The sequence below is a fragment of the Nilaparvata lugens genome, chromosome X (genome assembly GCF_014356525.2).
Source record: "Nilaparvata lugens isolate BPH chromosome X, ASM1435652v1, whole genome shotgun sequence".
In the NCBI taxonomy this organism is placed as follows: domain Eukaryota; kingdom Metazoa; phylum Arthropoda; class Insecta; order Hemiptera; family Delphacidae; genus Nilaparvata; species Nilaparvata lugens.
In genome coordinates this window covers 91698169-91770257 of record NC_052518.1, presented here as the reverse complement: position 1 = coordinate 91770257, position 72089 = coordinate 91698169, and the positions used below count along the sequence as shown (strand labels likewise).

General features: G+C 34.0%; 3 protein-coding genes across 4 annotated transcripts in view; 1 reads left to right on the top strand and 2 right to left on the bottom strand.

Moving 5' to 3' along the window:
* LOC111045251 (glucose dehydrogenase [FAD, quinone]-like) overlaps positions 1 to 23220 on the bottom strand; it is a 27831-nt gene extending 4611 nt beyond the window's left edge. Inside the window, exons 1-4 of the mRNA XM_022330612.2 lie at positions 23067 to 23220; positions 6212 to 6364; positions 3293 to 3444; positions 1 to 1558 (exon numbers count right to left, since the gene is read on the bottom strand). The exon at positions 1 to 1558 is cut by the window's left edge and continues 4611 nt beyond it. Coding sequence (XP_022186304.1) covers positions 1 to 1558; positions 3293 to 3444; positions 6212 to 6355 — 1854 coding nt within the window. The 5' untranslated portion in view covers positions 6356 to 6364; positions 23067 to 23220. The remainder of the gene's footprint in view (positions 1559 to 3292; positions 3445 to 6211; positions 6365 to 23066) is intronic.
* Positions 23221 to 28488: 5268 nt separating this feature from the next.
* On the bottom strand, positions 28489 to 42740 carry LOC111045252 (rho GTPase-activating protein 45-like). 2 transcript variants are annotated; one of them, XM_039442689.1, is made up of 8 exons: positions 42418 to 42740; positions 40931 to 41052; positions 39770 to 39916; positions 36949 to 37024; positions 35678 to 35753; positions 33834 to 33995; positions 31928 to 32112; positions 28489 to 30069 (listed from the first exon to the last, which is right to left on the bottom strand). In XM_039442689.1, the coding sequence occupies exons 2-8, from the start codon at positions 41022 to 41024 to the stop codon at positions 29757 to 29759; spliced, it is 1053 nt and encodes a 350-aa protein (XP_039298623.1). In that variant the 5' UTR covers positions 41025 to 41052; positions 42418 to 42740; the 3' UTR covers positions 28489 to 29756. The 2 variants fall into 2 exon arrangements, with proteins under 2 accessions (XP_039298623.1, XP_022186305.1); XM_022330613.2 differs by having other exon boundaries at positions 42434 to 42740.
* Positions 42741 to 46154: 3414 nt separating this feature from the next.
* LOC111045245 (solute carrier family 22 member 4) lies at positions 46155 to 71738 on the top strand. Its single transcript, XM_039442104.1, has 10 exons — positions 46155 to 46277; positions 49897 to 50039; positions 53286 to 53523; positions 54426 to 54532; positions 55357 to 55508; positions 56453 to 56624; positions 58622 to 58814; positions 64891 to 65054; positions 66504 to 66730; positions 71473 to 71738. Exons 2-10 carry the CDS (start codon positions 49897 to 49899, stop codon positions 71736 to 71738), a joined length of 1662 nt encoding a protein of 553 aa, XP_039298038.1. The 5' UTR covers positions 46155 to 46277.
* Positions 71739 to 72089: the final 351 nt, after the last annotated feature.

The following is a 72089-nucleotide window of genomic DNA, read 5'->3' as shown; positions in this document are numbered from 1 at the left end:
TTACAACCAGTCTTTTTTAATTAAATCGGCTCCCTTTTCACCTATCATAATAGTGGGAGCATTTGGGTTGCCACTGACAATAGTCGGCATTATACTAGCATCGATTACTCTAAGACTATCCACTCCGTGCACTTTTAGACTAGGATCAACTACAGCTTCGGGATCAACACCCATTTTACAAGTACTTGTAGGATGGTAAATGGTGAATGTGAAGTGTCTCAAAGCACATTCCCAGTACTCATCTGTGTCGAATGGATGTTTCTGGCAACCAGGCATTTGTACGGTAAGAGGTCGCGAATTGAACTTTTGAAATGGCTTTGTTGCTGAGACATTCAACGCTATCCGAATACCTTCGATAAGAGTGTCAATATCCTCCCGATGTGTGAAATATCTGGGCTCGATTATTGGTTTTGCGAGAGGGTTATTACTCTTCAATCGAACTCGTCCTGTGCTTTTCGGTCGCAGTAACAGAGGGAGAATGGTCCAAGTCTCAGCGTTGACAAGTGGCTTGTACATGACATTGTAGACTCTATCTCTCAAATTCAATATCCTTCTAATTTGTTCGCCACCGTCAGAGTTTACAGAACTGGGAGCGAAGTGGAACTGGATATCGGGCCAATCACTCCTTTTGTTGTTATATTTTGTGTTGACAAAAGCTAAACCTTCAACACCACCTAAAGAAGTCATGGGTCCCTGCTCATTCAAAATATACTCTAAAGCTACAGAGATAGTTTGGAATCTTGATTTTTTGAATGTGATTGGGTCATCAATAATGAAAGTCAATCCTCCCAATCCTACATGATCCTGCAAGTTGTATCCTACTTTGAGATCCTGTACCACAGGAATACCTAGCTCATCAAGATGGTCTTTAGGACCAATTCCAGAGAGCATAAGTAGTTGAGGAGAGTTAATTGCACCTGAAGACAAGATAACTTCTCTTCTTGCACGCACTGTTTGTTTTCTCCCATCCCGAATAAACTGTACACCAGTAGCCATTGGTTTATCATTATCAGTATTCAACATAACTTTAATTACTTGACTATTCATGGCAACATGTAAGTTCTTTCTCAATCGAACTGGTCGAAGGAAAGCTTTGGCTGTACTACATCTAGAACCTCGACGAATTGTCCCTTGAGCAATCATGAAGCCCGTTTGATTCTCGCCGTTGATATCTGTATTTGTGTAACCGAGTTCTTCACCAGCTTTGACGAATGCCACAGCCATTGGTGATTTCCATGGAGATTCTTGAACTGTTAGATACCCGCCTGCACTGTGATAAGGAGTATTAACTAGATAGGGGTTACGATTGTCCTCTGACTTTTTAAAATATGGCAAAACATTATCGTAGCTCCAACCAGGGTTGCCCAAAGATTCCCACTGATCATAATCGTTCTTATTTCCTCTAACATAAATCATGGCATTCAATACACTTGATCCACCCAGCACTTTTCCTCTTGGCCAGAAGCACTTATTTTCATTCATAGCCAGGCAGTAGGCCGTTTCTTCTGGTGGTGGGGATGTCTTGTATTGCCAGTCCAAGTCAGTTAGCTGCAAATACCTACAAAATATGAAATAATTAAGATTACGAATATAAACATGAAAAATGGATTTATTGATTACTGCAGACACTTGTTCAATTGGAATATTCTAAATCTGGGATTGAGAATTGATTTATTAGAGAATGAATAGACCTAGTCAACTCTCACAGTTGCCCTCAATTCTTCAATTGTCACACCTGAGATGGTGATATCATTATCATTATGAATGATAGCTACCTATTCATAAATTATTTGTAGCTCTACCGCTCATACAGCTCTAATTACATTGATTGAAATGACAACATAATACACTAGCATTGCTTCCATTCAATTATTAGTATTATCATTTTGTAAGTGGTAATAATTCCAATTCATGTTAAAATTTGCTACAATGTTCAATATTACATGAAATAATACTATAAGATGCAGCTTCAATTGCTTTAATTGAAATTTCATGTTGAAATCTCACAAGAATCATTTGAGAATTTAAGTGGATTCTATAAGGAGAGATTCAAGTAACGTTCTAGCGCGCCTACCAGATCTCTCTGATGAAACAAATTTTTAGTTCAAGAGCTTGAAAAACTATCCTTGTGGATCGACACAGAAGGATGAGGACAATAAAGACATAATTCAAACATGTAAGTCGATACTGGGGGTATATAACTCACTAACTTGAGTTAGCCAGCTAAGTTGAGATATTTGATAACTCTAATCAGCTGCTATATTTTTTGTAATGCTATACTATAGCATTGACGGAGAAAATAGCAAGAGTTAGCAAATATCTTGTCAAAATCGGACATCGTGAATACCCCTAAACATCCACGTAATCCAAATTAAGAGAGTTATCATTATTTGAATATTGATCTACGTGATTAAAATTACACCAATTCTCAGCACAATCTTAAAATACTGTACATTAACATATTATTGTAAGACTCAGTAGGAGTTCAACATAGGTTCATTTTAATTCTGGATTGAATCAACTTAATTCCCATCTAACAAGTGTTACAGTCTGTGTTTGAACTATTAGCTGATTCTTTAAAGAATTATTAGCGTTTGAAGTTGAGCAAGTGCACGGCCCTAAATCACGTGAATGAATTTATCAATCGATACAGTTGTCATAGTACAGAGCTCTATCAAATCATAGCGAAAACCCTTATCATAATAGAGATTTGAAATAAGTCCTTCGTATCGAATGGGAAAAACTAAGAAAATTGGAATTGAGTTCGAAATGCTGGAAATTTTTTGAATAACATATAAAGTTGAGTACAAACTTTCGCGACTCGAACACACGCCGCTGTGCGCTCTTCATCAACTGATTCTATTCCGCTCATTATTTCTGTATTTTAACAGATACTGTATGATACAGATATAGTAAATACGGCATCAGCTGATGAAAAGCGTATGGCGTGTATTCCTGGCGCTCAAGTCTGTTCACAGCTCAATAAGTTCTGCAACATGTTAGGGTACGAACAGTCAGGTTGATGTTTAGCTTTCAGTGTAGGTCGCGCTCGTAAAATACAGCCACATTTTAAAGCATCAGAGTGAAAGAATTATGATTGAGTCTCGATGGAGTTTAAGCACGATGACATCCAAACGTTTCTATCATTGCCAGCTGATTTAGAGGCATCGATCGAATCGAAACCGAAAGCTTAACCGCAACCCACTCGTTATGATCGCACCTTCAATTCAGCTGGAATTTCAAGATCAGGTGTATAACACTGTTGGAGGAAAAAGATGAAGTATAATTTTACCCAGCCAATGAAGGAACATCAGATATCTCGGTCTCATCTCCTCCAGCCTCTAATAGTAGAACTGTCCAATTTTTCACCTCCGATAATCGATTAGCAACTACTGCTCCGGCAGATCCGCCTCCAACGACCACGAAGTCATACTCCGGAAATACCTGCGTTTCAAAAAAATACAAATTATTGATAGTTCATATCAAAATAAATCAAATGATTAGATTTAAAAATTATCGCATTGCAACTAGAGAGCAGACTTGTGTCTTTGTCTAGATTCTTATCGAAATGCAGATGAAACAATTAAGCAACATTCCATTGATTATTCTATCCAGGTTCCGTAAGAAATGAATAGAGTTATGGAAATTTGCATGGAATTTTGAGCAAAACGTTTATAGCGGTACTGATATTGCAATCATCTATTGGATAATTCCGAATATATACTCGTGCACCTTAGTTTGAAGGAGAATACCAACCTCTGATGATAAATATGAATATTGTGATTGATTCTAGTAAGAACTCTTTAATGAGGTAATAGATGCAACAATTATATACTATTCAAGCCACTGAGCTGCAACAATGAAATACTTAAATGAAAAATGACAACAATCAAAAATTTACATGAGAATTCGAACTGTTAACGATTCATATCGATGAAAATGGATTACAATAGACTAAAATCCTCTGAGATTGCATTGGCCGCTTTCTAATGACCCATCCCATCTCGGAAGCCTGAAAGAAAGTGAACGTTGAGATTATAATAATTATGTGGTTTGATCCAGCCTTTCATTTATATTCGAAAGCTGAATGATTTTGAAGAAGTTAGTTATTGTGTCCAGTATAATAGTATTTCGGTAATTCTCCTAGTAGAAGTATGGCTAGTAGTTAAAAAACTGAATAATTGGAAAGTAAAATCCAAGCATTGCAATCCTCTTGAATTGATGACAATTTAATTGTCTGGTTACGATGAAGAGAGGTTGCGTAAGAGTAAACAAAACAACACACGCTTTTAATGTCTTTCAGATAGTTTCAATTGGAACAAGTTCATAACACTGATGAGCACATTTCTGTCTTCTAGTTTCCATACTATTTATTTCATATTTATTGCATTTTCCTGAGTTCCTTACTTGTATTGCTTCAATGGAGATGAATATTTGTGTTGATTAAAGTTTATTACCTTTCTACCAGAAACTTTCTATCAATTCAGCAGTGATGAAAGACATCAACAGAATAATTTACCCACGTTTATGCTCTCCAATATCACGGTTTATTGCATTGGAAAGGGCTTCAGCAACCTATCAATAAATTATTATCAGTAAATCAAGAACAAGAAATGTTAAAATGAATTTAATTGAATAATACCGTGCGAGTATATTATTTGGTATAAAAGCATAAGCAAAACTACGAAAACTTATTTAGTCTTACAATGATTTACCCGATAATTGTGCTGAGTTTGTTAATATGCGCCTGTTTAAAAGAAATTTAAAGATTTGGTTGAATAATTACACTTCAGATGTAACATAATGTAACTCATTATTAATGTATTGTATTGTTGTAATTCATTCTGTTCTATTTTTTGTATGTAAGTTCAGGTTGACTATATATTATAATACTCTTTAGATTTTTGAGAGCTGAGCCAACAATTAATTAATTAATATCATGATAATTTTAACTGTCAAGTAAATTCTGTAAGTAAATTTGACAGTGTAATAAACTGATAAGTGAATTTAACTTTTAAGTAAAAATAAAGTTCACTGATATATGTATAATTATATTTGAATTTACATGTTTTGTATAATAGTACCTTGTCAAGCAGCCTCTTTGAGGTTCGCTTAAGGTAGCTTATTTATTCAATAAACGTTTTTTCTATTCTATTCTATGAATGATTTGTATTGTAGACTACTCATCAATGCTCATCAAGATTGACAATTTAATCGTTCTCAGTTTTTCAGTTTTTTGAGCAAGCCATTATCTAGATACTGTACTGTACCAGAATTTATATATTGAATTAAATTTCAGAATTATAATTGAATGTCATGTTCACAAATAATTACTTGTACTATCATGATATTGCATTATGATATATATTTGTATTATGATATTGAATTTTTCATTCAAATTTTTAGATGAAAATTTTGAATGAAAACGACTTGACATTGTCAAAACAATTAATTTATAATAAAAAATTGAGATACTAGATACTAGTTTTGGTTATAATTCCATTAACAATCTCCATTGAACTGAATGCTTAGACATTGAGCAGCAGAGTATAGTATGGGTAATCAATAATCATAGACCTATGATTGGCCATTAGCTGTTGACCAATGTTGAGCAATGACCTCTAGGCTGCTAGGCTACTTGGCCGATACTAGACAAGTCCAAGTATTCCAAATATGGTCATGGGTGTGTTTAGTCTTGGCCAATGACAACAGGCAGGGATCAACAACCCCTCTCTCACCCCCAGCCCTGAAATTGGAAAACATCCAGCTGCTCCCCCCACACTTGAATTGAGAAACCCATGAAATTTCGTAAGTAGTCATTTTAAACACTGCTGAACTTTTTTCGGGACCCCCCCCAGAGATCCAATTTTTAACCCCCCCCCCCCTAGAATTTCAAAGATGCAGTCAGCGTCCAATCCCGCCCTCTATGAGCACCCCTGCAATGAAGCTCACTGGTCAAACGTATAGGGTCTTGGGGGTACTTAATCCTTTGCTGCTCACTTTCAGTCCACTGGATATTGATAATGGAGTAAAATCCGAAACTAGTATCTCGAATTGCTTCAATAGATTAGTGGTTCAAGTCGTTTCTATTCATAATGGATATCTAACACAAAATCACTTTCACAAAAATACAGAAAGTTAGTTTCTATGATTCTTTATATGAAAGTGAGTTTCACAATATGCTTGTAGATGAGGATGGAAGTTATGTTACCTGTCTGACATTGATGGGCCTTGACTCAGGGTCGACATTGTTGTATCTGAAGTAGGTGAGGGCCATAATAATGAGGGGGAACATAGACAGGGTCACCCATGTCGAGCCTCCGATGCCCCCTGCCAATGAAAGCATAGGCGGCATCACAGCATCCTGAAACAAATTCACATTCCACATTGAAAAATCACATTAGCACATTCACATTCACTATCACATTATTTATTTTTTTCTGATGGTGATGCCTGAATGAGCTTAAGGCTTGTGGGTGGAAAATTAGGTGGATGATTATGAGAGATGAATGGACCTACAGCTTTAGGTGGGTTCCGAACCAGCTGGAAGGTTTTTCAACTCATTTATCATATTCAGAGGAGTTGGCTCAAGTGGTCTCCCTTCCAAAGGAAGAAGCAGGCGCATAATTCTTCCGCTTCACATAAGACGTACTGTAATAGTGGTGGACCCGCAATACAAATCTGCCTAGGGGCACAAAAATAGTTAATCCGGTCCTGTGTATAAACGAAATGTTGAAAGGCAACAGCTGGGCATCACACTCAACAACAAAAAGGTTTACATAAACACTTACAAGCGTGTAGAATCGCTAACAAAGTCAATTGAAATTGTTCATACTTTCATGGCTCCAAGGTAAATAATTCTAAAACAAACAGTGGACATTATTGTACATTGTTCAAATACCAAGCCTTATAAGGAAGTTTGCTGTTTCCTATGTTCTTAGATTGAAGTGAGAGAAAAGAAAGCGGTTTCAGAACTGCTTACAACTTGAAGTGAATGAAAATCAATATAGTGAAAGGTAAACACCAATAGGTTTTCAAATTCAGAAGGAGTTTTATCGAAAAATCGATGCGGAATCAATATTTAGCCTTGAAATGTTCTCAATTTCTCAACATGTTTTTTGGAATAATTATTCTTTTGTATCTCTTTTTTTAAGGCCTTTTTGTGGACCAGGTTACGATGAAATGTATTTCTCCATTACAGCAGTGTAGATGAGCGTTGTGTCGTCCGCATAGGATATCACCTGAAATTCGCATATATTTAGATTCAACAAATCATTATCATAGACTAGGAATAGTGAAGGAGATAATACAATACCTTGCGGCAAGCCATATCCGGATAAATAGTTTCAAATGGTTTCATTTTCAATTGTAAGGATTTGCGATCGATCTGTCAGATAATCATTAAACAACCTCAGTGGTATACCGGGATGCCTATGCGCTGCAAGTTGTGTAAAAACTTAGCATGAGGTATGGTATCATTTATGCTTTACTTAAACCCAAGAACACTCCCAGTGCTATTTTATTATTATTAAAATTATTATTCATTATACTGGTCAGTTTTACAATCGCATCATCAGTGCTCTTGCCATACTGAAAGCCTGTTTACAACTAATAATTTTATGTTTTCTCAGGTATTTTATTAACCTACATTTGATATTTTTTCCATTATTTTCAAAAAAGCACTCGTAAAGCTGATTGGACGGTAGTTTGCAATTAACTTATTCAATGAGTTTCTATAATTTATATACTCATTTTTAAAGTGTTGTTAAAAGGCTGCTTACTTGGTTTTTTATGCATTTTGTCCCCTCACACGCAAGGAATGAACTAGCCCTGTCGTAATCCAGTTCTTTAGCGATTTGAGTTTATGAGCAATTATCTATTTAGTAGTAGCATTCTTTACATGTGAAACCAACCTATTAACAAATATCTTAGTTGAATCATTTGCTTTCTTATTAGGGTCTTCTACATCATCCCAGTTTTCTGATTTTAATGTACTTGATAAGGCATCATAATTAATTTATGGATTCCTGTACATGGTTTTTGTGATTTCCCTGCTTGTTTCACGCGTTTTCAATATTAAAACGGTAGTATAGTGGTCCGTGAATGATGTCTTTAAAATTAAGCCTCAAATATTATCTGGATCAAAAGAATAGTTTTTTCAGAAACATGTGATCAATGCAGGATTCAGATGCTAGATTCTCTCTTGTTGTTTTATTTATATAGGATTTGAAACCTTTTATAGACACAATATTTATGTATTTGTTTGTTACATTGCTATTATTATTATTTTTAATGTTTATCTTTATATCACCCACAAGGACAATATTTTCATTTTCATTAAATTCTTTAAGCATTCATTTTGCTCCTCCAAAAATATATTGATATTACCAGCAAGCGATCTGTACATTGCGATTACTGGTTTCTTTTATATTTGATTTGAGATCGTTAATATTAATTATGATATAGTTTGATTCCGCTATAGCCCAACTCACTGTGCTGACTAATAAGGAGTCCTTGACAAATATACATACACCATCACATTTGTTCAAATCACCTGGCTTACTCATTTCAGCATAACCATTCAATTTGAATTTGAAGCCACATTCATAGGTAACCCAAGTCTCCGTTAAAACAATGATATGAGAAATGAGAGTCAATACGACTATTTTGTATCACATAGGTGAATTGATCGAAATTATCTTCAATACTCCTAATATTTATTTGGAAAATATTTATTCCTGTCACCCCTGATTCTGAATTAGGATTTCAGGAATGCGAATGATATATCCTCCACCGTTTCTGTATCATAGCATTCCCTACTTAGTTGTCAAAATCATTTATCAGTACCATTTCAAGATAAAAATAAACTATGATAGTATAATATATGGAAAGTGAGATGAAAATGATAGAATAGGGTAAGTGAGATTGATTGATTTATTTATTAAATGCCAGGTCTTGAAAAACCTATTGCATTAAATGACATTACAATTATACATTGCGAAATTACAGAATAATAATAATAAATTAGAAATATAATTATAAATATACAAAAGAAGAAGAGAAGAAGAAGAAGAAGAAGAAGAAGAAGAAGAAGAAGAAGAAGAAGAAGAGAAGAAGAAGAAGAAGAAGAAGAGAGAAGAAGAAGAAGAAGAAGAAGAAGAAGAAGAAGAAGAAGAAGAAGAAGAAGAAGAAGAAGAAGAAGAAGAAGAAGAAGAAGAAGAAACACATACAATGCTTGGAATCCTATTCTATTAGCAAACGTTCCTGTAATGATCATGTTCCATGAAGTTTATAAAATGATTGAATCCCTCCCTCTATCTTACAATAGAATAACATGAACTACAGTATAGTGAAAACCGTCGAATTCAACGACTCCAGCATTCAAGGACGGGGATAGAAATAATTCCATTCCGTCATTTTCAGTCGTGAGTCTATTATCACCAGTCAAAAATTAGCGACAGAGTTGCGTAGTTGACACGAATTTCAATCTGAATGGAAACTTTGGTATGACGAAACCGAATTGCCCCAATGTCACAGTGCAAACAGTGGCTCATCATTTCAAGTAGACATAATAATTTCTCCATGAAAGGATGATGTAGAAATTAGACAGTAATCTTTTTATGCCACTCTCAGTCAATCGATTACATTCTACAGCATCAAGTCTTGATCAAAAGTGAATGGAATGAGTAAATTATTATTGAGAATGGTAACCCTCTAAGAACGCTGGGGAACGCTTAGAAAACGCTGTATATTGGGCGTAATTTTGAAGTACACTCAAGACAAAATTTCTAGACCCTAGCTGAACTTCTGTACCGAGTTTGAGAATTTTCTCTCAATACCCTAACTGAACTTCTGTACCAAGTTTGAACATGTTTTCTTTTCTGTATAGGGCTACTTGTAATATAAATATAAAATATATTATATATATATTTAAAAAAAAGGGTACTGAGATTTTTATTTCTTTATATATGAACATTTTCTCTCAATTGATTCTTGAAAAATAGGATTGATTTTCCGTTTTCTGAGAAAACGAAGAAAAAACACTAGGGAACGTAAGGAGAACGTATTGGGATTGACATATTAAATTGAGCAATATTGAACCATTAATAAATCTCTTAGGTTGACTCAAGCTGGAAAATAAAGCTTTCTTAGCTTGAGTAAGGTAAAATCAGAAAGTATAGATTGTGATTATATAGATGAATAATTAGAATAAGGCCATATTATATGGTGTTTTATATTGTTGGGTGAGATAAACCTCGCTCACCAGTTCTTAGTATATTTTTAGTGAGGCAGATACTAAAACTAACTCTGGCAACTCAAAACGTCCTATTTCCTTCTGAAGTATTTCTATTTCTCGTTCGAAAAGTACCGTCTTTTATCTGAATGAAACCTGAGTACATGCCATTATTATAGAAAGAACTTATTATTATAGAAACTCCAAATATCCCATAAAACATTCTCTTGAAAACTCCATCACATAGGAAATTGTCCTGTTAGCAAGGTTCTAGAACAACAATAGCAAGAACATAAAGAGCAATTAATATGAAGAATATCGATGAAGAACATTAAATATAATTGGGTAATAGTGTCACGTCTCAGTAATTTCATTCTTATATGCATCATGAAATTGAGAATTTCAATTACTGGTATTTTGTCGAAGTTCAAATATAGCCTATTCATTGACAGAACGTGCTTAATTCATCAATAAATGAAGAACTCTTTATTATCGTATATGATACGATTATTATTATGTATGATGAAGAAGTACAACTCTTTATTGTGAATTTACTTGCCAATCAATAATTTTTTGGATTAAAGTTTTCAATGAACAAAATCTGTAATAATTAACACCAGTGAGTGTGCCAAATAACATGATGTAAGCTGGAGTGGAGCACTCTGGTTGAATATTAATACTACAATAATTTTGTACAGTATTCATCTTTTTATTTATTTATATTACTCTAATATTGTTAAGCTGTATGATTTTCTTCTCATAATTTGTAAATATTGTGAATTGGATTGAATAAAATTTGAATTTGAATTTGTAATTTTTCATTCCAAATCTAGTTATAGATAAAATATTGTGAAATCAATCGACAACTATTTTGTTTGCTGCTACCTACAGACAGAGTTATGAACTGGATACAATACAAACTGAAGAGACCAATCAGGAGAGAGTAGATGGTGTTGAGAATATTACTCAACATTTGCTGCCGCCTACTAGCAGAATTCCTAGTTAGACTATTACCTGTCGTCCAATCAGGAGAGAGTAGGCGGAGTCTAGAGTGAATTTTTCACCCAACCGTCGCTGCCTATTGTCAGGATTCTGTATTAAAAATATAACGAGTTCGACCAATCAATGATTATTTGTACCTATTGTCAAAATTTGTATCTTTCTTTGGAAGAAGAAGAAGAAGATGAAAATAATAATGGAAAAAAGAGGGAAACATTGGAGATGAGATACAACAGCAGATGAAATAAAACTTTGGACAAGAAGAGCAAGAAAACAAATGAGAAAATCAAGAGGAGAAGGAGAAGAAAAATAGGATAAGAGCAAATCGTGAGAAGGAGAAGGTATGTGATGTTCAAGGATAACGATTTCATAAAAGTTTGTCTTGTAAAAGGTTATTTGAAGAAGAATCTACCGATTTAACAGCCCAAATAAACATAGAACTCATTTTATCAGGTGCCGCATGTCACACCTTCTACAAAAATGGTCACCGGCATACTGCAGTTACATTGAATTAATTGTTTTAAATAATTTATAATCATAAATCTTCGGTGTGTATACCTATGTATACCACGCAGAGTTGTTACCTGACTCTGACACATCTGGAGTGCCAAAATAGTAGGTTCTAAAAGTAGTGCTAAAATAGTAGGTTCTCTAGTTTTAGTTATTGTATTCATTTTATATCCCATCAAATACTCGATTGAGAAGATTAATGCATCCCAATTGAAGAACTGCATCCCAAGATACAATTCGGTATAACAATTTTGACAACATTGCAACTGATGCAATAAGTGCACACAGGAAAAAACATTAGTCAGTAATATTTTAATCATTGACAGTGAATCAATAAATATGTTAATAATTATGTATGGAGAGAAAAAAGAGCTTTTCAAACTACGATCATCTGTATTGTGTATTTGAGGGGTGCCCATAGGGTGGCGGCGATGACGCAAACGATGACGCTCTTGAAATTCGTGGTGGGGGGGGGGCTAAAAATCAAATCAATAATGTTGGTTATGGGGGGGGGGTTATAGCTGAATAATTGGGATGCTTGCTTCTATGTTGATTTGATGGGGATGTTCACCTCTGTGTATTGATTCTTAACTTTATAAAAAATCTGGTGTGGTACACTCACACAACTTTCCTTGCTCATTGAAATGTAAGCCTCATTCTTAAACGAGAATAATTTAGGGGAATAACGTCAATGACGATTAGCGGCTACACATTTAAAACTATAAGTGATCAAACTATTGTATATATTGTTTTAAAAGTACATTTTCCTTTGTGTAAATTGTGAAATTTGATTTTTTTGAAGTCGTCAAAAAAGCATTTCTAAAAGTAAAATATCTCGAATATGACTTGTGTTCTTTTGAATAAACTGCTCTACCTACCTACCTCATGCACGCGAAGTAGGTTATACATAGTCCATTTCTCAAGGATGGGGTGGACCCCCTATTAGTTTCCCAGGAAGGAGACTCATGCCAGTTGATAGAGCTGAAGGGTATAAATTTGAAAAAATCGGTCAGTCATTTTCGAGAAAATCGTGATAGAAATTTAACAATATCCATTTTTCTCAAGAATATTACGGAACTCCTGCAATTTTCCGAAAGATGAGACTTATGTCTTTTGACAGGGTTTATAAATAGCTATCCAGGGTATACATTTGAAGAAAACCGTTAGAGTAATTTTCGAGAAAATCATTAAAAACATGGTTTTTTAGACATTTTCCACCATTTTTTCCGTCATCTTGAATTTAATTTTATTGAATTTCTTGTTATCGGATCCTCATGGTATAAGGACCTTAAGTTTAAAATGTCAAGTCAATCGGTAAATTAGGAATGGAGTTATCGTGTTCACAGCCATACACACACATACACACACACACACACACACACACATACATTATACATACACACACACATACACATACACATACACAACACCCAAAAATCATGTTTTTGGACTCAGGGGACCTTGAAACGTATAGAAAACTTGAAATCAGGGTACCTTAATTTTTTCGGAAAGCAATACTTTCCTCACCTATGGATGGTACTAGGACAAGGAAAGTAAAAAGTAGGCTCACAATTATTCGATCTTTATATCAAATTATCATTAATTAGTGAATGTTCCTGAATTGTTTGATAACTTTCTTTCCTCTATTAAAACGAAGAGAAATGAGTAACTTCTCCCTCTCAGTCTAAGACATCGATTTCTTGATTGTGCACGCTTCATTGAGACGATCAATATTATGTCCTGCGTCGAGACAAACTCGTCGGGCAAGTTTTCTCTCATTTGAAAGAACTGTTACTTAACACTGTTACTGAAACCAGTTCACATGTAAATTTTCATAAGTCTCCTTGCTTGCCCACATAACTCTGAGTAATGCGTTAATTCGTGCAATGATAACATAGCAATATCGTAAAGGCTTGCATCCAAGATAACTAGTGTATTGCTATTTTTTCCAACTCGTCCATAATTGACTCAACTGTAGTTGTAACAGGTTATTCCACATTGATTCCAATCAAGAATGTTAGTTGGCCTGATGTTGAAAAATGGTGTAAATAGCTAAAATGAGTTCAATCACTGGAGCTAAAATAATGTGTTGTTAAGAGCTATATTAAGATTTACCTATAGATGCAGATCTCCATATAATACGATTTTTTACTCAGTTATGAATTTGAAAATAAAACTCTTATGGAGATCTCCTTATAATGAGATTCCGTATATCTCGAGCTCGAGCCTATGAAAAAAAGATATATATTCCATTTATCATTGCTGTCTATCCATGTTATTAATAATTCATTGAAACCATTGAAAAGACCAGTAAGTTGGAACTGGGTTAGTGATTCAAGTATTTGAAGCGTTCACTGAATATTTTGAAAATATAGTTGTCATGTACTATGATGCACATTACGCATACTATAATACCGGCATTAAACAGGAAACTGCAATAACATATATTACTCAATTCACGATAAGCGTAGTCTACCCTCTATAAAACTATACTCTGGAGCTACTGGAACTTGAAATATAAAGTTTAATTAACGTAAAAAGGATTGAAATTTTTCAGGTAATGAGTAATTTTCAATTTTAAGAACGAATTTCCCAAATTCTTAATAGAAGAAAGGAAATCAATAATTCATATAATTAGGTACTCTGGATAAAAAAAAATTAATTAATGTAACAGCTCATTCATTTGCAGCAATTGAGAAGCACAAACTTTTAGCAAATGCTTTTTGAAGAGAGTTACATTTTTCGGGTAATTGCATCTCGTTTGCGTGATTATTTATACTTGGTCGCCCACTCTTGATTCATGAACATGAAGGAAGACAATAATTGTTTAGGCCTGATTCTCAGTTGGAGATTTTGGCATTCTTTTTGGTCAAACTTGAATTGGAAATTGGAGTTTGATCTTTGAATATTTTAACTTGACCAATCAGTGAGTCATGAAGTCAGCCCAAAGCCTAATATCGATTCATGATGGCACCAAAAAGAGAAAAATTGCAGCTGTATTCATTGAAACCGTAAAAAAGACCAGTGAGTTAGAATTGGGTTGTTTGTTGCTACATATAAATGAGTAAAACGAGGTTGCCTTTAATCTGGACATGGAGAAAATGAGCTTTGTTTCGTTTGTATTTCGGAAATAATATTATTATTGAAGAATGTTTGTCAAATGTTTGTTTCTGATACTGTGTTTGGGAAACTAACCCAAAATAAGAGAGAAATTGAAGCGAGAATTTCACACACATTTGTGTGAGAAACCAATTACCGGAAGAAGCTTTTGAAGACATTAGGCCTACTACTTATAATACTTGATTATGGCGTACTATAAGCCAGACGATGATATCGCTGAAATTAATTATATGCGCGTATACTGACTGCACACTCACAATACGCGATAGAGAGTGTGAGGGAAATAGAAGATAGGATAGACTGAGACGGAAATAATGGATGGGAAGCGTGATGGGAAGTGTGAGGATCATCAGGTGAAAGTAGGAATTAAGGTTTCGTGCAAGTGGCACTGAAATTCACAGTTGGCATAGGAAAATTAGCATTACGTCATATGCGTAACTTATGTTTTTCAATGCTAGTGTCCAGTTTTTTCTGTTTAAACTCTTTAACTTCTTTTGAAGCATCTAAATTCGAAAATATCCTTTGTGAAAATAAGTTAGAACTGAGAATTCTGTGAAGTGAACAACTACAAGACTTAATTTATTTCGAACTATGTGCAACCTTATCTAAATTTGGGAGAGGAATAGCACAAGGTTTATAAGATAACCTTCTCTCTCCCTTTCATTTTTGATGACTCACTATTGTATGAATCAATAAAGAATAAAGCCCTTTAAGACTAGACTGTTGGTGAAAAAGGAACGTAATATGAAATAAAAATAAATCAATGAATGGGATAATACAATTCAAACCAATAGAATAAAAATAGTTGAATCATTTCAACCATGGAATCGAAGAAGTTCATTAATTTGTTACTTGTGAAAATGTATTGTTTTTCATTATCAAGTCAGGTGTGTGCCAGTGCTGTCTGCTGTTACGTTTGAATGGATCGCTGTTTGTGGGAGTGGCTTGTCTAGGCTGATAGCAGACGTCACCTTGATAGGTCGGTCACCTGTCAATCATATCGCCAGCTAATAACCATATATTCTCCTACTCTGTACTCCAGCTTTAGATTTCGAGATATTGACATTGTAAAAACAGGAACCAGTATCTAGTAATTATGAATTTATGGCTGTGACTATTTAAATTAGTATGGATAGGCCTTACTATTACAATATTATTTCCACAACTACATTATATGAACTGGATAGTCTTAAAATCTATAAATCTAAATCGAAAACCTAAAGCAAATCCAATTAACTAAGAAACAGTTATAACTTTTCAAGGTAAGAGAACTATTCTAAAGGACATGATCAAAAACCAATGAAGACCAATAGCTATGGAAATGTGTGAAAAACTGCGATGAAGTAAACAATGTAGCCTACTTTTTCTAAATAATCAGGAAGGAAGCATTAGAATATAGTGTTCTCTCCACCCATTCCATGATTATTTGCTCGTGGAAGATTTTGGATTATTATAATTATTTTTCGTATTATAAAAGCCTGACTAAAAATATATGTAATATATACATATATATGTATATATATATATGTTTTAGTGATTGATTATTTTTAAAATTTCATCAAGGATGTAGTTTCGGACGGTAATTCAATCAGAATTTTGCTCCAGTAACATTCAGTAAACATCGCTCATTTGAAATATTCCCAGCCCGTCTCTCACGACACGATATTAATATTCATCACATTGAAGTTTATTGGAGCTTTTGTCAAAATTTCTATTTATGAACTTGGAAACATGACAAAGTGCCATATTACCTGAAATGAATATTTTAAAAATCACTTACTGAGGAATTCAATGTTGAGCAGCATATAGCCTGGAGGAGACCCCTCAAAAATGTAAATAATAGTCATTCATATTCAGGTGTTCTGGAAATGAGTAGGTTCTCTACAGTTGGAAGTGTATGAAGATCTCTGTTACAGTATTTTGTGAGAACGTGTGAGAAGAGATAAAGATATAATGTGACAGAGTGAGAAATATCTTGAAAGAAAAAGAAGGTTAGAAGTAGTGTGAGATAAAAAGTGTGAAAGAGAGAGAGAGAGAGAGAGAGAGAGAGATCAAAGATTTTTTGAATGATGATTCTATTAAAATGATAGGTATTGATGAATCTATTCTATTTCATATCACGATCAAAATAATAGCAGTGTACCATTGGCAAGTAGATATTGTGGGAATGCTATCCTAAGTCAGGAGAAAAACTATCCAGAATTTCAAGAAAACTTGAATAAATGAGGAATTGAGTAAATAATAAACTAATTATTCATAAGCTTATAAAGGAAACAGAATGAATGGGAACGTACGTAATTATTCAAAGAGTACGATAAAGTCAGATACAAACATTTTTCCCTTTATGAATGAGTGGAAAAAGTTAACATTACGACTCAAAAATAAGCCAGACCATATCTAGATTGTACCCTAGTTTTTCAGGTGCTTATACAGTTTATTTTTCTAAATATTCAGAGCCACTAATTATATGACCAAGGATCTCATCTCATTCTCTTTAGACTGTAACAACTGAAGCTTTTAAATGCTGTTCTATGAATTATCATTATTTGTAAATTATAACAGAAGAAGAAGGATACACAACATGTACAACATGTAGATAAGATAAGATATATATCTAAATAGGATATATAGTTCATACTCCGTGATTATAGTCATGGGATTTTTCTCTTTCAAGATAGGGAAGAGGAAGAGAAATGCTTACTCTACAGCCTGACACTATGAATATTCTATGTAGTTGAAACAAAGCCTTGCATGAATATAAATTGTAACGAAAGGACCTTCTTGCATACAAAAAAGCTTATTTTTGACATTTCTATTGTTATGCTAACTGGAGATATTTCAAATTCATCATGATGATGTGATGAGTTTCCTAATCAAATAACATTTCAACCGTTCATTAATTTACTCAAGCATTAATTTTCTTATGTCCTAAAAGTAACTGAAAAATAAAATCTTAGGCTCGGTTGCACAAAAGTCGGTTAAATTTCAACCGTAATTTATTTCACGAGAGCAAGTCTTTTTCAAGAGACGGCTTCTCTGATTGGCTCTCGTGGAATTAATCACGGATAAAATTTAACCGGCTTTTGTGCAACCGGTACATAGTTTTGGAAATTTCTACTTTCTTTTTGATTCTCCCAATTGACAATGTTCGTGCTCTGATTCACATACCAACCAATCAACTGATCAACTGATATTAGAGATATTAAATTCTCAGACTCCTAATTATCTGGAAACTTTTTAAATGAACATTGTGCTCATCACATCAAATATAATAATCTATTCAAATTACGTTTCACCATCAATGTAATTTGGTTTGAATTTTATTAAAGTTCTTCTCTCATTCTTATTCATATCTTTAAAGTGTTATAATTTGTGATTTACCTTGTCCTCAAACATATTTTATTATAATATCATCTCAAGTATTTTCCTCTCAGTTATCTTCTATGACGAATGAATTTGAAGTACCATCAAAATAAAGTAGACTTGAAAATTATTATAATTCAGGAGTTATAATAACAGATGACGGACAATATTTTGAAGGACTCCATCGCAATATTATTTCCAAATCAAATTGGTTGACTGAAACCGCCTTGAAATCTGCTCACTTGTTCGGCAACATAGACTTGTACTTTCATCACAACCATGTAATTGGCTTGATCCATCTTTGCAGTTTATCATAGAATGATAATGTTTCCAAATCAACTCGTTTGCAGATTTTCATGAATGGAGAAATCTATAGTTAGACTACATACAAATCTCTAAAATTAGTGTGGAAGATGATAGACTGTTCATAAACTCCAATCATAAATGTCCAAGTAACAAGTTCAGGTGTGAATTCTTCTTTGATCTGAAATAATATTTCTTTCCCCATCCACTATTCAAAATTGTATTAAATAATACTCCTTGCCCGTTTTACTTCAATATGATAACTTGCTCGTCAGTCTCATTATGCCAATAGACGAATCACATATCCGACAAGCAAAGCATTATCATGATTTACTATCTATTATTTCACCTCCAATAAAATTGTTCATTATATTATTATTATATTAATAGTTCAAGATGAAGTCAAGAGTCTAAAGCATCATGTTTCACCTTCTCTCTCATTCGTAGAACATCCATATCGGTGTTACTCTTTTAGATATTCAAACAATGATTCATTATTTAAATAGAAGAAGGAATTGTTAAAATAGAAGAAGGAATTTTTAAAATAGTAGAAGCGATTTGGTTCCGTGGTCGCACTGATAAGCTGTCGATAAGTTGAGTTAAGCTCCATGCGCTTGCTACTCCCTCTGTAAGGGTGACCACTTGAAGGGCCAAACTCTTAATACAATTTATGCCTTTGGAAATCGCTTCTTAGTGGTTCGGAATCCATCTATAGCTGACGGTCTAATCATTTCTCATCATCATCCGTATCATTAATCAAGCACAAACCTAGTGCTCATGTGGGCATCATCCTCAGCTAAAAATCACTCAACTATTTTTATTTGTTCACCTATTCCAATTTGTGTGGTATTATTTTGTTGTTTCGTTGCTTTACTTATTGCTAAACCTACTTTTCAATCGTTTTCGCGATAAATATAATGATAACCTAAAAAGGGTGGAAAAACGTCGAATCGTATTTGATTATTCCTTTACGAATAAATAAAAGTTCAAATAATGAGTTTTATTTGTGGTATCATTCTGTTATTTCTTTGAAACTTATAAGTTTTGTAAGTTATTATTTTTCTCCCAATTACAATTTCATAATGTTTCAATTATTAGCATTATTCTGTTATATCATAATATTACATAGGCCTTATCATCGAGTAACGATACTCCGTTACTCCATTGGATATTCTATGGCCTGTTATTATACAGCGATCATAAGGAATTTGTAGGTGAGTATCCATAGTAATTTACTCATTGAATATTTACTTGGAATGATCGAACTGTTGAAATCTGTTGCTAGAGAATAAAGATACAATAAATAACAAGAATAATAATAATAATATATATTATATATTATTACAAGAAGAAAGAACTCTTTAACTTACTCTAGATGAAAGTGTGCCTACAACTTTTTCTGCTGGGGGTGATGCCCACATAAGCTAAAAGCTTGTGCGTGGGTTAAGAGGAGGATAATGATGAGGGGTGAGTGGACCTACACTACACGGTGGGTTCAAAACTACCAGGAAGGAATTTTTTATCTCATTTAAATTATTATAGGCGGATTTGGCTCCTCAGGAGGTCACCCGTTCAACGTTAGTAGTGTAGGAATCTCAACTTATCTGAGCGATAATTTATCAGCGCGACCACGGAACTAACCGCTTCTCAGGAGTTACACACTACCCTTATTAGAGTATCACCCTACTAAGCTTCCCTTATTTACAGTATATATTGCATTCATATCACAATATAGGATATGAAGAAATAAAAATAGAGTTGACCTGCTTTGACAATTATTGGAGTTCGTTCAAGGAAATATTATATTTTCGTTCCTCCTTCAGAAGAGACGAGTGCCTCATAAAGCGTGTGTAAACTAGAGATAAGAGAAGAGTGAAGGCTGGTGTAGACGTACAGACTCATCTTCCGATTCTAACGTTTCAACCAAAATCAAAGATCTATAATGTTTTCTTTTCAAGCAAGGGTTGAGATATTGACAAGGTAGATATATAGATAAGAATATCAACTGAGAAATTCATCATAATATGATGATTTATTAGATATGAAGTTATTTGATTAGATGATTCATGATATAAGCTTATTTTTAAATGGAAGCGACTTATTCCTTACCCCCCCCCCTTCTCTCAAAGGTTAACGGTTATGGTAATAAACAAAATAATAGTTGAAGTCAACACCTATTCATATCTTGGGAAGTATCAGAACTTCTTCACTGAGAGTGGTTTTATTAGAATTTGAGGGATGGACGAAAAGCTCAAATTCATCCGCGTTTTAAAAAACGTTGAGAGAACGACAATATTGGTTTATATCCAAGCTCTCTGCGTCTACAATAATCTCTACAGGAGCACCTCACATCTTTTGGATGGTTTACATTAGAAATTGAGCTATCATCGAAAATCACTACTATTCACAAGAATTGATCATGTAAGTTCCGTAGAGACTAGAAAAAGATAGAATCTGGATGTCATCAAAGAGTATAATGTATAGTAACTAGGACTTACTATAAATCATGTCTAACACTGTACCATGTGTAATCAATAGTCACAATCACAGAAACTGTAGGATTATTGCTGAATCAGTAGATTGTGAAGAAATACCATAACATATCTTCCCATACAAACAATTATAATCAGTAGATGTCCCTTTATTTTGTATGTGATGTTACTGGTTGTAGTCTGGGAGAAAACAATAATTGAAAATGGTTTGTATATTTCTGGACTTGAAATTTGATTCAAAGTGGAGCAACATAACCTTCGTTTCAGACTTACTTCTATCAAAATTCGGAAAGGGAACCGTTTTGGTTGGGAATTTCGGAAAGGAACAATTGATTCCTATTTAATCATATTTGATTTTTGTATTATGAAATGTGAAAAAGTGAATAAATTATGAGAAAAAAGAGAGTGATTTAATTTATAGACGACAATAGCCCGTAGATGGAAATGCAATGCTATAACAATTAATTGGGAGAAAATTAATATTTGTATTACCATATCGCATCCTGGTGGCAGTATACATTGAGATTGAGAAACATGGTAATAACACTCTAACCGAAACATGGTCAGAACTGACCTAAACCGAAACATCCGGTCTCACAGACCGGGTCTTGCTTAAAGTGTTATATTTGATATATTTTCTACTAAATATGAATTTAAATATTTTTCATTGATAAATTTCAATTATAGGAAAGTGTAATGTATATTTCAGTTGCAAATTAAGTGATGGAAGAATAGAACAAAATTGGAAACATTGATATGTAATAAATGTATAATGTTGGATGTAAGAAAACACACAATACAAAAATCCGTGTAAGATCAGTTACTACTCAGAACAATAATCATGGAGAAATATTTTATCAATATAGGCTTTATAGCAAAACTGATAGGTAATAATTGAAAATAATAATGTTTTTCATTGTTATCAAGAAACTTGTTTGAGCAAACGTTTTCAGCCTCCAGTTATTTTATTAGCAAGAAAAGTTCATAAATAACTATAGTGGTCGGAATCATATATTTCGTCAATTGAATTTTTATTTTGACACTTCATTGTGAAGCATCCTATTGATACAAGTTAAAAAGGCTGGGGCTTGTATGGTTGATAACTCATCCATTGTCATCAATTTTCCTAAACCAACGTTTTCTAAATTACAAAAATTAGTTTTTCAAATGAAACATGTCAATAAAATACCGAAATAATGAAGAGAAAAACAGAAAAAAATTGAATGCTCAAAATATCTGTTGGTCGAAACATCCGGTATTCTAGACCGGTAAGAAATAAAAGTTATCCGAAAGATCCGGTAGCTGAGACCGGTACGTTTCCAATAGATTGATGTTTACTTGATAACCGTGAGTTGGGGACTGACGAGCATTGTTGGAGAATGTTGAGGAATAGTGGGGGAGAAGGTATTAGAGCGGGCAGCAATTTTTGATTCACGATTTTGCCACAATAGAAAAAAAAATTTCCTCTGGTCTCACAGACCGGTCTTTCGGTTAAAGTGAATAATACTATTTATATTTTGAAGACATGGGAGATGAAGCGAGCTAAACTAATGGATAATGGCTAAACTAATATTCATATTCATAAATTATTTCAATAGATCTACTTTGATGTTTTAATTCAAAGAATTATCAGCATCCGTTTTATTTTATTGTATACTTCAATCCTTTTTTTTTTGAGTATAATATTAATTTTGTTTGTGTATAATTATCTTTTTTATAAAATTAAAATGGTAGTCTACTAATAATTTCATTTAATAAAAAATTTTGTATTATTTCAGCACAGGTTCGCGGATACTAACACTTGAAGGAGCGTCCACACTTGAAAGTTCATACATTGGGGAGAACCCCAAAGCTTTGACCGATCAATCACAACACGCCTGTGTTACAACCAATGTGGAATGTAAATTCATAAGTACATTCTATTCTCTCAGGTGAGCTACCAAAGGTGACTTCAAATTTAATAATCACTCAATCACTAAGATACAAAGACACAAGGATGAATCTCTTCTGAGCGCTAAGATGAGAAGCGAACTTCCTCTACTCACCTAAGCTTCGACGACGGCACAACCCATAGCTGTGGCTCGAATAAACACGTGGTTGAAGCACAGACAAAAACACCTTCCAAACTGTTTGGATTACGACTGGAAGTCAGTTCTGGAGACTGGTATCGGCTCTTCTTTCACTTTCACTCCATGCTTACTCGACTACTCCTTCTTCTTTCCTCCTCGTCAATCGCATCACTAAAACACTCTCACTCTAGTCTCCTTATCCAACGTTACGTGGCGTTGCCACAGATTATAACTATCCCCTGAAGGAGCGTCCAGACTCGAAGGTCATCCATTGAGGAGATCCCCGAAGTCTTGACCAATCACAACACATCTGTGTTACAATCAGGGAGTATGAATGTAATAGTATATTTCGCACCTAGGACCGAAAATGAGACTTCTCCGGCTCGAAATCGATTTTCAAGTCCGAGGCCGTAGGCCGAGGACTAGAAAAGATTGAGAGCCGGAAGAACATTTTTTTCCGTGGTGCGAACGCTATTTTTCGCCACACAGAAAAATATACAATTTATATATGAGAATAATTGTTCATTAAGCACTTCCGAAAGCAAAAGTGGAAGGTCATAGCTCTAGCAAATCTGAGGTAATCTGAATATCAAGTAGTTCCAAAATTATTCACCATGTTTCGTGATAAACGAAGTACTATGAGGTTTGAGGTTAGATTCTATTATACTCTGAAAATTGAATTTGAATAGTTTATAATATCTTATTTGTATTTCATTCATCCAAATAAAATGATAGTATCTTATTGCAAAATACTTTATTCAATTCTAGAATCATAAACTGATTCCGTTTCATAAACTATTTTGTAAACACGTTCACATCAAACCAGAATCAGCTGACTTCAAGGTTATTTTACAGCCCTAGGGCCGTAAAAATTTTACCGGCCTGGTCAGAAAACAATCATTTTCGGCCTCCATATGACGCTCGTAAACCAGCTCATTACATCCAAGTGGGGCGAAAAAACATGTATATTCTGCACTCTTGAGTAGCTACCAAAGGTAATATCAAGTGTAACTTTGTTGTGATTTTTTGTTTTGTTATATGTGACAATTGCCAAACAATTTTATTGTTGTACATGCAATGGGAAATAAATTCAATCAATCAAATAAATTATTGTGATCTCTCCATACATTCATTCACAGCATATTTTCTCATTCTATCAGTAGGTTGGAATGATGTATTTAGGTATTCATTCCCGTGGAGCGATCAATGAAATTATGAAATGAAGCACTCTCATTCCCCATGTTAATTGAATTTTAGATTGAAATTATTTTGGAAATCATTCGCGGCGTAAGCGGATTCGTTTAATTTTCATGGATGATAATTTTTGGATCTAGCTTTTTGATTCAATTTCAAAAATCTCAACTTCAATTTCAGCTCTCCAATGCTGGCCTTTTTCACACTCTCTTTAAGCCTATACACTTCACACTTACTTGTAACGATTCCTCGCGGACACGACACGACACGACCGTACAAAAAGCTCTCCGATTGGCTGATTCTCGATACGCAAATTATATCGATTCGTATTATGATAATTATATAATTATTTATTGAAAAAATATATAATTGTATTATAATACGCAAATCATACCAATCAGCATTCCGAAAATATTATGTCCTGTCGTGTCATTATGTGTGAAAACGGCTATTTCCCCGAATAGTCAAAATTAGCTACGGTATAGCCCATTTTCCTCGCAATGGTAATTAAGAATTTATGATATTGTCGAAGCTATAAATCACTCAGTACTTTTACTCTGATGACATTCTAGTCTGGACCGCGGTCAATGCTAAGTACTAAGCACGCAAAGCCCATCAATTTTCTGATGCGTGAGTCTCCCAATCAAACCAGTTTTAGACTGCGGAACTTGTGATGCTACCGAAAAGTTACCAAACTGAACATAATATTTAAATTCTGTAAACCAGCCGATGACTGGTTCCAGTTAGAGTTTCTATAATGAGATCACATGAAACTGTCAGCATTAATTGAATGGGAAAGGTTGCGGTCATTTAGAAAGAATTTTGACAGTTAGAAGTGAACTTATCGTAAGCGGAAGGGGAATTTCAGATAAATAAGGATGGAAAAAGTTGTGATTTCAACTCCAGTTTTCCAAGAACCAACTCTATGGAGATAATTTATGTGCTAATTAACCAAGCGTAGTGTGATCTACGTTCCACTCGAACATATTTGCGGTCTTTTCTGTTCTTATCTTTTTTATGACGGTGGCTCATTCATGCGTTAATCTATTCTCATGAGTAAATGAATAATTATTATTTATTGATAATTCATTAAAGAATGCAATTTCCATCATTATTCTCATGAAATTTGACTGTTGTTTTTTTTAAGTACGGGATCATGTATCTGTGAGTCTGTTGGGATTCCAAATTTCTGAGACTGATATGGGAAGAGAAAGGAATGTTACTGAGCATATTAATTGGAGCTAGGAAAAACATTACAGTTTTCTGTATCAAGATTTGAATATTTATAATTATATGAGAAAGAATTTTAGTATACTCTTCATGTTAAACACGAAGTTCATTATTTACTGAAGGTGAGTAATACCATAGAGGGAAGATAACATACAATGGTATATCTTCTTATATTATCTTTTCTTTATGGTAATACTCACTTAGGGTATTGTGCTAGGTTTCCATATTAAATGAAAACGAAATGATAATGTGAAAACCACTTATTTATTAAAACAATTTGAGATACTTGTTTCGGTTCTTTCACCATTATCATCAATATCTAGTGAACTGAAAGCTTAAACATTGAGTAGCAGATAAAGAAGTATGGGTGAAGCCCCACACTCCCACACTCCCACACTCCCACACTCCCATATTAGCTGTAGAACATTTCAGCTGTCGAACTATTGAAGCGTAATATACCATAACAAAAGAGCTAATAGACTGAATAATAGATTATCATCTCAATAAGAGAACAATATCAGACTCATCAGTATTCTAATGTATTCAAATTTCGGTTTTTCAACTAATCATATTGTATATTTGTATATCACGGTGGTACATAGATATTCGTCAATTTCTTTCGTAGAAGGAACGACGCGCTAGTCAAAACATCAAAATAGAACATTTTTATTATTTTCTACAAATAATAACCTTCTGATACAGTCCTTCTGACCTGTTAAACATTGTGTCAGAGAGGAAAGAATACATTTTATGAAGAAAACAAAATAAATATTTTGTCTCTGATTGTATTAAAAGAAGCTTGGGCCATAGCTAAAGTTTGGGGAGTAGAAAACTACATTACCTTCGATCTTTCACTTCACCTTTTGTGATGAATATAATTTCCAACTCTATTCCCCCATCCCTACAACAACGTCCGTTTAAACCCTCACTATCTACCACACATTGACTCTCTTCAGAGGTACGCAAAATTAACATTTTCAACTCACGAAATTGGATTTCAAACATAACCAATACATCGAATTACTTGAATTTTCTACACACTTCTTATTCAATTTCAACCCGTAATTACAGTGTTTTGAGACACAAATTAAGTATGAATTGAAACAATTCTCTGTCATAGTCTTTAGAGAGTTCATAAGATATTTTTTAACTATATCGGCCTACGTGTTATCTGTGGCTCCTGCTAGTGAGCTAATGCTAACTTGAATGGGTCTGGAACTCAAAAGAATTCGAATTGGAATTTAAGCTACTAACCACGTAACAGCCATAACACCGGACGTAACTTGGAATGCCAGCTGCATTGGATCTACTTCTTCACCTTCTTAATCCTTTTCTTAGCTCGTTTCCATGTGAAAGTGGCAAGTCGTTGAACGTGCTTCTGATCACACTGACCTTCCAATTCAACTCCATCTTCTGCCTGAGCTTGTGTTTTGTTGCTATATGTAGGAGAAATCTACAGATATATTATCAGCAGTTTTATAGTTTCCGTTACTCGCGGCTACAGATGGCATCAAAAAACTGGTGATGGCTCATCTTATGATGACTGTGTTGTTCAACTACGAACCGGGTAGGGAGGAGGAAAAGTTCCAGTGTTTATCTATGTACAACAGTGAAGAGTTTCAAGAATAGGCTCCTCTTTATAGATGGGTTCGGAGATATAGGTATGTAGGTATAATGTAGTAAGTAGGTGTAAAAGAGTAGGTAAGTACAGTATAAGGAGGTATAACTATAATTAACTAGTAGGCAGATGGAGGAATGATGTTGAGGAAGTTGAGATTTTATCGCAAACAGACGAATATGAGTTTGCAATAAGCAGTTTTTTTCATAAAAAGGTATAGAGAAGGGTTTTACGCTTATAAGGAGCTTATACGGAGAAATGGGTGTAAGAAAGACGGGGTTTAATTCGCAATAATTGTTAGTATAGTTGAAGAGACTTGAGATTTTGTCAATATTCCACTTTATTTCAATGAAAATTATTATTTTACATGAGCATGCTTTCGTGTGTGCTCAGCTGTAGTTATTGTTGGGAAGTAGAAAGTTTCCAAATTAACAAAAATGAAATAGAGTGGAATATTGACAAAAAATCAAGTTTCTTCAATTATGAAAAAGTTCCACAACATCAATATTCACTCTACAAACTTTATCAATTATTAGTATTTTAAATGGTAAGGATTGGACGCAGCATGGCTAATTGTCAAATAATAAGCCTTAATATTTCAAAATGGGATTAAAAAATGTTCATTGTGAATTTTATTTATTATAATATGCATTTATTTTAAAATTTATATATTCAGTTCGAATAGATCATTTTTCTTCTCTATTATCTTCTAGATTATCGACAGACAAGCAGTATTAATCTTTTCAATGAGAAATACCTTGTAGGAAAATGACTAAGTCTTTCTAACCCGTTTTATTCTTAGAGTAAAGTTTTCACTTTGAAAATCAATGGAATAATGATTGCATGCAATCATTGTACCATTTTGTAAATCATTCATCATTTATGATCTAATCATTCAATTAATAGATCAATGGCATGCATCATCATCTTAACCAGTTGATAAGACTCAATACTTTCCATCACAATCTTTAATCTAGTTTACTAGAATTAAACAATTCTCATTTTTCAAGCTCCAGTCCTAATGGGAAGGATTATTATTGCGGATGATGCCCACATGAGCGTTTTGCTTGTGCGTGGCTGATGGGAAGTGCGTTGGTGAAATTGATGAGATGATCTTACGTCCATGCCATCGGCGGGATTCGAACCCACGAATCAGGCGGTGCTAGCAGACCGAAGTTTGTAACGCTCTTACGACTAGACCAACCGGCAATCATCGTTTATTCCTTCTTCAGGTTCAACTTTATCCCAAATATGGTGATGAATGGCTAAATATAACATGTCTAGCCTCAGCCAAAGTCAGTAGATCTCAACTCTCATTGTTCAACAGCTGATGACCAATCGCAGGGCTTCACCTATGCTATATACTCTGCTGCTCAATGTCTAAGCATTCATTTCAATAGAGAATGATAATGGTGTAACAACGAAAACTAGTATCTCAAATTGTTCTAATAAATTAGTGATTTTGAGAATATCAACTCGTTCTCATTCAATATGAATATCTGCCACATGGTCTCCTTCACAACAACACAGAGCATTTATAGATAATTAATATGACTGTAGGCCTACTTAATTATTCAATATTTGTTTTAATTTGCTCTGGTTATTTCGTTTTCAAGTTGGCATTTAATATTGATTTGTTGTAATATTTTTATTGTTCTCATAACACCCACTTAATTATTCAATATTTGTTTCAACTTGTTCTTGTTATTTCGTATCCAAGTTGACATTTAATATTGATTTATTGTAATATTTTTATTGTTTTCATAACACCCACTTAAATATTCAATATTTGTTTTAATTTGTTCTGTTTTTTCGTATTCAAGCTGATATTTAATATTGATTTGTTGAAATATTTTTATTGTTTCCATAACACAGTATTTGAGCGTTAGCCTGTAACACTCTTATATTATGCACAGGAAATAATAAATTATCATTTCGCTCCTTTTTCTCTCACCCTCTCTCTCTTCTCTTGTTCATCCTCTTGCTCTCCTCTCCCTTTTTACTCTGCTTACTCTCAGTCTCTCACATACTTTGTTGACTTGAGTAGACTTATATGAGTAGTAAATCCTCTTGACTATTGATGAATTATAATCATGCATGACACAACTTTTAAGTGGTTTAGAACTGCGCGAGGTCTACTGTTCACAGAACTACTAGTATTTTGAATGGTAATGTTATTTGTCAGATAATAAGCATCAAATTTTAAAATGGGATTGAAAAATGTACATTGTGAATTTAATTTATTTTAATATGCAGTTCATGTATATAATAATAATAATAATAATAATAATTATATTGTTTTCATACTGTATTTGGGCGTTAGCCTGTAGCACTATTATATAATTATGTACTGGAATAAATGAATGATTATTTCGCTCTTTTCTTTTCTTACGACGAAGAGAGAGAAGTTTTATCTCTCTGTCTCTCTCTCTCTCTTCTCTTGTTCATCCTCTTGCTTTCCTCTCCCTCTTTTTTCTTTTTCTACTCACATTTACATACTGTGTGGGCCTTAAGTAGTATAGGAGTAGTAAATTCTCTTAACTATTAATGAATAATAATCATGCATGTCCCAACTTTTCAACAGAATTTCAAAGCACTGAACTAATTACGCAGTATGTTTTATCTCATGCATTGAATAGATGATTTGACCAAGTGATCATAAGTTCAATAGTCCTGGTCTGATGAACAGTGTCCATAAGAGAGCTTAATGAAGAATGGGTGCCAATGGTCCGCAGTAGCGTAGGACCAAACACAATGCCTAAATTTCCTGTTGACATATTGTTGCATTCACTATGATCGGACACTCGTTTCAAATGTTTTATAATCACTTTCACTGTGGCATAGTAGTGCTTTGGTAGTTTCTCAATGATCTGTTGCAGTTCTTCTATGCCTTTATGTGGATCTTTGTTTGTATTGCACGGCCAATTCAAAGCAAACCTAAAACACAGAAGAATGATTTATTTATTTATTCACACATGTCACAGGCTATTACAAAGTCGCATTGCCAATAGTTATACTAAGTTGAAACTCAACACATAGACTGAGACCCTGTTACACAAAAGCCGACTTAATTTTAGCCGTGATTAATTTCACGAGAACCAATCAGAGAAGGCCATTTAGAAGAGACGGCTTCTCTGATTGGCTCTCGTGGAATTAATCACGGCTAAAATTTAACCAGCTTTTGTGCGAACGGCACTTAGGCCCACACAACACAAGGCCCATTTATGCACCATCTACGTTGAACGGAAATTGATCAGCTGTTTGGTCAAACCCGGAATGAAACAAATTATAATAGATGCGATCATATCTTCTAGTAAATCATGATTAGCGTTAATAATAGATGGTGCGTGCATATGGCCCAAAACCTCATATAAATATGATGAACTCATTTCAAACGCCGTTGAATGAGAATGAATGAACTTCATTCAAAAAACACATTTGAAGTGCAAACACTTACTTTTTAGTAGTGACTGCGTATCGACCTGTTGTTAGTCATCTTCAGATGATACATTTAATTAATTGAGGAGTTGTTAATAAATATTTTTTCAGCCGGTATCAAGACGAGACCGTATATACGCAATGGAATCAGGAAGTGGGAATAAGGAATTGGAGACACAGTAAAGCAGGGCTTTCCAACCTACGGCCCGCGGGCCACATCCGGCCCGCGGATGGAATTTGTCCGGCCCGCCGAGAGTTATTGCAACAGATCTTTTAAAATATATATTTATACGCATTTTTGACAACAACTGTTCAGTACTCTCCTCTTACAAGCCACTCCATTTTTTAATAAGTGTAGAATTAGCTGTAAACAAGCAGCGATCAACCATTGCGAGACATTAGCAAATGGTTCAACAAGTTAAATTCCACGTACATCCTTGTTTTTGGCCCTCCAAGCCTCCCTAGAATTGACAATGTGGCCCTTGGATGAAAAAGGTTGGAGACCCCTGCAGTAATCTAGGAGGTATCTGAGATTAGATGATCAGAATGGTCAGGATATTGGAACAATTTGGAAGGCAAGGTGGTCCTCCTCATCAGTGAAGAATAAACATCTAATAGAGGATCCAAACGGAGAGGTGCCAGGGACACTGCTTGGCCGCCGGCAGTGGTGCTGTTTGAACAGGTTCCGGACATCTACTGGAAGATGCGCCCAGTCTCTTGCCTTATGGGGCTTTACACCTGACCCATACTGTGAATGTGGTGAGATACAGACAATGGAGCACTTGGTTTCAAACTGCCCTCTGTTCCCATGTGAGGGAGGATTGCAGGAGGTGCATGCGGCAAGTGATGTGGGGCTTAAATGGATCGAAGGAGTATTACAGAGAATTGACATTTGAGGCAGACCCATAGAGGCCATTCAAAATATGCAGTAATACTGCATATTATAGCATACTGTCCTTCAATGTACATCTTTGATGTAATTTCTGTTTTGTATTTTTTTAAATTATGACAAGTCACTTCTGATGCTTCCACATGCTGGCCCATAAAGCATAAGCTTATATATATATATATATATATATATATATATATATATATATATATATATATATATATATATATATATATATATATACCCCTGCAGTAAAGGATTGCTTAATTCTGAGAAGATCAAAGACCTGAGGATTTACATGTTTCATTATATTCTATTCAACAATCACCGCATTACAGCAATCTCTAGTATTTTTTAAACTCGTTGTGTCAATCAAGAAAATATAATTCTTATGAATAAACTCCAAGGGTGAATTCTAGAGTCAATAGGAAAATATCATACATATTTGGAAGTTCCTCTAGTACCTACCTCAAAAATTCAGAGTAGAGTTGGTAAGTGAAAAGAGGTTGTGGTAGCTGCCTGAAATACAATTTTAAAACGTTTGCTATGATATTTGGATGCGTTTCACTCAGGTCTACATTTTTCTCATCAGTCTCAAACTCTCGACACAGCCTTTCAACTTTCGACTTGACACCTGATACACGGTAGATACCCTGAAATATATAAAATTTATTTTTAAAATTGATTTCTGAACATTTAATTCATATATTCCGTTTACTACAAAATCTACAAGAAGTAGATGGAACCGCTTTACTATATGAATTTATATTAGTAACTCACTATGTGTAATTATTTTTCTTATCATGTTCAGAATACGTTGTGATCTGATAGTGAACATAGACTATTATAAAGTGATGCAGACTTCCTTCCGATGGAGGAGTGGAAGAGGATACGGATCTGGAAGCGGATATGCCTACCCTTCAGGATTTGGACCCCTCTCCTGATATTTGTATATTTCAATAAAAACAGTGTATTTTTCAAAAAAATCCATCCGATTTGTTGATTGTTCGATTCGATTTGTTGTACTTGAAACCAGCTTAAATTTTATTGCTAATGCATACAGCACGCTGTAAATGTATAATCACTCTGTAAAGTTTCAGATGTATAAACCAGAAATTCTTCAGTGAAAATTTCAAAATTTGGAGGGAATATTTCATGCGACATACTACTACTATATTCGTAGTGTTTTTTTTTGAGTAGAGGAAGATCAATCGAATCAAAATATTTGGTTATATATATAAGCTATCATTCTGTGACAAAAGCCTTTCAAATGTATCAATAAGAGTATGATGATAATTCATTTGGAATATCCAGGAAGAGTATGATTAATGAACAATTTGTAAAATGCATTTATAATCTGTAACTCGGAGTTATAAGGGCGTAAAGTCTCAAACGGCTTATTTTACAGGAGAGAACAGAAAGTATTACACTCCCAGCCGGGGCTAAAAGAGCAAAGTCGAATCAGCATTACACTTTATTGTGAATTATTGGACGTTGTTTCAGTTTTAATGTTTACTGGACTTACGCTCTTTCAGCTCTGGCTATCTTCAAAACAATCAACTGCAGAGGACTTACGTTATATTGAATCTATATATTTCGAAAAACTGAACAGGACCCACTAAAACATCATTTTGTCAAAAAATGGACTTAAGCTCCTCTAGCTCTGAGGTACAGTAATCAGCATGTATTTCTCAGAAGCTCTCTGCTTGTGTTGGGGAAAACCAAGCCTCATCACTCCCAAAAACAGACTGATGAACAATCAACTAACCACTCACTTTGAACCAAAAAGGAGATCTATCTAAAATTGGTTGATAATCAAAAACCTAATATTATAACTCAGAGTTCACAGTTTCTTGACTCTTATTACGTAGAATCAACGTAAGTAATATAACACTTAGTGACGGTTGCTCAAAAGCCGGTTGAATTTTAATCGTGGTTAAATTCTCGAGCACCAATCAAAGAAGCCTTCTTTTCGAATAAAGCCTTCTCTGATTGGTTCTCGTAAAGTTCATCACGATTTAAATTTAACGGGTTTTTGTGCAACCGGGCCTTAATCTTTGAGCAATGCAATTTGAATTATCAATTGAATAAATCTCAGTATATGCGATCATTTATTTGATGCCAAAATGCACAGCATAAATTATTATTAATTTCTGCTACATCGGGTGATTTAAAGGTAATGTCTAGAAATGAGATTGGCACTTAAAATTTATTACAAGCATGATCGATTAGAAAGAAAAATCAACTATTATCGGAGGTCTCGATTCAACGATAAAGCACGATTCCAATAAAAATCAATACACTATTCTCCTAGAGTTATTATCGAGTTAAGGAATAAAAATTATTGTTGGTACGATAAAAATCATCGACTTACCTTCACGAGGATTCCTCTTTTATCAATTTCATTTATGCATTTGACGACAATATGTGGCACTTCTGCTCCAGTCATGTTTAAATGTTTTTCCAGTTCAATACCAAACGTTTGCTGTTTTGGTTTTTGCAAAGGACTTCTCTTTCCATCCAGCCCTGGTTCTTTCTGGGATTTGAATAAATTGAGAATTAGGTAATTCAAGAGTTAATCTAATAAGAAAATAGATAGCATTGGGGGATTCAATTTTCACCAAATAGTGAATTCACTATGGATTGGATTATTGCATATTGGATTCACTATGACCAATAGTGTTGATCAGTTGATGTGACGGTTGTTAGATAAGGATGAATTCTAGCTTTTTGTGTTGTGAGTATAGATATCCATATTGATTGGAAACAGCTTGATATTGTCAAAACCACGCATTTATTAAATGAACGATTTGACTTACAAGCTTTTATTATTACACCATATGAAGGTTGAGCTCCACTGTCATTGGCCGAGACAAGACAAGCCCATGACCATGATCTTAATACTAGACACGGTTCTTATGACCATATTTGGAATACTTGGCGTGTCTTGTCTTGACCAATGATGTTAGAGCTCATCCTTCATTGGTCGACAGCTAATGACCAATTGTAGGACTTTACCCTATATTCTGCTGCCAATGTTTGAGTTTTTATTTTACTGCGGATCTAGAGATTGATAATGGTTTACCGAGATCAGTATCTCAAATAGATTTGATAAATTAGTGGTTTTGACAAATGTCAAGTCTTTCCATTCAAAATTAATTTGAGCATCTTCCATGTAGTATCTTATCATAATGATTTGTGAACATGATATTTAATTCTGATTCTAGATTCAATATATAATTTTTGTCATAGTCATTCAATCTCAGCTGTTTTACATTACAGCTGATTACATTAATGATTCTCATTACAGCATACTATACTGTAATAAAATCATATGTTTTCTTTACAGTCGTGTATGTTTCCTAGTTCCTAATTTGGAACAGCAAAACTGGTACAAAAACCGCTTTTAGTGCTCCAGGTGGAAGTTTTGTCAACTACAATCAAGAAATTCCTGATTCGAAACTTGTAAACTAGGTCATGTTTGTAGAATGCATGTAGTAATGTCAGCATAAGCAGGTAATGTTTTCTGTTTCTCAATTATTCTTTTCTAGATTATTACGACAAAAAATAGTGTAAGTTACTTGGACGTGAATGTCATTTGCAGTGCTCGAATGAAATTCTAGTCTCGGCTAACGCCTCGACTAGAAACATCATTCTCGCCTGCGAAGGGCCCCTTCCCGTCCTTGTGACTTAAGATACTATTTTGGTACAGTACAGTATCAAAATAATTTCTTGCTCAAAATGCTGAAGAATCAAAAATGATTCAATCTTCATTCTCGATAATCATTGAAGAGTAGTCTAGACTGCAAATTATTCGTGAGTGGAGTTGCCGGTACACTTTCAAAAATATACATCAAATTACCAAGAGGATTTCAAGTACTGTATTACATCATGAGTGTTCTGTGTAGAGGAGAGAAATAATTAAGCCTCCGCCTCTTCTCAATGACTGTTCAATAATATTGGAATTCAACACTCTTCGTATGTTGTATCTAGTGAATATTGATTGAATTCATGAACTAAATATAGTTTTTCCTATTACGAGTTCACATGCCAATGACTATTTTCATCTATTGAATGAATTACGCATTGGATGAATATTAATGAACTGAAGGTTCTAGTGCATCTGTTATGAGCTCATGATTATTTAAGTTAGTGATAGAAGACAATTTTTGAAATTGGACAACAAAATCATGATAATTGAATCGAATCTCAACTAACCGTTGACGGTGTAGAGGGTTCTTCATGAATTTGTGGTACACAAGTGTCGGAGTCTCCCATCAAATATTCAGACAGTCTGAAAAATTATTAGTTAGTGATAGGATGGTAACATTTTTAAATGATACACCAATACAGCAAGTGGAATAATATTGATAAAATCATAACACGATCACTAAAGAAATGTTCTAAATAAATGTGAATGATACAAATGAGAAATGATTGTGATAAAGTATTATTAGTGAACTTCCACCAATTATTATTAGCAAATTTATTGAGGTGAAATAAAAACGATATTGTCAGCTCCACATAATCCACAGAGAAATTACACAATATCTCTGTTCATAGTGTAAATTTTACTTTATAATATAATATAAGAGGATTAAGGCTTGTTTCACACGTATACGGTTCCGTTCAGTTCGGTTCGTTTTCGGTGGATTCCCAAAAATTTTGAAACGGCAATTCGGAATTAATTCGGTACCAAATAGAAACATCTCAGCACCGAAAGAACAGGGTTCGCTCATCAGGTTTGTATTTGTTTCCAGGGAACAGCAAACAAGTAAAATCTTTCACTCACGCTCGGTTCAGTTTCTGTTCCAACCTGATAACGAGTGGATCTTTTTTAAAATCTTTGTGTCAATTAATTCTGGCATTTTTTTATTATTTCAGTTTTTATATGGAATCAGTTTTCTTATTTGAGTGTAGTTCGCTAGATGTTGATATGAATCGACTGGTTTCTGCAGTTCAATCTGAACCAGTGCTGTGGGATAGAACTTGTGAAAAATATGGAGTGAATATTATAGAAAATAATAGATAAAACAACATCGCAACAACTTGACACCTCTCCATTCATCAATAATATTCAATATTCACTATTGGAAAGGCGTCTGAAGCATGTGTTCAAGAAGAAAGTACAAAACCTAATAAGAACCGTGTGAAAACATTGTATATATGAAAGCAGAGATTAAATTTAGTTATCAGAGATTAAAGTATCCTTTCCTCTATGATGAAAGTCTCAATTAGTTTTTGGCGGCGTCCAAAAAGTAACCGAGCCGAACTGAGCCGTGTATGATGTGTGAAACATGCACAAACTTACATTTAATTCCGATCTTCAAGACTTCAGGAAATCTGACATTCTAAATCTGGATATTTGGATACGGTAGTATCCATATCAGTATACGGTAGTATAACCATACAGAAAGCATAACGCTAGTAAGCTTTGCAAGGAACTAGAGTACAAGCTCCTGGTATGTTTATTCTATAGTAAAGCTTACCTCAGACTGAAACTTGTAGCAAGCTTGTTGATAAAGTCATAGAGCTCTCTTGATCCTTGATTCCCGCTTGTGTATGCTGAAAATAATGATTCATGTTAAATTATTGTCAAAGAATCATGATGTCAATAAACTCTTGATTATTTGTCTTGCAAAACTTTGCAAGAGACTTATGTAAAACCATATAATAAATATCAAATTTTGATATAGGCCTAGTTATCATAGGATAAAACTATAGATAAAAGATACCATGAAGAGATATCCTCTGGTATAGGTCGTTCATGTCCCAAATTTCAAGCCGACTCTTTGTTATCTCAGGCGGATTACTGTGGACAACTGTCTATTATTACTGCTTTGACCGGGTGATAGTGTAGATACAGCACAGTATGAGACACTACCAGCATCACATAGCTTCACGAAAAATTATCGGCTTGAGTTAACATTGAAATATGAATCATAAACATCTTCTCCTGCTGTTCTTTTTTCTCTATGGTAAAACTAATGACAGTCACTGTGGCTGTAATATTGGAACGATTTGCAAGCGGTTTGCGCCAAGACTAAATTTAGTGTCCCTCCATTTTCATGCAGGATCTATTATTTGTGAAAATATTTTAAATCATTGTGAATAAAGTCAAAGATGTGGAATAAGTAAAAATCAATGCAGGTGCTATCTTGCGGCTTCTTGGGGCTTCTATCTTCTATCTTGCGTCAACATTTAGGATTGCCCACTTTTAATATTTTGGCTACTTGACCAAATTTTGAATTACATTTCAAAGATTCCATTGTTAGATAGAGTATTTTAAAAATGACTATTGGATAAGACAAAATAGACAAAATGACTATTGGATAAGGCGACGGTAACACTAAACAAAGCAAGCAGTGCTTTGCGCATGGCGTAGACTAGATTCTAGTTCGTAAATAATTATAACTGCTCATAAAATCCTTATTTAATGAAATGCAATAGTATTATAAAATCAGAATTTCCAGTTGTCTAGCTCTCCTTTATAATGAGATAATATATATCTCTCCCATGTGAGAGACAAATATATAAACTCTGAGGAACGAATTAACTAGTAACTAGAAGACTTGTAAACTTCTCACATCCAAATATAAAACTCAAATGGAAAAAAGTTTTCGTGATAAGTGAGATGTAGGAATACATACGATTGTCATAATACGATTATTATACGTCATTTACTTTTCTCCTCCTTCTAACTGATCAGTCAGTTGGAAGAAAAGCAGAAGTGAGAATAAACGAAACTCGAGATGTAGAAATAGTCTACATAGGTACGATAGTCAGAATACGATTATTTGTCGTTTACTTTTCTTCTCCTGATTGATCAGTTCAAGAGAGAATAAACGAGGAAGATACAAGGAAATAATCTCTGAAAGGTATCTCTCTCCACAAAGGTCTCTGAAAGCATCCATAATGAGTGAATGCTTAAATAATTATTTCATGACTATATTTCCTATATCATTACACCTTCTACACATAATTTTTTGTGGGAATTTCAGTGGTAATTATTGTTCGATTCCTACCAAAAGGTTGAATCAATCTTAATTGAGCTACTCCGTATTTGGAAATTTATAACTGATCACTGTAGCTATAATGATCACTACAGCATGGATTGATCAGAATTTTTCATCATCATTTTCTTAAAATTATTTTTCAATTTAACTTCAATATAAGATTCGGGTTATAAAGTCAGCATCTGATTAACATAGGTTTGCTATCCTTGTCTGTAGACAAGCAGAAGCAGATAACTGTATCCTTTTCCAACTCTGCACCGTTGCCAAATTGTGTGTACTTTATGTAGAAATATGATGAACTACAGAGCTATCATTAATTATGGAAAATTAATATTAAATTAGCAGGTAACCCGTGCTCCGCAAGGGTCTAAAAAAGACTTGACAAACTGGAAAATTGATGTAATGGAATCTTAAATAATTGAAAATAGGCCTATAAGCATCCTCGGACAATCAAGAATCTAAATGCAAAATTCCAAGTTAATCTGTTCAGGCATGATGATGCGCCATTATTGAATTTCCATCCCCTACACGTATAAGACGATTCTACCCTTTATTATATTATGAATTACGGGGAAAATATTTTTTCTTGACAAATGATATTCGAGATAGAATATTGATAATCATCAACAAGAACAAACAAAATTAATATCAGATCAGATTTACTAAGATACCTTGAACCACAGCTATCTAATAGAGAAGATGGTGGATGAAGAAAATTGCCAACCTATCATTTTTACTGACTTTATAATGTGAATCTTACTATAGCGAGGTTCAAGTTATAATGGCAGTGTTTGATTAGCAATGGTATTGCTATCCTTGTCTATCATTCAACAAAGCGGATAGCGCTATCTCTTCCTCGCTTTGCTGTGTTGCAAGATCGTCTTTTAACAATGTAGAATTAATAATTAATTAACAAAATATTTCATCTTAATTATGAAAATTCATTACGGTATGAAATTATTGAAAAATATAATTTCTTGCATAATAAAATATAATTGATTATTTTAAACGAGAATGAACAGTTAATATTACATCAATCAGCTACCGTCTATAGAAGGCAATGAATGACAAGACAGTCAGGATCGGCAACGTTTTTCTCCTATCTTTCTCCACTGCCATTACAACGTGAACCTCACTATAGTCGATAAGTCTCACTATCAAGTTATCGTTATTCTTTAAAATATCTATCATAGATTCAAATTATCAATATCAATATTGATATTACTTTTTTGTTACATCATACTATATTTAAAATGAATCCATAAATTTACAAATGATTTATTAGTACACATACCTTGAACTAGATGAACCAATTTCTGCGCTTTCAAAAGTATTTCCGTGGATTGCAAGCCTGGATGTTTTTCTAGGAGATTTTTGAGGATTTTCAATACATCACTCAAACACTCATGTGCTGTACTCTGGGCCTCTTTGTTTTTGATTTCTGTGAAAAGTTGAGTGAAATAACTTTTAATCAAATTACACGGATCAATCCAATATCAATAAATTAGAACATATAGAATAAAAACCATGTAGAACACATGATTGAACAGTTTCTCCTAATATTCCAGCAAGTTTCTTTGTGTAACTGAAAGATGTATTGAGGAAGAGTGCGGTATAGAATGAAATTATCAATTGAAAATTAGTCAAATGATACAAATGATTTCTAACATTCTATAGGCGAAGCTATTCACTATCAGACAATAGTCTTGTGAGCTTTAAGTTCTTTTCTACAATTGATGGATTTATTCTTGTAAATATTATGTGACTGTATGTATGAATTTGTACAAGGAACAAATACATATGAATTTGAAATTAAAATTTGTCTGGTATCATTTTTTAAAGTGCAATTGTAGCACGATGATTATAGCAATGATGATGATTGTAGCAAGTGTGATTATTGTAAACTTTATGTTGAGTATAAATGGAGAAAAATATTGAGAGATATGGTTGAAGATATTCATCTGTTGAGTGGTTCCTCATAATTTTATATGTACTGTAATTATTATATGTGGTTGTTGTGTATTGTAATGTGTTTTGATATTTAATATGACTCAAGTTTTCTGGCCAATCAAATGCATGTTGTGTTCAAATGAGAATGAAACATCTTTTTCCATAACAGTAAAAATTTATAAAATGAGAAAAGAAAGGAGAGATTGAATATAATGAAGAGGAAGAAGAGATAAGTAAATCAACGATAACTTCAAATAATATATGATCTCATGCTTCTACATTCATAGCTCACAATCCCGTTTTTGTTGGTGAATTTATAAAGATTACTAGTTGATAACTGATAACAAGTTGGATTGTCTGAAGTGCAAATTTTTTACGTTCTTATTTACAAGACGAGTGATTTATGATACTCAAACCAACCAATGTTTGAATGTATTCATTCATTTCAATCGGTTTTCAAATTATCGACCTCACAGCTGTTGATATTTTGTTCCTGTTAACTCACCATGATCTAAAGATACCGCATTTATGAGCCTCTTAAGTGCCTCTTTGAACTCATAAACATTTTGAGCCAATATCGCAATTTGCTCCTGCTCCATTCTGCCTTATTTGTAACAAGTCAACAGCCTGGAAATGGAGAACAATTTTTTTATAATTATTTCAAATGTAAATAAAGAGAGAACGAATCAAATTATATTCAAATCCATAATCACTCTTCAATTAGACTGTCATTAGTACGGTACGTCTATAACTGGTGGAGTTTTCAAGATAGTTCTTATTAAATTATGATGAGCATATTTCCATCATCTTAAAGTTTAATTTAAAAAAAATAAAGTTCAAATGAATTTTAAATAATACAAGAAATCATTCTAGGAGGCTAAAGCACTGCACACACACACATCGATTTTTGTTCTTACGATATTTTGCCGTCCTTATAAATTCTATCAGATTAAACAGATGATATTTGTCAAGTTCCGTTTAATATGATAGAATTCATAAGGACGGTAAGATATCTTACGAACAGAAATCGATGTGTGTGAAACTGGCTTTACACTTGATACACAAAAACATATAAGAAAATATGGAATGAATTGGCTAGAAGATTAAAAGAATTTGATTAGCATTTGTCATAGATTCAAATAAGAATCAAAATATTTTTATAATGAATTCAGAAGCTCATACCAAAACTGAAGCATATCTATCACTTGCTTAACTCATACAATAAATATGTATGTTTCATATGAATGGATCTGACCTAAATACATACAAGGTAGAAAACGTAAAAAAATATGAGTACAGCAGAATTTTTTATGATTGATCAAGTACTACGAACTTTGGAGTTTATTCTGTCATAAAATCCAATTTCAATATGAAATCTTGTTTCTAGTTTGACACCATTGTTTGCGCATTAAGTTTGAATAAAACGTCAAAACATGGAATTATAATAAAATAATATATGCGTCAGTTTCAGATACAGGGATGATTGATATCACAACGATTTGATAAGAAGCTGAAGCATTCCTTGACAGTCTCATCCACTTCCAATTTAAATAAAGCTTTTGATAAATTGAAACTTTAACTATTCTCTCAATAAAATATACAAGGATAATTATCCTAAAAACATAAAGTGATGTCATTTCAATTGGAGAATTATGTGGATAGTTGATTTCAATCAGTATATTAATCGAGTATTGAAAATAACCTGATATTTCTGCAAGGAATGGAGAATCACAATGAACTGTTATTGCACTCAAATTTATAGAATTGGCAGTTTATTATTTTTATTCAGCGTATGACTTCCAAGACATCAATCAGTATTCATTTCCATCTTCACTTCTTCAGGATCATAGTATGGGAATGATCCCTTGTCTCAAGATATAAAAATAAACATAAAAAACAAACATAGACTAAAAAAAACTGGTAAATAAAACAATTTATTCAAATTGAGAAATCCATTCAGATAGGCAGTTTATATTATTTAATAATACTCACATGACAGACTACTTACATTATGAGACTCCATTCACATCACATCCATAAGTAGGCTTCATTTTGTATGAGTACATTCCAAACGTCACTTGTCTAAAACTTATCTAAACCATAGCAGTATCAGTAAACCATTATCACTACATCCTTACTAATTTTATGTGTCAGAAAAATGAATGAGACAATCTTGTATCTCAATAATGACGAGAGATAATTGATTACACGAATAGTGAGTAATCAATAGAGATAGCACAGCTTTTTTCCACACATCTTGGATGCAACTCCGTTCTAAACTGAGGCATATGTGTATGGGTTGGACCAGAATTATTTTGATTTCCACCAAGAAGGTCGAACTGAACTCTGTGATCTATTTTTGGGATTCAAAAAGTGATGTTAGCGAAGCTAGTTCCTTTTCCATTCTAGTTGCAGGAACAAATGTGTTCCTAGTCTGCTCTGCGATACTATAAGGAAGGAACTTTTTCAGTCGAGAAAGTTCAGTTTCGATAAAAGCTTGTTTAAGGAGTTTTATAATGTGATTGTAAAGGAATTGAACAAGCGTTCAGAAAAGCCCTTCCCCCCTCGCTAAAAAAGAATCGTTCAACTATCACTTGATTCCATTATAAACAGTGATTCATGATTTGAATAATTGTTCAAGTGTTCATCTTCTTTAGTTCGAGTTGACACACGTTCAAATTAATACAGTACACCCATACCTCAAAAAGTAGTCTAAACAATCAATTTCGCTATTTTATACCCTTTTGAATAACTTGAACAAGATTCATCACATGCACAAGAGAATGCGGTATTGTAAATCGAAAACACATTGTAAATTGGATTTCCGAAAATCATCAAGTAGCCTATTTAATGATATTTCAAACGCTCCAGCTCTCCTGAAAATAAAATTTTCCGACTTAATACTTTATCAGATTTTGAGGTACATGTTGATGAATCTTCAATCTTTAATCCAATATAATGTAATCCAATGTAAAGTCCGCCATCGGGCTTATACCTAGTGTTGACCACTTCTATTTCACATTTTTATATCTTTCTTTGTTATTTTGTATTAAGTTTGTTTGTGATAAATGAATTGATTTATTGATTGATTCTATTGGTATCTGGAGTGCAGAGTAGCTTGAAATGGATTTAAATTTTTTCAGTTGCGGTACAGTTTGTGCTCTGTTCTGGGAAGTAAAAAAAGTGTGCATGAGGAGAGAAAAAAAACATCTTTAAAAATCAAAGCTGGAGACCGCCCGCTGATAACGGTCTCGTTTGATAAGTTCTTCAACTTTTTTATGACTTCTGATGAATAATTGTTGACATTTTGGCTGTCAACACTGATTGAACCGACGCATCAATATTATTTCATCTCATTCATGTAAAAATAGTTACGTTCAGTTTATACATTCTCAGGGAAAATGTAAGCCTCAATTTATTGTATCTTTCTTCTATCAGGAATTTATGTTATCGAAAACAAATGAATTTATTTTTACAGATACTGTTGTTGGTGAGATGTGATATTGTTCCATAATGAAAACATGTTGTTAGAAATATCACGTACTTATTGTAAATTTACATACATGTTTCAACACCGAAATTTTATTTATTTATTTCGGTTTTTGCTCTTCCATTCACCGGTATGACATTATATCGATAACCAATCTGTTCTTGAATCTCTTCCATTATCACTCTGAATATTATATTGGAATATATATCGTGAAATGTAGGTAGTACCTATCATATTATAACTAGGAACCGTTTATAGCATAGTAAAAGACTTTACAATCACAGATATTCCTTATGAGACACGAATAATAATTATAAATTGAATTTTTTTATGAATCAACCATTGAATGAATACCAGCCTATATGTCTCTTACTCTCTATTGTCATATTTATTTGGATTTGTCATATTTCATACTAGCCAACAGGCTCGCTTCGCTCGCCTTAACCGTCTAGCCAGGGTGCTCCGACCTCTGAATCCCCGGCTGGATCACCCAAAAAAGGATCAGCAGACTCTCTTCGCTCGCCTGCATTTTTCGTTTGAGCTTTCTTCCTTCCGTTGAAAAGTCAAAAGAGACTTTGAAAGTCAACAGGCTCGATTCAATCTCCAGTTTTATTTGAATTTTATAGCGCAGGGTTGCAAAAATCTTGATTTTTATCAGAGAAATATTCATTTATTCTTCAATAAGATACTTGGTTAGGATATTATGACAGTACTTATTGTATTTGAGTGATATAAATGACATCAATTGTGAGATGCTGTGATATTTATCCATAATGAAACTATGTTGTCAGAAATATCACGTATTTATTGTATAATTACATACATGTTTCAACACCGTGAGTAAAACGTATAAAGTTCTTTAAAATTTGAAACAGGAATTATGTGGTGAACTTAACAAACATCCATATCTAACCCTGTAAGTATGAATTTTCTTGAGAAATGTGGAAAAGTGCTTTGAAAACTCAATGAAAAACTTGAGAAAAGAAACCCTTTAAAAACCGCTGGGGAAGGCTTGGAAAACTCTGGAAAAGCGCATATCTTTGCGCGTAATTTTGATGTCCTCTCAAGTCAAAATTTCTAGACCCTAGTTTCTAGAACTTCTATACCATGTTAGAACATTTTCTCTCAATTGACCCGTGCTGAACTTCTGTACGAAATTTGAACATGATCTGTCAATTAGTTCTTGCGAAGGCGTAGAAAACGCAGGAAAACGCTCAAAAACCGCGGAGCTGTGGCGTTATTCCAAGACATTTTTATACCTCAGCTGAGCCTCTATATCAGATTTGAACATTCTCTCAATTAGTTATTGAAAAATGTGAGAAAACACAGAAAAAACGCTAGGTAACGCTGGGAAGATGCAGTAAAACTATAAGCCTATCTTACGCGTATCTTTGGCATAATTCTAAGTCCTCTTTCTAAGTCCAATTTCTAGACCATTTCTGAACTTCTGTATGAATGTTAAACATGATCTGTCATTTAGTTCTTGAAAAGGCCTGAAAAAAAGCAGGAAAAACGCCCAAAAACCACCGATCTTGGGCGGAAATTAGGCGTCTTAACGTTAGACGGAACCTGACTTCCAATACAACACTTTTATGCCACAGCTGAGCCTGTGTACAAAATTTGAACATTTTTTGTCAATTAGTTCTTGAAATAGCTGAGAAAACGCAGAAAAACGCAGATTTTGGGCGTATCTGTAGATTTTTTTCAAATCCGTTCTTAGTGCTCCTCTAGATGGCCAACTGAACATATATGCCAAATTTGAACGTATTTGGTCCAGTAGATTTTTAGCTCTGAAGATTATGAATGATGAGTGAGTGAATGAATCAGTGCCATTTCGCTTATATATAAATATAGATATAGATGGATATTTGGAATACTATTTGAAGGAAAAATTCTTAGATTGGCTCTCCATCTAATTTTCAAAAACTATGACATTCATGACATCATGACATTTGAATGTGAAATAATCCAGATTCAACTTTTGAAAGCACTCTTTGTGCGAAAAATGACATCTGACATTGCAAGTATACGCTGGCAATAGAAGTATAAAAACTATAAAATTTTCTTATCGAAATAGTTCTGTTTAGTATTATTTGTGTTTCACCAAACACATATCGATCATTCTGTTAACGTCTGGAAAGACACTTGGAACGTGATTATTGCCAGATCAGGAACAGCTAAGTTCGTAATTGATTGTGTTTATGAGTTCGCCATTTTGCATTGGGGAGGGTTATCAATTCATGATCGGTGACGTTTCAAAAGTGAAGTGTTCATTCACTCTCTGAACTGTGTTACCATCGGGTTCTTCTCCACACGAGGTTTCTTCGAGTTCTAAGTAGGCTACCGAGGCAGTTCCTTCAAGGTAAGTCACTCAATTTCAATTATAAGAATAGGATTTACATGTATTTTATTACATGTATTATTAATAATAAATCCAATTATTTGATTAACATGATAATTTCCAGAATAATTCAATAATTTGATGAAAAATTATTTCTCTGCGACCGAATTAAGTCACTTAGTCGTTTCCATTAGAGTTGTAGAAAAAAGAATAATTTCTTCAGGATGATTAGGCTATAAATATTAATATAATTATTTATATTTTATTCACATCAATTATTTTTAATTTGAAATTTGTGTGTTTTCTTGGTTTTGTGGTTAATTTTAAAATGAAATGACTCTCATAACCGATATATTTTTGGACTGTGTATTGTTTAAATTGGATTAGCAACAGTTTTTGGCTTGTTCCTGTTGATCTTTTTCGCAAGGGATTGTAATAAATAATTAATACATAAATAAACATTTCCAATAATATATTATGCATTCGTTCGCAAATTTGAATGTATACCAAACTACACATAATGATGTAAGTATAAAATTCAGTTGAACAAAATAATATTTTTTTCTTGTCTCACGTCATTCCAATAGTTTGATTGTTCACTTTTTTGGATTGAGAACCAGAGAAATTATCAATTTATAAAGAGGTTCATAGAGCGCTATAAATAGAATGAATAAGGGACATTTATTTTTTGTACCATTTTTGAAATATCTGTTTAGGTGTATTATAGCAATTTTTATTTTCCGGCTGTACCAAAACTGATTTCCAAACCCAAGAGATTTACAGGTAAATTGGAAGGGTGAGAGTCAATGTGGTCTAACTCAGTTTTTCGAGATTTTCAGAAAAGAGACTTCGTGAATTAAGAAAAGAGATTAAGTTGAGTTTAGTTTTTTCAATTTACAAAGAGGTTTATAGTTCGCTATAAATAGAATGAATAAGGGACATTTATTTTTCGTAACATTTTTGAAATATCTGTTTAGGTCTATTATAGCAATTTTTATTTTTCGGCTGTACCAAAACTGATTTCCAAACCCAAGAGATTTACAGGTAAATTGGAAGGGTGAGAGTCAATGTGGTGGTCTAACTCAGTTTTTTGAGATTTTCAGAAAAGAGACTTCGTGATTTAAGAAGAGAGATTGATTTGGAGGAAAGAGATTGAGTTGAGTTCAGTTTTATCAATTTATAAAGAGGTTTATAGTGCGCTATAAATAGAATGAATAAGGGACATTTATTTTTTGTACCATTTTTGAAATATCTGTTTAGGTCTATTAGAGCAATTTTTATTTTTCGGCTGTACCAAAACTGATTTCCAAACCCAAGAGATTTACAGGTAAATTGGAAGGGTGAGAGTCAATGTGGTCTAACTCAGTTTTTCGAGATTTTCAGAAAAGAGACTTCGAGATTTAAGAAGAGAGATTGATTTGGAGATGAGAGATTAAGTTGAGTTTAGGTATTGTACTTCAATTATTACTATAACTCACCGTCAGACATCTTGTATTTACAACAATATTGAGGTGCTCAAGAGTTATACCTCTTTGATTCTCAAGAAATTTCGAGTTCTGTTGATTATCAAAACAGTTGTCCTCCATCAAACTTGACAACATGACAAGCTTTATAAATTAAAACCTAAACTATAACTATGAGTAAGTTAGTTTTCACTTTTAGGTGATTCATTACCCACTTTTGTATTGTTATTTCATTGATTGAAATTTGTGATTGAAGAGAAGATTCTCCTTATTCTCTGCTCTTCTTCTCCTTATTATTATTATTATTATTATTATTATTACTGTTTTTCATCTTCTCACTGATCTTCTTCTTGATGATGATGATTATTTATTATTTATTTAGAGGTGGATACAATAACAAATCATATAAATATGATTGGGAAGGATGATGATGATGATGGTGATGATGATGATGATGATGATGATTATGCTGATGATGATGATGATGATGATGATAATGATTATGATTATGATTATGATTATGATTATGATGATGATGATGATGATGATGATGATGATGATGATAATAATGATGATGATGATGATGATGATTATGATGCTGATGATGATGATGATGATGATGCTGATTATGATGATGATGATGATGATTATGATGATGATGATGATGATGATGATGATTATGATGATTATGATGATGATGATGATGATGATGATGATGATGATGATGATGATGATGATGATGATGATGATGATGATGATGATGATGATTATGATGATGATGATGATGATGATGATGATGATGATGATGATGATGATGATGATGATGATGATGATGATGATATGATGATGATGATGATTATGATGCTGATGATGATGATGATGATGATGATGATGATGATGATGATGATGATGATGATGATGATAATAATAATAAGAAAAAGAGATAGAGAAAGAGAAAAAAAAAGACAAAGATAAAGAGAAAAAGAAAGAGAAAGTAAAAGAGGAAGAGAAAAAGAAAGGAAAGAATCAATCAATCAATCAAGAATATTCTTTATTCCACAATACAGTAAGTACAAAAATGATAAATAATATAAAATACAAATAATCAAGTACTTAAATTAGGGTTTCATATTATAGATTACGGAATGAGCCTACATGGGCACTGTGGCCTGTGCGTAGACTCGAGTTTGGATTTCAAGTAGGTATAGTGAATCTTTATGAAGGGCAAAGAGAAAGAGAGCCAAAATGAATTTAATTATGAGGGTAATTCCATTCAAATTATAGTTTTGTATTGTAGAAAGTCATTCTATATTGTAAAGTCCGTCTGTATCGTCTCTATTGATGAGCCAGTAGAAGTCATGATAATTTTGCAGTCTGTATCGTATAGAGTCAGTCTGTATTGATGTAGAGTCAATAGCTACCAGTCAGGTGAGTCCGCCGCCCGCAAAGACCAGAGCCACAGCCTCCTCCTCACTTATTTCAAACAACCTCACTTATTTCAAACAACCTCTCTTATTTCAACCTCTTTTTGAGACTTGCAAGTTGCAGCTCAAAAAAATGTTATTTTGCGGAAATAATCTCTTGTAATTAAGATATAATTATTACTTGGGAGATAAAAAAACAATTTGTTGTTGTTGAGAAGGATCTCGTCAGCTGGATGGTTCTGATCCTAACTGTGGCTGCATATCTCTTGTTGTGAGAATGTAAAGATGGTAAAGGAAATGAGAATGATAAAAGAAGGGGAAATTGAGAGAAAAAGAGAAAGAGGAAGAGAAAGAGGAAGAGAAAGAGGAAGTTCAACAATATTCAAATTCAGAACTGTTTAACAATACAACGGTAAGAGTGTGAGTGGTACTAATACTACTAATCTTAGTTAGACCACTTTGTTGCTGGGTTCAGATTGTTTCACCATTTATGGGTGAACAAGGGAACAAGAATACACACCACTCATCAACTAAACAGATACTACTATCAGAAGTTTAAATCAGCTGAAAATCCGATTTCGAATAAAAATGAGTTAGATCACTTTGATTCTCTCCCCCTCATATTGATCAATATAATATCATCCAATTCCTCTAGCAAATTGAATGAAAGAGACTGAGAAATTGTCACTCCTCTAGCGAAGTTGAAAAATGTTATAATGTTTTATTTGTGTTTTGTTTGGCTTTTGATTTCAGATGAATGTTGACGATCTTTTCGTCCAGCTGGGTCAATTTGGACCGTTCCAATTCCAACAGTACATATTACTGGCTTTCCCCATCGTGTTTTCAGCTTACCAGACGATAACATTCTTGTTCACAACATCCGTACCAAATTTCAGGTGGGAAGAGAATATCTTTAAATAACTTTGAAACTTGTTAATTTAAATTCAATATTGACATCATTAATATCAGAGTGATACTGAATTTCTCGGGTTGAAAACATAGTTTTCGCCCCACTTGGATGTAATGAGCTGCTTTACGTGCGTCATATGGGGGCCGAAAGTGATTGTTTTCTGACCAGGCCGGTAAAATTTTTACGGCCCTAGGGCTGTAAAATAACCTTGAAGTCAGCTGATTCTGATTTGATGTGAACGTGTTTACAAAATGGTTTATGAAACGGAATCAGTTTATGCTTCTAGAATTGAATAAGTATTCTGCAATAAGATACTATCATTTTATTCGGATGAATAGAATACAGATAAGATATATATTATAAACTATTCAAATTTGATTTTCAGAGTAGGATAGAACTTCTAACCTAAACTTCCGAAGTCAACGACTACAAGCATTGTTGACGTTGACATTCAGATTGGCCAAATTTCAAGTGTGCTAAAACAGCTGATCAAAAAACTTTTTATTATTTGTGTTTATTATTCAAGAATCAAAACATTTATACTAATATCTAATCATCTTATTGTCATTTGGAAGAATAAAAAGTATAAACTCAACCTCTTACATAATTGAACATAATCTTTTAGGTTATTTAGACAAATCAGAATAGAAAATAAAAATACTTGGACAATTTCCTGATATTCAGATTACCTCAGATTTGCTAGAGCTTACCTGTTTTGCTTTCGGAAGTGCCTAATAAACAAATTATTCTCATATTTATATTGTTTATTTTTCTGGGTGGCGAAAAATAACGTTCTCACCATGGGCAAAAATGTTTTTCCGGCTCTCAATCTTTTCTAGTCCTCTGCCTACGGCCTCGGACTTGAAAACCGATTTCGAGCCGGAAAAGTCTCATTTTCGGTCCTAGGTGCGAAATATACTATTATGGTGGAGCCGCAAGAGTAGAATGTAGCGAAGAGCGTAGCTAAGAGCTGAGAGCTGAGAGGAGAAAATACTTTCCTCTAGAGACGATAGTTGATGGTGAAGCGGCGAGAGTAGAGTGTGGCAAAGAGCGCAGCTGAGAGCTACGCTCTGTATTCACTTTGTTGTAGTTTTTGACACTGTGTAATTTTGTAAATATTTAAAAAACACTTACCTTTTATGGTGAAATGAGAAATGCACTTCACTCCTCAGAAGGAGGAGCTTCATCAGCCTCTGAAGAAATACTTACATTCCTCATTTCACAATAAAAAGTAAGTTTTTTCAAATATCATACTACACAAACTTCTTTATTCTACTGCTCCTCCTACGTCTGTAAATTTGACCCAGATGATGTTAGCCCTCTCAATGAAAATTTTAGTTCAGCGTTAGTCTAGGTTTGTTTTGACAAATTCGACGTTTGATTAGGTTTCTGAATACCAAATTTGGAAGTTTCAAATTTTCGTCTGGAAATTTTACGAAAATTTCCGGGCTGCGGTGAAGTTGGCCCGGAAAATTAGAAACTTCCAAATTTGGTATTCAGAAACCTAAACAAAAGTCAAATTTGTTAAAACAAACCTAAACTAACGATTTATAACATTTTCATTGAGAGGGATTTCATCATCATTTTCATCATCATCCGGGCCAGCTTCACATGTTTTCCTCATCGCCCTTCTACACAACCAATCTCATGTTCATACATGTTTCCTCTTCACCCCTCTCCTACAACAACAATCTTCAAGTTCTAATATGATGATTATTCATACTTGTTTGGCCGGACTGATTGGGAATAGTCCAATTAGAACTCATAGGAATTCATGAGCTATGAGAAGTATGAGGAATCTATGTTTTTACTCATACTTTCACTGTTCCCTGTCATTGTTGTGTTGGAATCCACCTTAATGCGGCTTATCCCGAATGTAAAATAAGTGAAAATCAATATATCTCCAATTTCTGTGGAAATTCCTCATATTTCATAGATGCAATACCTACCACGATCTTCAACAATATTGGATTTAGATCGACTCGATTGTGTAATTCATCAGAGTGACATATTATTATCATCATCAGAAATAATTGTTATTCTGAGATCTTTATCCTACATTACTCACCATTGCAAACATTGTTGAATTTGCTGTCCTGTTATTTATTCATAGAGCTCTCTAACGAAATGTGTTCCAACAACTTTAACTGCACGAATATATATTATGAGAATCATGAACTCATATTTTCCAATGTGCGAGAAATAAATCAACTGAATTTCCTACTTAAATAGGTCCTATACTGTAGGTCGTTTTTGGGCTTGAAGTATCTCTTTTGGCTAGTATCGAGTGGCCGACAATAATAAATTTAGAAACGAATAATAATATAGATGGGTAAGTATTACCGTAAATATCAGATACTAATTAATGATGGGTGAATATTCAGATAGAAACGGAGAAGACATGTTTCGGTTATAATGCCACTATGTATGGGAACCCTTCAATAAGTTGGAGACTGTTGTAGATATGATACTGTAACTAAGTAATATGATCCTAAGTTATTGGTTGAATACTCTACCTTTTGACGTACAACTAAATTTTAACCCCTCATTAGGGGGTGACTTAGGGGTTGTAACTCGAATATTTTTAATGTAAACACCTATTGTGTGGTACATTATTTTAAACGCCTTTCTAGAACAAGAATGATGGCATCGTTAAAAATGTTCTATGATAATTGTATCCGAAATGGCGGCTGATTGGAGTTTTAGTTTTTAAAGAAATAATTGATTAAGTTCAATCAGCTGTCATTTTGGATACAAGTATCATAGAACATTTTAATTGATGTTATCTTTCTTGTTTTAAAAAGGCCTTTAAAATGATGTACCACACAATAGGTGTTCACATTTAAAATATTCGAGTTACAACCCATAAGTAACCCCCTTATGAGGGGTTGAAATTCAGTTTTACGTCAAAAGGTAGAGTATTCAACCAATAACTTATCCTGGAAGCTACATTATCCACAACAGTCTCCAACTTATTGTAGGATTCCCATACATATGACTCACTCTGTATATGTCATTATAGCGTGTCAAATTAAAATACATTATAAGTCACTTTTGAATACTTAAATTACCACATAACAGTCAGATTTCTCACGAATATAAGTATTCAAAAGTTATTAAACAAGCAGTTTGTAATGGAAAGAAACATTGAAGAACGTTTTGAGTGTTTGAAAAATATATTCAACTATTATATTTCTGCTACTTTTAAAACTACTATTTGTTGGTTTCGTAGGTGCCTTGTACCAGAATGCGAGGATGAATACTATACGGAATTCGATGAACCCTGGTTGAATTCTGCTTTGCCGTTCAAGGGTCGTCTTCCAGAACAGTGTCTACGCTTCAAGCCTCTCTCGGATTTCACAAGGAATTCATCAGATATGTGCAGTGCTTATTCGCTTTTCGATGAAAGAGATAGTATTCCTTGTGATAGATATGTTTTCACCAAGGATGAAGTAACAATTGCTTCTGAGGTGAGATTGAAGTTCTGGGTACTATTAAAATGAAGTTTAAAATAAGTTTTGGGTACTTTGAAAATTCTAATGAAGAAAATATTATTCGTTGTGATCGATATGTTTTCGCCCAAGGTGGAGTACCTACTGTAACAATATTGCTTCTGAAATGAGTTTCAGTTTCTGGCTCTATTATAGTTTGAAACCGCTATATTTTTCATTTGCTCATTCACATACAAACATTTGTGAAGGCATGTTGGTGAAGCCAAAAATATTGAATTTTCCTTGAATTTATGTGAGAGATTTTTACTCAACAATCGTTATGATTCAAAATCTGTAAACGAATAAATTCTATAGAATGACTCAAAATCCAATAGGCATTATTTGATTGTCTATAAATTATTTTGAGTCAGATCACTCGTTATAGTCGCAGACAGATATGTTTACAAAAAGTTATTCAATAATAGTGATTCTGTTCATCATCTATGCTTATCTATCACGATATACATTACGTCAATATGACAAAATACAATTTTCAACTGATCTTGATCGAATTCCCTCCTTCTCACTTTTCACTGGTATCTGAATCAATATTATTCTAGCATTTACTTTTGCAATTACTGTATCTTTTCACCGTTATAATATTCATTATATCATATCAATATTATTTTTATCAATGGTTTTGATATAACTCACATTCTCGTTTAGTATACTTAGGCCTGATTGATTTTTTCAACTAAGAAAATGAAAAAATAATTCTCATCGGAGACTGAATTAATTAAATCACAAATCAAAATTCCCTTAAATTTTCTCCTACTGAGACGTCTCGAAGCTTAATAGTTGTTTATGAAATAGCAGTACTATGATCCCTTACTTTTTATAATTGTAGCACGTTATTCACGTATCACATTACTTCTTTTCAGTTCGAAATCGTGTGTGAGGATAACGGTTGGAAACTTTTCATTGTGGTCATGAATACCTACCTTGGTTTTATCATTGGTATGCCAATAGCTGGAATAATCTCTGACCGGTGAGTCTAAAGCTGTAAAATTCTTTTTTCCCTTTTCCTTTTATCTTCTATTCATTTCCTTTTGTTTTTATTGTTTTCTCAATACTTCTGTAATATCTCGAGTAGATTAGATATTATTAACTGCTTTTACCAAAGGGTAGACGTGGTTAAAGAAAGCTAAATTTTTTTACTCTATGAAAGTTTGTTATAATTAAACATTTTCTCTACCATTATTTACAACAATTTTGACTCTACTCTGGCTGCCTAGCCTAATACAAAAAAACATTGAAAGAGATTTGGAACTGTACAATAAAACAAAAAAAACCTATCGTTATGCAAATAAATAAAGTTCAATCGCCCCTTGTTATTCGAGTAGGATTAATTTTGGGACTCAACCATAATGAAGACGTTGAAGAAATCCATTAAATGATGATTTGGGTGATCCACACTTCCAAAAAGAATTGGTGTCTGAGCGCGCTCCGTTCGCTTCAACGGTTAAAAGAAGAGTGCACGGAAAGAATGCAATTTTTGTCTCAGGTCCGACTCTTCCTAGGCCTACACGTGGAAAACTAGACTACGGCAGGGGGGAAGAAGAGCCGGAAACTGTTGATGGGACGAGTGGATGGAAACTATCTTTCCCAGGCTGGGATGCAAGCTAGGCAGTTCCCAACCCTGAGAAAGATCCTCACCTCGTCCATCGGTTGAAAAAATGCAAGCTTCCCGTAGCCTATGCTAGGCAGCCAGCAAATAAAATATTACGTTTTAATTTCCACTAATTCCAATAACACTACTTCGAATTGCTTCCATTACACTTCTTGTTTCAAATTTACATTTTTGCATTACAGAATTGGACGAAAGACAGTGATGATTTATTCTTGGTTTCTGCAGTCCCTGATTGCCATCGCTCAATCATTCTCCAGAAATTACAAAACGTTTTTGATTCTTCAGACGATGGGAGCGTTGTGTTGTGGAGCTTACAATGCTGGATTTGTGATGGGTGAGTCAGAAATAATCTTATCACAATAGATGATTTACTTCAACTTGAAAGTGGGCCAAACGTCTCTTCAGGAATCATGTTAGGTGGTAAATTTCTGTCAGATCTTTGGAATCTCTTGTGCCCAATTGACATCATATTCAACCAATAATTAATATTCTCATCAAATTTTCAATATCTTCTCATACTCTGGATAAAATAATATAGAATGGATTTCATGTGAATGGAAGCAATTATTCTCATTTTTTAACCACACTATTAAGATTTTAGTCATACAAGAACAACTTGAAAGTTTATTGTTCAAAATCATTGAAGATAATTTGACTTTATAAATTGGTTGTTATTGCACGAATAGCCTACTGATTTCAAACTGTTCACGTATTTCTGAAGATGATGCCCATCTGAGCCGTAGGCTTGTGTTTTTGTAATTTAAGAGATGATGATGTTTAGATTGTATTTTTCATGTGATGAGATGAATGATTATATTACAATGTATCATAGTATGATACATGAATTGAACTAGAATCTCAGGTAAGCTTTGAATCACGGGCCGTGTAGTGGATCTAGTACTATCTATTTAACTATCTAAGTATCTAATCAAGATCAGTATTCTAACTGATGTAATTTTATTCATGAGTGCATTTGGGACTTGGGTTATGCCTGTAGCACTCATAATGCATGTATCAATAAATAAATGAGTATGTTATTGGAGCAGGCATCAAGAAGTTACTCTTCCAAGAGACTGACGTTACGGATCTCATCCCATATGGCGGTAGCGATTAAGATTCTACACTTACTAGTAGTGCAACCACTTTCCTGATATATCTGCTCAAACATGGAAATGGTAACCCCTCACTGATACACAACTATCAACTCTTGTAAAAAATAATTATATGTTATATTCTATCGGAGATTTGAAAAGGTATTGAGAGAAATCATTTTTGCAGCATTGGAAACTCTGGGGCCAGCTTCGCGAGTATTGGGAAATGCGTTGATCAGCTGTTTTCATACGCTGGGCCAAGCCAATGTTGGCATGACAATGTGGCTATGGAGGGATTGGCGAATCATGAACCGAATTCTCTATGGACCTGGCCTGCTGCTCTGCCCTATTTACTTTTGGTAATTATTAGTTTCCTTCTCAATCTTCTATCAGATGAAGCTAACGGATACAATGCTAAGAGGACAAGGAAAAGACGATAGTCCTAGCAAAAGTAATTAGTTATTATGAATTAATAATTTAGTTGAATGGTCCTTATTTCTCCTCATTCTACGTTCTGAATAATGTAGATGCAATAATTTTGGGTTTACAGGTTAGTGAAATGTGTTAGTGGTAGATGGTCAATGTTAAGTGCAAATTTAAGTTAGAAACATTTCCACATCCTATATAGCCTATTTAAACTGTTTAATATGTCCACTCTTACACAACATCTCAGATCTTTCTGTGTACAGACTTACGCACCACAAACACATTCCGTTTAAAATAAGTACATCTGTACAGATACAATATTAGAAACAGATAAAATAGAACTGTCATCAGCTGCTGAAAAGATTACGGCGTGTGTTCATGGTGCTTGACTCCGTACACAGTTTCACATTACTGCATCACCAGTATAATTATGCTGCCATTCAATATATAACTTGATTTTTCTTTTGGGATGTAACAGTTTAAATACTCTGATTAACATATCATGAACCTACCATTTAATATTTGATTTTTTTTCTGATTGTGAAGGAAGGAAGATTTTTCTTTGGATTTGTATTTTGAAATTAATTAATCTGATAAATTCAAAATTATTGTAGTACATACATTTTTTGGATTCAAAATAGTGTGTGAATTAAGTTATTTACGTAACCTCTACACTGTGTATTGCAAATTAAGGTTTAAAGCAGTTTTGGGCGAATGCCTGTTGTTTTCTTCAAATTCCTTCTAACACAACATTATTACACCCCAGCTAAGCTCCTGTAGTAAATTTGAACATTTTCTGTTCATTTGTTCTCGATAAAGCTGAAAAAGCGAAAAAAATCGTATCTATGGCGTTATTTCAAATTCATTCTAACACAACACTATTACACCCTAGCTTAGCTTCTGTTCTAAATTTGACCAATTTCTGTTCATTTGTTCTCGATAAATCTGAGAAAAAGCAAAAAACGCTGAAAAAAAACTAATTTTGGGTGTATCTTTGACGTTATTGTAAATTCATTCTAACACAACACTATTAAACCCTAGCTTACCTTCTGTACTAAATTTGAACAATTTCTGTTCATTTGTTCTCGATAAAGCTGAGAAAGAGAAAAAAAAGCTGGAAAAATGCAGATTTTGGGCGTATCTTTGGCGTTATTTCAAATTCCTTCTAACACAACATTATTACACCCTAGCTGAGCTTCTGAACTAAATTTGAACATTTCCTGTTCATTTGTTCTCGATAAAGCTGAGAAAACGCTAAAAAAACGCTGGAAAAACGCAGATTTTGGGCGCATCTTTGCAAATTTTTCCAAATCCGTTCTTAGTGCGCCTCTAAAGGGTCAACTGAACATATCTACCAAATTTTAACGTTTTTGGTCCGGTAGAATTTTAGTTCTGCGAGTGAGTGAGTGAGTGAGTGAGTCAGTCAGTCAGTGAGTGCCATTTCGCTTTTATATTTATATAGAAAAGATATGCAGAACTATTGTTTTGGTTTACAAATCAGTAAGATAGAGTCAGTATTTCTACTGAAAACAGATCTTTGATTCGGATTCGATCCGGCATCAAATCACTCTTCAATACTCATTATCAAGATTGAGCACAGAGTACATTGAACAAAGAAACTCAACTCCCCATTTATATCTCACATGAAGTAGGCTCTTCAAGTGTTACCATATCTGAGGAGGTGTGTTGTTCTTGATTATATAGTTTTATATCCTATATTACTCGCGCTTCACGCTCCGCAGGGGGCTTCGTCCCCTGCACCCCCGCTGGGTTGGGATAGCAACCTCCGCGCTTCTCGTTTTGGCAGGGGGACGAGCTTCACCTGCCACATCGTCTAGTTTAACTGTATAGGGGTGGGTAGCAGCCTTGATTATTATTATTATTATTATGTTGATTGACTTTCATTATATCTTCATTCTTAATTTTCTAGGCTGGTACCAGAATCTGTAAGATGGCTGATAAGCAGAGGCAGATCGGCAGAAGCGATGGAAGTATGCAGAAAGATCGCTGGAATCAATAACCGACATCTGTCAACAGAATTTGAAGATAATGTAAGAGCTTTGGCTGAAGTTAATATCATCGTCTGTCGTACAATTGAAGAACCACCCCATCCAGTTGTGCAGGTAGCGTAAAATTTATAATTTCTATCCTTATATTCAATCCAAAAGCATGGTAATGTCAATTATTTCAATTCTTGTTAATCTTGCGGTTTCCAAATTCATAGATTGTATTATTTTGAGGAATCGGCTCTTCAAGTGGCTAATAAATTCATTCTCTATTGTAGTGAGCATTCACACAAATACATGGACATCGACAGAGAGCAAATACAACAAAACAATCTATTACAGTCATACAATTGACTAGATATTTTAGTCCGTACAAATTTACTTCAGACTTGGAGGAATATGCAGCGCAAAGAAATGGAGGGAGATCAGCCAATTACAGTTATCAATAGAGTCATATGTAGAAGCGCAGTTGCCAATTTGTCAGTCGTCTGACCGCTTTCAGACAGGAAACTTCGCATGTGTAGTATGAGTACATGAACAGTCACTAGAAGTTGGAGATTGCTGGCCGCTTCAAAACGACAGCATCGCGCCTCTGTATCCCTCCCGCTGTATGCTTTCTCTGCTGCGCATGTCCATCCCAAGTCTGAACTAATTCTGTACAGAGTATAGTCATTAGGTTAACATACAAGCTCAGTCACCCTAAGCTGTGATGTCTCAAATAGGCTACTTTCACACGATAGGAGACGTGCAACTTGAACACTAAACAGTGTTCACGTTTTTTGTCGAAGTACATTGAGTCAAATCGTGTCTTTCACATGGTGACCCTAGCCAGGAACCTTGTTTTGTCACGTCTTTTTCCCTCGAGGCAAGCAGAAACCGGCTTGCATCGAGATACTAGCGGACAAATCGTCGCTTTCAAATGGTGATTCTACGTCTCTCCGGTCACCACTTTTTCTCAAAAACTATCTTTCTTGAAAATGAAGATAGAAAGATTCTGATTTCGGATTTGGAGCGTAAGTCCCGTTTTCGAAAATATCCGAAACAAGGAAGTTATGGCTGCTTTTAATAAAGCTTTCTATTATCATATAATTATACAGTAAAAACGAACAGGTACTGTACTATACAGTACGTATGTACTGTAGCTATTATAATACAACTTACACTGTATTCGTGTAGGAAATTTGGTAGGATATTTATCTTGATTTCTGAAAATACCCCAAAATAAAGGAGTAAGATAACTTTGAAGAACCAAAGTTTTCCTGCCGATTGAAGAAACATTAAAAATTAGTCTAAGACATATTATGTCTTAGACTAGAAACGTGTAACAAATATCAGATCACTATTCAACCTATCAAGCTTTACATAAATTTATTTGTCTCCTCGTGGCAGAAGGTTTGCGCCCAACGTTTTCCACTTGAACATTTATGTGATTAAATTGTGATAGAACACATTATCGTATTGATCTTCTAAATCCAATTACATGTACATCGATTTTCGTAAAATTGATTTTTTACCGTTCCTATGAATTCTAACAGGTTCAGCACAACTTCTTAAATAACATTGTGTTTGATTCAACAGAATTCATAAGGACGACAAAACATTGAACAACAAAAAAACGCTTTCTGAGTAACTGGCTTTAACAAAGCATGGCTTCACGAAATACAGTACGATAATTTAGAATAGTTGGTACAATGGTTATGCTTTTCGCATTATGGCAACACTGAGGATTTAGCTGAGCGACTAAAATCGACAAGCCATGATTATGTTAATCTTACTCATGATACAAAGTATCAAACTGCTTTGTACTATGATACATGGTTTTCATTCCGTATCATTATTTAATAAAAATAAAACAAGATTCCGGTTTCAAAAGCATCAAAGTCACCAGGCTGGTCTGTACTATTCATGACTTTTTCAGTATGCATTATCCACTCAGCAGTTCTAATACACAGACATCACTACTTGGAATGGCATGACATTTTCTATTCTTTCAATTCCTATTATTACCATAGATCGATTCAGATCAGCACAATGTTTATACTGTATGTTCATAATAGATTTTTCTGATTGTTAAAAAGAAATAGTCAATAATTGCTGGGAATTTAAAGTGATATTCAACGATTTGAACCTGCTGATAAATTGGATTGTTGAATGACAATTGAAATTCAGTGAAGTTTACTGTACAACATTTCTTTTCCTTCTATTTTATTGGGTGATGAGTGGAGATGATTTATGATTTCATATTTGGATTCATCTTTTCATAGTTCAATATTTTTTTGGAAAACTAGAACTTTTAAAAATTGAATATGTTTATGTTTAAACTTCTCAGGTGTTCAAAAACTTCTTGGAACCTTTGCCTGTCCCTTTGTGAGGCAGGAGTATTATTATCTTAGTACGTTTACTATATAATCATATGATAATGGAAAGCTATATTAAAAACAGCTATAACTCCCTTGTTTTCGGGTATTTTTGAAAATGGGATTTATGCTTTAAAGAATTTGGGGTCGCTGAATCCAAATCCGAAATCAGAAATCTTCTATCTATATTTTTAAGGAAGTTAGACTTTGAGAAAAAGTGATGAGTCATACTTTGAGCAAACGTCGGCGTAGTTGTTAGATCTGTTGGCTTATTTGTAAGATCCCCATGTGAAAGTACAGGAGAGCTGCAAAATATGAAATATGATCTTCAGTAATATGATCTTCCAGGAGTGAGGACTCTGCCGTGTGAAACTGGCCTTACGGGAATAGCAGGCGCAAGGATCTTAACTTACAGTATCTTATTGATAGCTTATTATCGTGAACCACGGAGCCAATCGCTTCCAATCACCTCATGTAAAGTTATATCACATGTGATATGTAATAAGGAAGAGGTACACAACTGCTCATACTAGTGACAGATGGGCCAAAAGTTCTTGACACTTAGCACTTGGACGGTTGACTACTAATTAACGCATTAAAACATTGCTTGCTGCTCTATTCAACTGCCACAAACCATCTAAATCGTTTTCAAAATAATCTAGTAGGCTAATCTATTTGTGAAATTCAATTGAGCTCGATATCTAACTGAAGATACCATTCATTTAACAACCTGAGTTCTGCCTCATTTTTTTTATTTGAATAACATACTCTTGAAATTGAAAATTTTAATGAAAAATATCATTTTTTAAGTAATTTGTCGCTAAACAGTGAAGAAGTAGAAAACAAGGGAAATGTGTTCTTTATGCTTACAGCTGATGGTTGCGTGCAGTAACCAAATGTTTTCAGAAAATTTCTCTCACTACCCCCTCGTCATGATCAGCTGGTTCTGAAATTTTGGGCCATCTATACTGTACTGTCCGTCCTCAAGATAAGTGTGAAAGGGTCAAAATACCGGGTGACAAGTACTGATGGACAAGTACACAGAGGAAGATTCCTACCATGAGAGGAGGTTTTTTGTATGCCAGAGAGGTCCATAAAATAGTGCATAATATGTCGTTATCATTTTATGGGAATTAATATCTATAAAATTCATAAATTCATAGACCTGAAGAAGTGAATATTCAAACTTCATAAGCATCTTTTGGTATCTTTCCTCTATGGATGGTACAACTCGCCGTATACTGTCTCAATTTAGTGATTGCTATTAATTATTAGTAGGCTGATCAATAATCCATCCTAATCATATTATATATTCTTACTATCATAACGTGGGTGTACAAGGAGAATGTAGTATATCTAGTTTTTCCAAACTTTGATTTCTTATTCGTTTTTAATTATTTCTATAAACTATAAATGTTAAATAATTAATCATCAAACAAATAAAAAATATTTAATTTCTTGCAGTATGAAATTATTTTGTGGAAAATCACTACTACTACTACTACTCATTGACTCTACGGCCCTTGAAGAGCCTTGGCCTCCTCCATAAGCCTTTTCCATGATTTCCTGTCCTATGCTCGCTGTCTCCACCTTCTCACGCCCAAGGATTGAAGGTCTGCCTCCACGTCGTTCAACCATCTCTTGCATGGTCGGCCTCGCTTTCTTTGTCCTCCTGGTTGCTGATACAGAGACATACATGCTGTACGGGTTTCCGGCATACGTTCCACATGGCTCAACCAACGAGTTCCTGCTCTTCTAATTTCAGTAACAATGCTCGGTTGCCCATACAGATTATAGAGCTCATAATTTTTTCTGAGTCGCCACCTATCAGCCTCTAGCACTGGCCCATAAATTCTTCTTGGGATTTTCCTCTCCCATCGATTCAACAGCATCTTATCACAACACCCATGTCTCACAAGCATACATCACCACTGGTCGCAGCACTGTCCAATAAATTTTAATTTTACTGCTCCAGCTTAACAGCCTTGATCTAAAAATTTTCTGTAGGCTGAAGTATGCCCTATTTCCAGCTTTCAATCTCCCCTTAATTACCATTTGATTTGTTAGTGATCATTTTTGTAAGTGATCAGGGATCCAAGATACTTAAAACATTCTACTGTTTTAAAACGATGTCCTTCCAGTGCGAGCTCTTCAGGTATTCTTCTCTGGTCTCCAGTCATCCTCATGTACACAGTCTTACTTCCATTGACTGCCAAACCTGCTTTTTTCACTCTTTCTCTAATTTTCAGAAACTTTAAATCAGATCCTCCTCCCTTCGGGCTAAGATGTCTACATCATCTGCATATGCTAGGCACTGTGCCATTCTGTGAGCAGTGTACCTCCAGCATTAAAACCTATATTTCTGACTGCTCTTTCCAAGACAGAGTGCCTGACAGAGCATCTCCCTGTCTCAGACCACTCTCAATGCCGAACTCTCGAGAACTTTGACCAGCGATACTAACTTTGCTTTTGGTTCCTGTCATGTTCACAAGGTGCACTAACTTATCGGGAATTTCCAGTAGGCAGAGTGTTTCTAACATATAGTACATCCTGTCTACACTATCACATGCTTGCTTGTAGTCTATTAATAACTGGGGGACAGGAATATTGAATTCATAGCATTTATGCAGTATTGCTCTGATAGTGAATATGTGATCCGTTAGTGCTCTCCCCTGTCTGAAACCACTCTCATATTCTCCAAGAACATTTTCAGCATAAGGTGCCAACCTCTTTGCTAACACCTTTGCAAAGACCTTGTAAGCTACATTTAACAGAGCAATACCACAATAATTAGCACACTCCGACTTGGAGCCTTTTTTATGCATTGGGCAAAGGAGTGCCATTTTCCAGTCATCTGGCATTTTCTCTTCCCTCAACACTTTACAGACCAGGGCATGCACCTTTCTCAAAACCAGCTCTCCTCCATGCTTCAACAGTTCAGCCGTAATTTTATCACTGCCTGGTGCTCTATTGTTCTTCAGCTCCTGCATGGCTTCACTGACTTCTTCAAGCCCCAGTTCCCGGTCCGCAATTGTCTGTTGGTCTTCCAAAAATATGGACCCACATCTCTCACCGATGGAATTTAACAAATTCTCAAAATACTCTACCCATCGATCCAGAACTGCAGCTGGGTCCCCAGCCAGATTTCCACGTTTGTCTCTTATCAGTACTTCTCTAGCTTGGAAACCCTTACCAAGTCTTCTCTTACCAAGCTGTACATCTCCATTATTCTTCTGGTTGTGGCTTGTTCCTGCATCTTTTCAATCTTCCTCCTACCATGCTTTACTTTATCTTCATATTGCACATCAATTTCCCCTGTCTTCAATCTATCTGATTCGAATTTTGTCACTCTTGGGTTTCTTATTGAATGCAGTCGTGATTATTCTCTGCCTGCATGTTGCGCTCTTACATCCATTATATCTGAAGCATGCCGTCTATCTATGAGAACATGGTCAATCTGGTTCTGTGTATGACCATCAGGTGACTTCCATGTTTCCTTATGTATATTTTATGGGGAAAACAGGTGCTTGCAATAGTCATTCTGTTGCTGATTGCAAAGTCGATAAGTCGAGTACCATTATCATTTGACTCCTCATATTGACTCCTTTGACTCCTTATGTGAAAAATCACTATAAGGAAATTATGATTGATGTTAGAAATTAGAAATTGATTTCCTGAAAAATTTACTTTTATAGACTTAGTGAATTTTCCTTGTTTGCCCACGATAATATTGTAGAATACAACACACTGTATCAAAACTTAATATTAAGTTATTTACTATCATGTGAAATTACAAGAGTATGCATAAATTATAGTATAATTATTTTTTCTCCAAGAATGAAGAATCGACAGATTTGTCACTTGCGACAAATAATGACAATAATGGAGGGAATGACGCACCGCATACTATTGTTGAAATAGCGACACCAAAATCTAGACTACCAAAAATTTTGAAATCAAAAATTCTTCTGCTCAGATTGTTCTACTGTGTAATTGTTTGGTGAGTATTAACACCGGTACCTAATGTACTATTTTCAGTAGATCGTATATATTACCTTGCAATATACATGGATAAATTCATTTCTAACCAGTCTCACTTAAATCACTATAATTTGTAAATACTAAACTTACATTCTCTTTAGAATTATTCTCAATTAATATAATTGCAAGAAATTGACATACAGACTCACTAGAAATACTTCTAGGTGTTGTTTCACTGATAAATAGAAATGAATTAATTTCACGAAATTAATACCTTGTAGCTTGATGTTATATAATATACATGCATCATGATGTATGTAATGGAAATTATACAATTCATTCTTGAGAACGTTATTCTCATACTAAGAGTATGTTTGTGAGTTATCAATTTTCATTTTAAACTCGTTGAAGAACAGGAAAATCTCTAATTCGAGGAAAGTTTTTCGAATGTCAGCATATGGTGCTGTGGAGCTAGTGTTACAGCTGATAACCACGTTAAACCATATCTCATCTTCCAATTAACGGAATGACTTGAAATTTGGAACATCCTTACAATGTAAGGATCCGACACGAAAAATTTCGATCAAAAATTTCAATTCAAGATGGTTGATAAAATGGCGAAAATTTTGTCAAAAACAGGGTTTTCGCGATTTTCTCGAAAACGACTCCAACGATTTTGATCAAATTTATACCTAAAATAGTCATTGATAAGCATCATCAACTGCCACAAGTCCCATATCTGTTCAAAATTTCACGAGCTCCGCCCCATCTATGCAAAGTTTGATTTTAGATTCCCAATTATCAGGCTTCAGATACAATTTAAACAAAAAATTTCAAGTGAGGAAGATTGAGCATGGAAATCTTTACAATTAATGTCTTGTAACATTTTTACCTAAAATTGAAAATTAGCTCGAAATTTGAGAAAATGTGATTATTCAATTGCAAACTGTTGGCTTGTTGTTGATTCTATCAAATCATTCACTATGAAGAGATAGTAGACATAATGTGTCTTAAGCGTTATTGTCCTGTCACCAGCTGGCTCAGATCTTTGAATAGTAGACTTCAGATGCCCGTGAACACTAGCGTCAGGTGATCAATTTTCATAACGGCAAAGAAAGTTGTGTGAGTGCGCCACACCAGATTTTTAATAATCTGATTGTATGGTAGGAGATGTTGTGGTATTTCTCCATTATTGAAAGAGTTTTAATTGATTTTGAACAAATATAGTGGTTTTGACAACAACAGCGTATTATTCTTTCAATATTTAATTTTAATAAGAAACACATTTACAATAATTCCATTCATTCCAAAAATATGTTCACCCTCTGTAATCTGCATAAAAATGCTACCGACGTTGTACTCATTTTTTAGGTAACGAATGAAAATATGAAACTTTTATTTATTAGTAAAATATGATTTATTATCTGTAGATTTTTCATTTTTCTTTTCGTACCGTATTCATTTTCAGGTCGTCAGTTTCAATGCTTTTTTCGGCTCTTTCAATGAAATCGGTGACTATTTCTGGAAACAAATATTTGAATTTCATACTAGCTGTTCTGGTGGAGCTCCCTGGATACATGGCATCATATGTTGTAATGGACACTGTGGATATTGGACGAAGGATGTATATGAGCATCACCGTCTCACTGACGGCACTTTGCTGTTTCTTGTTCTTTTTCATTCAGCAATGTGAATGTAAGTTCAACCAAAATCTAAAAAGATTCAGAGTGGTGTGATTTATAAGCGTTTTACATTTTGATTGACCAATGCATAAAGCATCGATGATGAATTACCCTGGATTCCATGAATGTGAATTGTAGCCTACTGTATTGAGCGAATCATCAAGATTTCAGAAGGAAATATTGTAGAATAAATATTACAATAATAAATTTATAGTGTACCTATTCACTATCTAGTCTCTAGTGTTAGAAAAAATTACCGGTAATATTTGAATGAACAATAATTATCACCATTACCACAGTATTGCAAATATTACTATATGATGTCGTTAGCTTTTCCATATCATACGTACGAAAGAGATCAAATTACATTGCTAACACTTATAAACTAGTAGTTCTGTGAACAGTAGACCTCGCGCTCAGTAAGTTACATTGACCTGTCGTTGTTTTCTCAAAAATTAATAAATAATTTATCAATTTAAAATGTCCTAAAAAACATAGAGCTTTCTGTCCTATCGTACCTTAACGTGTCGTCCCGGAATGTGAGTGTGAGCGCTGTTATCAGGTCTGGCTGCCGTCTATATGCCAATCCAATCAACCCATCAGAGAACATTCTGTGTTGACGTGTTGGCAAAAAATCGGTGTGTTGAAATTAGCAAAATAAACTACCATAATGCTGATTTCCTACAAACTTCATTTCTCACTTTTCATGATTTTAGAAATCAATTTCTTTTCAATAATATTTTTTGCAATTTTAATCATTAAATTAAAAAATAAAAATGTAAAAATAATGTTTTCTATCGATAACTCTTAACTCCAAACTAGAATCATGGCCTCAGCTTATGAAAAGACAAAGTTAGTAGACAACTGTCTCCTAACGTTGATGGAAATATACTTTTTCAAGATGTTTGATGTTTTTGAACGGGTAGTATTATAGTCCACTAGACAGCTGATTTATGATGAATAATTCTATAGTCTGATTTTTACGGTAATATTGATGTTCGAAGGAAACTCCTTTTCCTTTTGTATTATCCTTAAAATGCAAAATTTTGAAAAACCTTATGTATACGTCGACGCGAAATTCAAAAAGGAACATACCTATCAAATTTCATGAAAATCTATTGCTGCGTTTCGCTGTAAATGCGCAACATATAAACATTTAAACATAAAGACAAATGCAAAACCGTCGACTTGAATCTTAGACCTCACTTCGCTCGGTCAACTAACACTTATAAAATAGAATTATAGAAACCTTTTTTGAAATTAGTAAAATAATAGATTAAAAAAAAAAATTATAACAACTAGTTTCAGTGATCCACATCATCTTCAGATTTGAAAGATAAATTTTAAAATTTACTTTTTGAAACATGAAGATGGTGTGGAACACTGAAACTAGTTATAAAACTAAGTTTCAGTGATCCACACCATGCATCTACAGATTTTGAAAATAGTTTTCAAATCTTAAATAAGTTTTAAAATTTATTTTTTTAAATCTGATGATGGTGTGGATCACTGAAACTAGTTGTTATAATTTGTATTTTTATTCTATTATTTTTTTAATTTCAAAAAAGTACTATAATTATATTTTATGAATAAAAATAAGTAGCCCTATATTGATACATTTTAAGAATACATTGCTAACATATTTCGTGGATGTAGTATGATTTATAAGACTGAATTCAGAATCTCAAACATGTGAGTCAGCTTCAGTTATTTTGTCATAGGAAACAATATATACCATTCAAGTAAAAAGTGTAGGCCCACAAACTTAGTAAATGTAGGCCAACTAACACTTATAAAATAGAATTATAGAAACCTTTTTTACTTTCCTAGGAATGCCCTATTACCATAGGTAAGGAAAGTATTGCTTTCCAAAAAAAATTAAGGTACCCCAATTTCAAGTTTTCTATACGTTTCAAGGTCCCCTGAGTCCAAAAACATGATTTTTGGGTATTGGTCTGTGTGTGTGTGTATGTGTGTGTGTGTATGTGTGTGTGTGTATGTGTGTGTGTGTATGTGTGTGTGTGTGTGTGTGGTGTGTGTGTGTGTGTGTGTGTGTGTGTGTGTGTGTGTATGTGTGTATGTCTGTGAACACGATAATTCCATTCCTAATTAACGGATTGACTTGAAATTTTAAACTCAAGGTCCTTATACCATGAGGACTCGACAATAAGAAATTCAATAAAATTCAATTCAAGATGGCGGAAAAAATGGCGGATAATTACTAAAAAACCATGTTTTTCACGTTTTTCTCGAAAATGGCTCTAACGATTTTCTTCAAATTTATACCATGGATAGCTATTTATAAGCCCTATCAACTGACATGAGTCTCATTTCTGGGAAAATTCCAGGAGCTCCGTAATATTATTGAGAAAAATGGCGGATAATCACTAAAAAACCATGTTTTTCACGGTTTTCTCGGAAGCGGCTCTAAAGATTTTCTTCAAATTTATACCATGGACAGCTATTTATTAGCCCTATCAACTGACATGAGTCTCATTTCTGGGAAAATTTCAGGAGCTCCGTAATATTATTGAGAAAAATGACGAATAATCACTAAAAAACCATGTTTTTCACGGTTTTCTCGAAAACGGCTCCAACGATTTTCTTCAAATTTATACTATGGATATTTATAAGTCCTATCAACTGACATGAGTTTCATTTCTGGAAAATTTCAGGAGCTCCGTAATATTATTGAGAAAAATGGCGGATAATCATTTAAAAAACATGTGTTTCACGATTTTCTCAAAAATGACTTGACCGATTTTTTTCAAATTATTAATACCCTGTATAGTTATTTATCGGCTCTATTAACTGGAATGAGTCTCCTTTCTGAGAAACTAATGGGGGGTCTACCCCTCCTTGAGAAATGGACTTTGTAGCCTCCTTCTCGTGCATGAGGTAGGTAGGTAGAGCAGTTCATAAAAAGAACACATAGTCGAGATATTTCATCTGTAGAACAGCTGTTTTGACGACTTTTCGAAAAATATCGAATTTCACAATTTAGACAAAGGAAAAAGTACTCTGAAAACAACTATACACATATACAGAAGTCTGATCGTAGTTTCAAATATGTTGCCGCCAATCGTCATTATGTTATTCCCCTAAATCATTCTCGTTTAAGAATGAGGCTTATAGTTCAATGAGCAAGGAAAGTTGTGTGAGTGTACCACACCAGATTTTTAAAATTAGTAGAATAATAGATTAAAAATATAAATTATAACAACTAGTTTTAGTGATCCACATCATACGGATGAATTGCGGTTGTTGTAATTGGGGAAGATATATGATAGCTGCAAATCTCCAAGTACAATATTTACGTATTATAATAATAATAATTTTGTATTATTAATCATTTTTATTCGCTTGATACTCTTTAAAATGTATTAATAATAATTATTATAAAATTGATAATAGTTAAGTATTTGAAACTGGACATCGATCAACTGTAGTACGGTACGTACTTTTTACAACAACACGACTGCTGAAAGATTTATTCAACTTCAGTCATTTTGTCAACTCATAGGAAAGAAGTTAAACCATATGAATACCGGTACCTCATTGTAATAAAAAAGTAATTTCATTTTAATTATTGATTCCATGGAGGTGAGGGCAAGTTACAATTTATTCAAATTTCAAAAACATATGTTACACAAGTAGTAAATACTCTGCGTCTAAGATGTCATTATTTAAATTGAATCATTTTTTATCCATAGATTTATGTACTGTATATTTTACAATAAAATTATTATCATTATGTTCCTATATATCGAGTAGGAGGCTTCTAGCCTATTGGCTAGAGCAATGGTCGCCAAACTTATGAGTCTGTGAGCTAGAATAGCATTTATAAATCTTCTAGTGAGCTACCAACGAATATTAGAATAAACAAAGTAGGCTATATTTTATTGCCTATAAAGATGCACTTCTAGTGTTGAAATCTACTTATCTCAAAGCAAAAAGTATAACAAAAGTTGAAATGTACATTCCAATGAGAGCAGTAGAACTCTTTTTGGACATCAAGTATTTTCTTGATGTTTAGAGTGTATGTTGTAGCCGCCATTCTGATGCAGTTATCCAAATGTTCATCAGTTCCTACATCGATTTTTATGAATTTAATACTTGAAAAAGATGCTTCACACAAATAGGTAGAGCTGAGCATAGCTTTCAACCTCAATTCAACTTGAATAATAGTTGGATATTGTTCTTTGGGGACTTGAGGCCAAATATTTCCAGTTGTAGAAAGTGATCTGAGAGACAGATCATTTTGAAAATCCACAAATTGAATTTCAACTGAAGCCTGATCTCCACCAAAATGTTGTAAATCACAAGCTGCAAAATCATCTGCATAGATCTCTACAAAAGAGAGTTGATGAATTGTACCAAATTTGATATGCTTTTAAAATCTTGAAATCGTTGATCAAACTGTTGTCTCAAGTCTGAAAGAATTGTAACGTATTCTTGATTATTGCTGAGGTGCTGTGGACGATTTTTCTCATCATTGATGTTCTTTAGACTGGAAAAGTTTCTATATTCAAACTGGACGACATTCTTTCGCACGAGCATTCTGTGAGCTACCAAAAACTACCCCACGAGCTACAGGTAGCTCGCGATCGACTGTTTGGCGACCACTGGGCTAGAGGATCTATGCGGACTATGCGGCTAGGATCTATTATGGCAAAAATGCGAACATACAGCCTCATTAACTGTCATCTTCACAAGTTACTGGGAAACAAATTATTCAGTATTTTCATGTTGCAGGTCTTCAAAAATGGAAAATCGCCACATTTCTCACTGCGAAACTGTCGATTACCTCCTCGTTTGCAGTTCTTTACATATACACTTCAGAGATGTTCCCAACTGAAATAAGGAATTCAATCTTGGGCATTTGTTCAATGGCTGCCCATGTTGGATCAGTGTTTGCTCCCATTACCATACTGCTTGTAAGTGAAATTGCTAAATTAACTCTAATTTTCTATGGAATCTCAGTGCTTTCTTTACTGGCGATAGAACATTTCATATTTTGATCATAATTATAAGATTATTGTTTTTCCACTATATTAATTTTACAACTCATTCTTCTCTAATACCCAGAAAGAATTGTTCATTTTTGCCATTCAGTATGATTTGTTAAGCTTTCTGTTTATAAGTTATTTAATATAATAATATATTGTATTAGGACTTAGGAGGTCAAGGGATGGCTGCACCCTAACTTCACCGTCCTAGACAAAACAACATTCAGTCAGAATTTTTTAGTAGTATAAAGTTTCAAGGTACCGTATCCTACTACGCTGAAATGGAGCCCAGTGCTTTGAAACTCGTCCGTATATACAGAGTGGCCCATAAGTCAGTTGACAAATATGCATTTAATGAAATAA

What these genes read in the sequence shown, in the direction of transcription:
- LOC111045245 (XM_039442104.1), top strand. Translation starts at nt 49,897, where the DNA reads ATGAATGTTGACGATCTTTTCGTCCAGCTGGGTCAATTTGGACCGTTC. An exon ending in ACATCCGTACCAAATTTCAG is followed by an intron (nt 50,040 to 53,285) that starts GTGGGAAGAGAA and finishes TTGGTTTCGTAG; the next exon opens with GTGCCTTGTACCAGAATGCG. An exon ending in CACCCCATCCAGTTGTGCAG is followed by an intron (nt 58,815 to 64,890) that starts GTAGCGTAAAAT and finishes TTTTTCTCCAAG; the next exon opens with AATGAAGAATCGACAGATTT.
- LOC111045252 (XM_039442689.1), bottom strand. Translation starts at nt 41,024, where the DNA reads ATGGAGCAGGAGCAAATTGCGATATTGGCTCAAAATGTTTATGAGTTC. An exon ending in TGCGGTATCTTTAGATCATG is followed by an intron (nt 39,917 to 40,930) that starts GTGAGTTAACAG and finishes AACTTTTCACAG; the next exon opens with AAATCAAAAACAAAGAGGCC. An exon ending in GCTACAAGTTTCAGTCTGAG is followed by an intron (nt 35,754 to 36,948) that starts GTAAGCTTTACT and finishes ATAATTTTTCAG; the next exon opens with ACTGTCTGAATATTTGATGG.